The sequence below is a fragment of the Phodopus roborovskii genome, unplaced genomic scaffold, assembly GCF_943737965.1.
Source record: "Phodopus roborovskii unplaced genomic scaffold, PHOROB, whole genome shotgun sequence".
NCBI lineage: Eukaryota > Metazoa > Chordata > Mammalia > Rodentia > Cricetidae > Phodopus > Phodopus roborovskii.
This window is the reverse complement of record NW_026126567.1, coordinates 19,703,394-19,774,849: the sequence shown is the minus strand read 5'-3', so window position 1 is coordinate 19,774,849 and position 71,456 is coordinate 19,703,394. Positions and strand designations below refer to the sequence as shown.

The window sequence follows — 71,456 nt, the reverse complement described above, 5'->3', positions numbered from 1 at the left end:
GCGAGCGGGGGAGCGGAAAAAGGAAGGAGAGAGGGGGAGGCAGAGAGAGGGGGAAGGGACGGAAGGAGGGAATGGAGGGGAAGGGAAGAGAAGGGAAGGGAGGGACAAAGGTAGAAGGGGGGGCGGGGGGACGGTTATGAGGATCAACACGGCAGTTGTTGCATTGCTATAACCCCAGCGCTTAGGAAGGCTGAATGGGAGACCAAGACCAACCCAGTCTAAATCATGAACACAGAAACAACTGAAAGAAAGAAGCCCGAGACAACTCCACCATAACTGCCAATAGTTTCTGAGCCTCTGAGTTGTGCAAGGTGTTCGCTAAGGGCTTTACATGTAGTGCACATAAAGTATTTGACACCGAGTACGGCAACAGACAGGCCAATGTTACTATTTCTAGTATGTATCAGGACATGGTAAAGATGATTGCTGCAGTAATATTGCTTAAGAACATCTGTTCCAAGCCACGCACCCTCAGAGCTTCTCCTAAGACTTACTGAACATGCGCAACGGGGAGAGCACCATCAGCAGCAAACTGCTTTCCCACCCGGCTTCTCCACGGGTACCTCGTGTTGGTTAATCTCTGAATTACATAAAGAGCCCCTAATGTGCTTCTTGGTGGGAGGGAGGGGGTGGTGTTCTCCAGCTTGCTCTTAGTTTGCATAACATATTCTTCTCTGTCTGAGTTGAGAAAGAAGCCACGCGGCCTGGTGGCAGTGGCAGATGGGAGAAGAGGTGACTCAGCAGTGCTCTGCGTGACTCTGAGGAGCAGTGAGGACCCCATCCCACCCCACCTCTGGCCAGCCAGGCCTTGCGGGAGCCACCGGCAGGAGAGATGAGAATAGGTCCTCTCAAGCTGTGTGCTCTGAGTTAGCACGATAGAACTTTGCTTTGCTAAACCCCAACTTTGGGGCTCCGGGAGATAACTCAGTTGGTAAAGTTGTTGCCATACAAACATGAAGGGCTGAGTTCTATACCCATAACCGGAGGTGAAAAGATCCAGCGTGAGAAAGAGTGGTTAAGAGCATTTGCTGCTCTCCTAGACGGCTCCACAGATGGCCACAGTTCCAGATCTATGGAGATCCTATCCCTCTGGCTTCTCTAGAAACCTGCACTCACATACACACACTCATATACATAATTAAAAACAAATCTTTTTTAAAATCCAGGCATGGTGATCCATAACTATGATTCCAGTGTAAGGGAGTCCAAAACAGGCAGATCTCTGGGGTTAGATAGATCCGGAACCAGTTTACCTTAATGGGGAATTACGGCCCAGGAAGGAAACAAACAAATGAAAATAAACTCCAGCTTTGCTCTAAAATTTAAAACCACAGGGCTGGAGAGATGGCTCATTAACTGCTCCTTCAGAGGACCTGAGTTCAATTCCCAGCACCCACATGGTGGCTTACATCCATCCATAGTGGAATCTGATGCCTTCTTCTGCCATAAAGCCATACATGCTGATAGAGGACTCATATAAATAAACAAAAAGTCAAAGAACAGCTGTTTGTAGGGTTGGGGGTGGGTAGAGCTAAGTGGTAGCCTAGTAATTCACAGACCCTGGGTTCAATCCCCAGCACCATAAAATTCGATTCCTTCATTACATTAATTAGTGCAATACAAAAATGAACATATGTGTGTGTGTATACATGTATGTATGTATATGTACACTAGATATTGGCAGTTATATTCTCTGGTTCTATGATTGTTCTTTTACTCTGTTAATAGTGTTGTTGCTTCCTTGTGTTTGGTTTTTATTGAACTAAATGTCTTGTGCGTGCAAGGCAAGTGCTGGTACTGATGTAGACATGACAGGGTGTTTGAGATGAGGTCCTGTGCAGACTTGAACTTAGTAAGCAGCCAAGGATGACCTAGAACCTCTGATCCTCTTGACTTGCCTCCTGAGTCCTAAGGTTTCAAGTATGCACTACTGTGGATGGAGATTTCTGACCCACCTGGTTCTGCAGCCATTTAGCCCCAACTAAACACTCAGATGTTTATATTAATTGCAAACTGTTTGGCCAATGGCTCAGGCTTCTTATTGGCTAGCTCTCTCTTAATTATTAACCCATTTCTATTAAACTATGTATTTCCATGTGTCTTGTCTTACTTGGTAATCCCCTGGCATGCTATTTCTTCTGAAGCTACGTGGCATCTCCCTCTCAAGGCTTTTCTCTGCCCCTCTCCCCAGCATTCTCATCTGGTAGCCCTGCCTATACTTCCTGCTTGGCTACTGGCCAATCAGTGTTTTAGTCATCAACCAATAAGGGAACTATATATACAGAAGGACATCCCCCATCACACTCTCACGTCCAGCTTATGGATGTGCTGGGCACTGACCAAGGCTTGGTGGACGATAGGCAGACACCTTCCCAGCTGTGCTATATCCCCCCCCCAACTTCATTATTTTGCAGGCTTCTATCCAGCTTTTCCAACGTCATTTGTTCTCTTACCTTTTGAAAACCACACAGTATTCGAGAAGATTTATGTCTGGGCCTGCTATCCTATTCCATTGGTTTATGTGTCTATCTGTTTTGGCTGAAGTTGACCTAGAGTAAGTTTTCAAAATGGGAAATATATATTGGGCAGACCAGTCAATTCTAGCATTTGGGGGACTGAGGCAGGGGAATGGAGAGTTTGAGGCAAGGGGTGGACATATAGCTCAGTTGCTGAATATGCATGGTTTCAAAAAATAAAGTTTGAGGCCAGAATGGGCTGCAAAGCTCATGTGGCTTGAAAGAAAACGGTCCCCACAGGGAGTGGCAGTATTAGGAGGGGTGGCCTTGCTGGAGTAGGTGTGGTCTCATTGGAGGACGTGTGTCACTGTGGAGTTGGGCTTTGAGGTGTCATGTACACTCAAGCCATGGCCATTTTGACAGGTCACTTCCTGTTGCCTGCTGGTCAAGATGTAAGAACCCTCAGCTCCTTCTCCAGCACCGTTTCTGCCTGCACATGCCATGCTCTCTGCCATGACAATAATGGACTGAACCTCTGAACTATAAGTGAGTCACCCCAATTAGATGTTTTCTTCATAAGTGTTGCTGTGGTCAGGGCTGGAGAGATGGCTCACTGGGTAAGAAAGAGCACTGGCTGCTCCTCCAAGGGACCATGGTTCAATTCCCAGTACCCACACGGCAGCTCACAACTATCTATAACTCCAAGATCTGATGTCCTCACACAGACATACATGCTCTGATGCACATAAAAATAAAAAATAAGAAAAAGAGTTGCCCTGGTCATGGTGTCTCTTCACAGCAATAGAAACCCTAACTAAGACAAAAATAAAGCTTAAGCTCTCCAGTTTTGTTCTTAAGACAGGGATTCACATAGCTGGCCTTGAACTCTCTATGTAACTTGAGACTGGTCTTGGATTCCTGATGCTTCTGCCTCCACCTCCTGAATGCCAGGGATTATAGGCATCACCACATATCCAGCTTCTGTTTCTGTTCGTATTCAAGATTGCTTTGGCTAGTCTAGATCTCTTGAGATTTCATATGAATTTTAGTATGTTTCTGCAAAACACAACCACGGAGATTTTATCTGCTAGAGTTTGCTGGCTTTAGGGAGGTTGTAGTCAGAGGGAATGACGCCGGGCTCTAACCCTTAGTGCACAATAGCTTAGGGTAGCTGACATCCCTGGAGCTGAGCAAACAAAAAGATGTGAAAATGCTATGGTGCCCGTTATCATTTCTGCAGGAGACTGGGCCTTGGCGGGTGAGTCCAAACCATGGTGGGTGAGGGACAGACACCGTGCAGACAACGTATGTGGGAAGCTTTATCGGGGTAAGGGAAGAGAGTAGGGGAAGGCAAGGGAAAGAGGGGAGACAGAAAGAGAGAGACAGAGAAAGAAAAAAGGAGAGGAGAGGGCAAAGACCTGCCTGCCTCTTCAGAGGAACACTGGGAAAGAGAGAGTGGGTGGAGCTTGTCTCTTAAGAGACCTCCCCCCCCAACTTTGTAGAGAGCCAAGGGGTGATGTACTCTGCCAGGGCCCCAAGGGGGCGTGGCCAGGTTCGCCTGGGGGATCGAAGCCCCAAGGTAGTGCCTGTTAGGATTAAAGATACAGAGAACTGTGTTTTAAAGAAGATATTTAAAGACTGATGCGGAGGACGAGGATTAATAGTAACCAGGTGACCTGCCCTCTCTCACGTTATGATAAAGGGTGTGGGGGACCTTGATGGATTCCATGGCAGGAAAGGGTGGCTGAGGCAGGGGACAAACATGCCAGGCAGACAGAACTTAGTGAGAAGTTTTATTAGGGAATTGGGGGGTAGGGGGAGAAGAGAGGTAAAGAGACACAGAGACAGAGAGAAAACAGAAGAGGTTAACAGGAAAGGTCCTGTCTGCCCCAAGGGAACAGCAGGAAAGAGGGAAAGAGAGCATAAATGTTGTTGTTTGTTTGTTTTTATGGGGTCCTTTGCACCTGTGTGCACACTAGGCAGCCATGGAACCCTGGACTGACCAGGGCACTGCCTGAGTGAATTCTACCAGGTGACAGGGGCAGGCCAGCGTAATGCCTGAATCCTTACATCCTACATTCATGGGGATGACAGTGAATAGCAGATGATACAGGCGTGGACAGATTGCAGTGGGAAGCCGGGCAGGCCTGGCAGTTGACTTAATCTCCTGTTTATTTTCAGAGCCACGATGTGGCAATGGCATAAGGGAGCTGGGACAGGCCACCCCTGACTCCCACTTCCAAAGAACAGCAGAGGTGCCTAAAGCAATTAATTTGCCCAGGTTTCCTTCAAGGCAGCAGCAGAGGAAGCAGCCAGCTTTCAGTTAAGGCAAGGAGCAGGACAGGATGGGGGTGTGGAATGGTTTCCTTGCCATCAATTCCAGCAGGAGCAGTAGAAAGGCATGAGGAGAGACCAAACACTGAAGAGAAAGGAAGGTGGCTGAGTGGAGGCACCATTGCTTTAGTTTCTACAGGACGAGAATCGGGAAGTTGTTTGTGAAATCATGGCCCTCAAGGACCCACAGAGACCTGTGATGTCAAGTTGAGCATCAGGGAACAGACTTCCTAGGATCTGAGCATGAGGTTGGGCCTGAGCTAGGACGCCATGGCTGTAGGATTTCGACAGGATAGTAAAGCAACAGTAGAGTTCCAGATGCAGACACCAGCGTGGATAACCCACTGGCCTATGAGCAAACCAGACGGCCTCAAGCAAAATATTTGTGTTGGGATTTAGGAGGGTGGCTCCAGGGGTGGGGCTGGGGTCTGGAGAGCCTTCTGAACCAGCAGAGGGGCCAGGACATGATTTGGGGAAACCAGGGGCTTATTATGGTTTCTTACCAGCAGAGGACAGGTGAAAATAACACTTAAGGAAGATTATTGTGGGACACGCCCATGCAAAGGAAGGTTATTGTGGGACACGCCCATGCAGGGTGGCTTGGGTAGGGCAGGGAAAACTGGACTTTCTTCTGACTTTGTAGCTACCCAAACACGACCTGTTGGAGAGAAAAGATAATTTCAAGATAAGGTCACACCTTACTTCACATGTGAGAGATGGGAGAGAAAGGTTCGAAACAAGTCAGGCGTGGTGACCAAATGCCTTTAATCCCAGCACATGGGAGGCAGAGGGAGGTCAGTGTCTGAACTGAAAGCTAGCCTGGTCTGCATAGTGAGTTCCAAGCCAGCTAGAACTCCACAGTGAGATTCAGACTAGAAACAAAGTTTGAAATTAGCTGTTGTAGTTCACACTTGTGATCATGACATATGACACTCCAAGAGGTTGTTGGTGTTTTGAGACAGGGTTAGTCTTACTTACTATGTAGCCCAAGGCTGCATTCATTCCTCCTGGCCTCAACCTCCAAATGTTGAGCAGCTGGCAGGTCATCCAAGCTGTTGCCCTATCGAACCTGGCTCCCTGAAATCTGAGCACCCAGAGGACAGGACCACGCTGCCAGGAGGAGGCCCTACATAATGACAGCTCCCAGGAAGCAATATTAAATTTGCTTTCTGGCCGTGGTTCTTTAACCATTGAAACTGAGCTCATTATTTCACAGGGCTTATGCCAACCGTGTTTGGAGGCCACTGTTCAATGGTCTTGTGACCCTCCTACCAGTAACCTTCCTATCAGTGGGGCTACAGTGTCTAGGAAGCCAAGGTTACCCACAATACAGACCCTCCCGAGTTAAATCAACTCTGACTCTAAGTGGCTGCTGGCAGCTGGAAATTTGATCTAGGACCCAATTTCCTGTTAAGGCCCATTGTTTTTGTTTACAAAGAACAATGACCAGGCTCTTTTCTTTCTTCTTAGGCACTCTAGACTTTATACTGTTAGCATGTCCCTCGTTTTCTGTTCATTTACTTTCTTTGAATAGCAAACACTTAGTAATCAGGTACAAGAACACCCCACTGTTTTGTTTTGGGTGGGTTTTGTGTGTGTATAAACCAGATTGTCCTTAAACTCACAGAGATCACCTGTCTCTACTACTGCGTGCACCACCAGCTCCTGGCTGCCTCCCATTTTTTCTGTAGGAGTAAGTACACTTGCACATCTGGATTCTTAGATGGCTTCCTGGGATCAAAGTCATCAGGACTGTCCTACACATACCTTCACCTACTAAGCCATCTCATAAGCATCTTGTTTTGTCTTGTGAGATATGGTCCCATGCTGTAACCCTGGCAGACCTGGAATTCACTATGTAGCTCTAGCTGTCCTCAAATGCACAGCTTCTGCCTCAGTTCCCAAGTACTGGGAGTGTGGGAACTATGTGTTCACATACTGTTCAGTAAAGCCTCCCCTCCTGTAAATAAGTAGTGATTTCCCTAAAGATGAATCAATCAGTGATTAACAGCAACTGAATTTAATATGGATAAGCAAAGAAATACAAGGGTTTTGTTTCTTTGTGTGTGTGTGTGTGTGTGTGTGTGTGTTTGAGTTTGAGACAGGGTTTCTCTGTGTTTTGGCTGTCCTGGAACTCACTTTGTAAACCAGGCTGGCCTCGAACTCAGAGATCTGCCTGCCTTTACCTCCTGAGTGCTGGCATTAATGGCATGTGTCACCAATGCCCGGCCAGAAATACAAGTTCTTTATGTTTTAGTGTCTTAGTTAGGGTTCTCATTGCTATGAAGAGACACCACGACCACGGCAACTCTATAAAAAGGAAAACATTTAATTGGGATGGTTCCCTTAGTCTCAGAGGTTCAGTTATCATCGTGACCGGGGACCGGGAGCCGGGAGCATGGCAGCATGCAGGCACATGTGTGCTGGCTACATCTTGACCAGAAGGCAGCAGGAAGTCAAGTGATTGTCACACTGAGGAAAGCTTGAGCAAATGAGACCGCAAAGCCCACCCCCACAGTGACGCACTTCCTCCAACAAGGCCACGCCTCCTAATAGTGCTGCTCCCTTTGGTGCCATTTTCTTTCAAACCACCAGTTAGTATGAATTTAAAATACCGCTAAATTCTTTTTTGAAATATGAAATACATACATCACGATGAAGGAAAGGTAGTGTCCCAGGGGCTCCTGGTCCAACCTGTTTTCAATGCAAACATTCCCTCTTGGTACAGTTTAGTGGCAAGACAGCCTTCTGCTGCATGAGACATTCTATGTCATTGCTGGTAACTGTGTTAGCCAGTCATTAGATCCTGTGCACATGACTGTCTACTGAACAAGAAAATCAAATATGGGATGCACTGGAGGGAAGAAATTGAGGTGGTACAATCATATTCCATCATATACACACATTAAATTCTCAAGGAATAAAACAATTATGAAAAAGTGAAGTTCTTGCCCTAAACAAAATACCTTGTTCACAAAGGTCAGTACCAGTAACTGTTACAACATCAGAATGATATTCAAAGGCCCACGAAAGGCACAGACCCAGCCTGGCAGAAACTTGGAAGGCACTGAATTATCTGTCTGGCTGAGAGGGCTCACTGATCTCGCTCTGACTGTCACTGTCATTTCTCATTCACCTGCTAGAGCTTAACACAATCTGAAGAGTCAATATATCTGAAATGCTTGCTTTGAACTTGTCTTTGGGAGGGAAAAGTGATATGCTTGGTAGCTCAGGCCTGCCTAAAATTCACCATGTAGTCCAGGCTGGACCAACTCAAGATCCTCCATCCTCAGCCTCCCAAGTGCTGGGATCACAGGCTACATCAGACATTTTTCAGAACGTGGGCCCGATCCTTTCTGTTCACCCACATGGTCTCCAGCAGGCTGTACAGCCCTTCCATTTCTGTTTTCTCCCTGAGGTCTGCCTGTTCTCCCCCCCACCCTCACCCCCTCCCACCCGAGCGCTGGGATTAAAGGCATGGGCCACCGTGCCTAGCTTCAACCTCAGTCTTCCATTCCCTTTTCTCTGCTTCTTCACTTTCTTTTTGTTGTTGTTGTTATTTTATGGATATGGGTGACCTGAATGCATGCCTGTTCATTACGTATGTGCCTGGTGCCTGAGCATGCCAGAAGAGCATGTTGGATGCCCAGGAACTGGAGTTACAGTTGTGAGCCACCATGTGGTGCTGGGAACTGAAACTGGGTCTTCTGGAAGAAAAGCCAGTCTTCTCCAGCCCTGTTGAGTCAAAGTTTCATGTAGCCCAGGTTGGCCTCCAACTCAATCCTGATCTCTAATACCCACTCTCCATGTGCTGGAGTTACAGCTGTATGCCTCCATATCTACTTTCTACATTGCTGGAGATCAAACCCAGGGCCGCCTACATCCTAGGTAAACGTATTCTACCAACTGAGATAGACCTTCAGCCCCTCACAGTTTGGGGGGTATTGTTGTTGTTTATTTTGATTGTGTGAATATCTAGAGGACAACTGGGAGGGGGGAGCTGATTGTCCCTGACCATGCAGGTCCCTGAGACTGAACATAGGTTTGCAGCCTTGGTAGCAGGTACCTTTCCCAGCTCAGCTGTTTCAATGGCCTTGTAACCATTATTTACAGTCATTTAGGCATCAGAATTAGTTCACCTAAGTTAAGCTATTTATTAAAGAATATAGAGCAAACCACAATTCAGGGAGAGAAGTTGATTTCTGAGCTCCTGTTTTCTCAGCCCCCACCACCAATGTTAGGCTATCCACCAGGCAGCTGTTTTGAGATAAGAGAGCTACAAACCTATCTGACTATGTATTGTACTCCCCAACAAACAATATACTGCTATCAGACAATGCCTGGCAACAGAATGCAAATGAAATTAATTTTCCTAACTTCCAAAGAGCACAGGGAGACATAACATCAGACTTATGGGTCATGTAAATTGCATTTAATTTGTAAAACTGGATTATCGCTTTGGCTTCTGACGTAGACTTCTAAATCAGTCCTCTCAAATTAGCAGTGAGTAATCTGTTGTTTCTTGAAGTAACAAAAGACGTCAGAGTATTGCTTATGACTCTCTTATCACAGAAACCATCCAGGTCACTCCAGAAAGTTAGAGTGCTGACCTACATCCAGTGACACACACAGCCACTGAAATAAAACAGACATTTTTGATTTCCCACACTCGGAGTTGAAATCAGGCTCTGGTCTCCTTAGTTTGCCATGCATACTGTCTATGGTTAGATGTGGAGCTGGCTGATGGCTGGTGCTGGGATGCAGGGACTGGAATGCCGTGAGACCCTATCCATCTGGCCCTACATTTTGTACATAATAAAACCATTCATTATCCAAGGTGAAAAGCAACCCAAGTAAAGGAATTAAATTCATAAAATAAAGAGATACTGGTGGTGCACACCTTTAATCCTAGCACTTGGAAGGTAGAGGCAGGTGGATCTCTGTGAGTTTGAGGCCAGCCTGGTCTACAGAGCAAGTTCTAAGACATCCAGGGCCACACAGAGAAACCCTGTCTCAAAAACCAAAATAAAGGAAACTCTTTTTACATATTACTTTCAGAAGGAACAGTATATAACCTGAACTCTATCCCTGGCAAAGTAATTTTTAACAATATTTACTACATTTTTACTATAAATTACTATCAGTATTTGTGTGTGTGTGTACATGCATGTGTGTATACAATAGTGCATGAATGGAGATCAGAAGACAACTTGTGTGAGTCAGTTCTTTTACCAGTAACACATAAGCATGTGGGTGTATGCACATGTGCTCTCTCTCTCTCTCTCTCTCTCTCTCTCTCTCTCTCTCTCACACACACACACACACACACACACACACACACACACACACACAATCTCTATAGTCTCAGGTTGCCCACACTGGTTTTGATTTCATTGTGTAGCAGAGGATGACCTTGGACTCCTGATTCACCTGTCAGTATCTCCCAGTTACTGATTATACATGCAATATTATACCTGACTACCTGAGTTTCTGGGGGTTTTGTTTGTTTTTGTTTTTGTTTTTCAGCACGGAGTCTCCAACCTGGGGCTTGTACATGCTAAGCAACATTTTACCTCTGAGCTGCACACACTGCCCTCATGGTTGTTCAAAATATAAATATTTTACTCAAGATGTATACATTTTTGGTATCTATAGAATAGGGAATACTCTAGTAATTTCCTTTAGTAATAAAAATTTGCATTAACACCCTCCTCTTATCAACAGAGTCTTGCTATACATATAGTCTAGGCTGGTCTTAACTTCTGAGACTGTCCTGTTTCATGTTGTTATTGTGAGATATCACAGACTAGATAATTCATGATGAGAACTTTATTGACTCATTGTTCTGGAGGTTGGGGAGCCCAAGATGGAGGGGCTGGGATCTAATAACAGCACCTTGCTGTGAGATCTCCTAATAGATTGAAGAGGTCTGGAGAACGAGGAAGGGGATGAGAGGGGGATGAACTTGCTCCTTTAGAAGGGCCTCATTCCCTTCATAATGGCACTCACCCAGCTACTCTACCCTTAGGATATAATCACTTTCTAACACTGTTATATCAGAGCTTAAGCATTTAGACCACAGCTCTCATTAACTGATTTTTTTTCCCTCTCTCATTTACTGTTGGTCATATTTACTTATGTGACTACATGAGATTTCTATTAGAGGCCAATGATTTTAGGCTAACATATTACCTACTTTTGAGTGACTTACCATTATCTATAAATTCATTCAATCTTTTCTATGTATTGGCACAAAAGCAAGCAGGTTTGAATCAATGGGTCAGAATGATCTAAGTGTGAATGTAATTATGATTTTAACCTTGGGGCTTTCTATTTAATATTTTTCACTGGCACTACTTGTGGATTTCTGTATGAGTAACCTGACTTGGCAAAATAACTCAAACCCCAAACCTCAAACATAATTAAATATGCTGTTCTCATTAGCTATCAGTTAGTTGTCTACTATGCTGTCTACTCCAATGTAGTTTTCAGTGTTTCTATTGTGTTCATTAGAAGGTAACATTATTCTTTTGATTTGATTACACAAGTACTCATTACATAGCTACATAGTTTCAATTAATGTAGCCAAATCCTCCCTGGTATAAATGTTTGATTCAGCCCTAGTCCAGTACCCTACCACCAGGGGAAGTCAACATTCCTGACTTCAGCTGTTCATCACTTGAACTTCTGTAACCCTGCCCTCCTACTCCACTGAAACTGCAATAGAGTCTCCAGGTCAACACTCAGTCTTCTCCCTTCCCACCTCCATAGTACTTTCTAAAATGGGAATAACTCTCAAAATTGTCTTTCCCAATGCCTAGGTGATAAAAATCCAAACATTATGAGGTTGGAACTTATCAACATCACTCCATTTGTTAACACTAGAAGCCCTTTTTCATCCTGTTTCAGGGACATGGCAACTCATTCCATAGTGGGATGAACACTTTGCTCTTAAATGGCTTGACATTACATTATTCTAATTCTCTACTTCTTTGGCCAGTCTTCATGGGCTCTTCTGCCCACGTTCCTTCTCCCTAACATTCTCTATTATGCATATCTTCCATCTCCTATACACCGCAACATTTTAATTGTGTCTATAATATAAAGACCCCCAAACTCACATCCAAAAGGCTCTGCATCTTCCCATTTCCAGGGACTTCCTGAATTTGGGTTTCTTTCCTTTGTGGCAGGATCACCCATCATTCAGGCTGGACTAGAAATGGTCTTAAATTTTTGGCAATCTTTGTTTTTTACCCCCTTATCCCTCGTGTTAGGATTACAGGCATGTACCATCACATCTGTTTTGGATTTTCTTCTTGGGGGGGGTTATCACTGTTGTGACAGGCTCTTACTGTGTAGTCCTGGCTGGCCCAGAATTAGCCTCCTGCCTCTGCCACCCCAGTGCTGCGGTTAAAGGTATGTACCAACATGCTGAATTTCTTAGTAAGATTTTGCTTGTGTCTATCTATCTACCTCTTTGAACTCCACTGAGTGATTTTTTTTAAAAACATCTCTTTACCTAGATATGGTGGTATATTCCTGTAATCCCAGAAGTAGGGAAACAGAGGCAGGAGGACTGGGAGATTCCGGCCACAGAGTGACTCCACTCCACGAATCAAGTAAAAATAGTAGTGTATTACAGGGATCAGTCATGTGTATGATGAGACATTATGAACACAATATTCTATATTACGCCCCTATCTAAAATGCTTCTAAAGGCCAAGTTCTAATCCCTTCTTGATCTCACTTTAATAAAACTTTCCATTCTCCTCTCCAATCGTGCCTCTAAAGTGGGGCCAGAAAGGCCACTCAGTGTCCCAACCTACCCGTTTCTGTGCCTCTTTTCATCCTTCCCCTCTGCCGGAACACTGGCTCTCAGAATCCTGTTTCCCTGGAACATAAGCCCTAAGGATTCACTCGAAAAGGTTTCCTAGGGAACCCTCAGTTAGCTGCAGTTATGTCTTCCTTGTACTTAGTTCCTTGCAATACTTACCCTGTTATCTGCCAACAATTTGGTTGTTTTATACATGTTCCATTTCCCTCACTTTGTAAGAAAATATCAAATGGTGTGTTCAGGGGGAGGAAGCTCCTTGGGAAGTTAACAAAAGTGCAGGAGGTTGAGCATGGTGGCTCATAAGCTCAAATCCTAGCACTCTAGAGGTTGTCAGGGTTGACATGAACCCAAGGCCAGCATGGACTACATATTAACATCCTGTCTCAAAAAAGCAAAAGGGGAGGAGAAGAGGAAGGAAGGAGAAAAGAGAAAGCTAAGATATGTCTAGGGAAAAGCAAGCTCAGAAACTGAGCCCACAGCTCCCAACTTCACCTAATGCTCTCTACCTCTGAAACATTCTGGCTTTACCAGATCTGCAAGAGTGCTTTCTTCCTTTCCATTTTGATGATTTATTAAACACTGTGCTTCTTACAAGATAAATGAAATAAAAGAATTGGGACCGAGGGGGGGGCAGGGGTTCAGGGTCTGTCTTTAAAAGACCTAAACCTTGCAGGGGCATCAAAAACAGGGCCCAGGCCTGTGATCTAAGCCCTAGAGCTGAGGAAGGAGGCTGGTTAAATTGGAGATCAGCTTAAGCTCCATAGCACAATCCTGTCTACCCATCAGCTCCCATTCATTTGTGCTGAGTCTGGAGTTGCAAAGCTTTAGCAGGAGAGAACTGTGTGACAGCAAGTGCTAAAATGGCCTTTGTTTTGTTTTGCAATTTCAAAACAGGGTCTCACTATGTAGCCAGGGTGTCCAGGAACTTGCTTTGTAGATCATGCTGAACTTGAACTCAGAGATCCAACATTTTCTGCCTTCCAAATATAGGGATTCACAACACACAACTAGGAAATGCATTTATTTATTTATTTGCTTCCCACCCATGGGGACTGAATCCAGGACCTTGTACTTGCTAGGCAAGCGCTCTACCACTCATTGAGCTAAATCCCTAAACCCAGGAAATGGCTTTTAAACGTACGTGTGTGTGTGTGTGTGTGTGTGTGTGTGTGTGTGTGTTGAAAGCTACATAGGTCATCTTGATTTGGTAATAAAAGTTATTAAAGAATAGAAAAGCCAGGTATGGTGGTGCATACCTTTAGTCCCAACACTTGTTAGGCAGAGGCAACTCTGAAGTCAAGGCTAACCTGCTCTACAGAGCTAGCTCCAGGGCAGGCTCCAAAGCAATACAGAGAAAGCCTGTCTAGAAAAAAACCCAACCCCCCCAAAAAAAACAAAACAAAACAAAAAAAAAAAAAAAAAAAAAAAAACGGGGGGCGTTACTGTTAAAGAGATGTGCCTTAAAGTCGTGTAATATCTACAATGTCTTCAACACTGGCCTGGCTAATTTAATAGGGCTGGGTCTGAGTGCATCTGCCCTTTTTGAAAATGAAGACAAAGAAAAGCCATATTAAAAAAAAAAAAAATCCTACTGCATCATATTGCAATACGCGTTCTGGCGCGATCAAAACCTCTGGTAACCACACCGGACTGGTCCTTGCTGGCCACAGGGGAACCCGTTTCCATACAGGGGCTCCGCATCCCGCGGAGAGGCGGGAACTTCTCCCTCGGAATACAGTCCCCAGGCATAGTCCAACAGTCCTCACACAACCTAGCGAGGTGCACCGAGAAAGCCCAGTGACGGGGCTCACCGGCCTCCCCTGGAAGACAGGTGTCGCCCAGCCGCCGACCCAGGACGATCCGGAAGGCGGCGGTCTGCACGGATTAGGCGCGGGCTCACAAAGCCAAGCCGACCGCTCGCACCGCTAGCGTGCAGCGCAGGCGCCGCCAGGGCTCGGGTGGGGGTGGGGGCGAGCTCGGCGATCGGGCGGGCAAGCTCGCCCTCGGCCCCGCCCACGCGTGCGTCTCCCAGCCCTGCCGGGGAGCGGCGGGCCCGTGCGAGGGCGGGAAGCGACGGGGCCGGCGGGCACCTGCCGGGCCCCGCGGTCCCCGCCCTTTCGGCCCCGTAACTGCGCCAGGCTCTCTCTCTCTCTCCTTCCTCTTCCGCCCCTCCCACATTCCCCGGCGGCGGTCGGGCCCCACCCCTCTCGCGCGGCGGCCCGGCCGTCTGTGACGTGACAGGCCCCGCCCCCTAGCTATAAATACGGGCGTCGCCGGCGCCGCCTTCCCACACTCTCTGGCTGAACTCGCGGCCGCGGTGTTTCCGTTCCTCTCTCTGTCTCTGTCTCTCTCTGTCTCTCGCTCTCTCCGTGGTTGTCGCCTGCTCGGCTCTTCTCCCCCTTCTCGCTCTACTGCCCTGCGGGTGTGACGAGGCTGAGGCCCCCCTCTCCCCGCTCGGTTCGCGCCTTTTCCCCCTCTTCTCCCCCCCTCGCGCCGCCCCGTTTCTCCGGTCCGGCCGCCGCCGCCACTGCCGCTCAGCTGGTGTCGGTGCCGCGCGTTTCCCCCCACGTCGTCCCCGCAGCCTATGGCCCAGGCCGCCTTGGGTATTTCTGCTCAAGGTAACCACATCCCTCTTTAAAAATTCCGCCGAAAAAGAGAAGACGCTTTACCCGACTCTTTGGGCCGTTATCTCACGTGAGTACCGGACTGAGCCGGGCGGGGTGGGGGCGAGCGCGGGAGGGTCGGGCTGCCTCCGTCCCTCGCTCGGCTGGGCCACGCCGGCCGCCCTCGCTTGCCCGCCCGCAGTGCCCCGCAGCCGGCGGCCTCGAACATGGCGGCCGGCGGCGTGTGCGGCCGCGGCGGCGGCGGCGGCTGCTGCTCGCCGGCGGCCCCGGCGCAGGCCGGCACCTCGCGACCCTGGGCGGCCGGCGGCAGCCGCGGTCGGGCGAGGGGGGCGTGTGCGCGTGGGGACCGAGCTCCGGGGTAGGGAATGGTTGGGGGAGGCCGGCCGGCCAGGGTCCCCTTCCCGGCGGCGTGCGGCCCCCACCCCACTCCCGTGGTGCATTGCTGTTTCCGGGGAGGGGGGCTGAGCGGCAGCCCCGAGGGGCACAGGGGTCCCGCCGCCCTGCCCGCCTCCGGGTCTCCGTGCCCGCGGGGGGCCTTGATGCGGAGTGGCGACGGGTTGCGGCGGCCGGGGCGCCGGGTTATGAATGGAGCGGGGCGGGCCTCCAGCCGGCATCTGGTGACAGCTGGGAGGAGGCTAGATTCTTGCGGGCGGAGGTGGCTGGGGTTGGAGCGGGGGGGGGGGGGGTGCGGAGAGCGCGGTCCCCCTCTGGTGGAGGAAAGTTGACCTCACTCGGGGCCGGCGGCGGGGAAGCCCGGGTGTCAAGTAGCAAGCGGGTAGGCCTTTGGCCCCTTCTGGAAACCTCGGCACTGCTGCCCCGCCCCTGCGGCTCTCCTGATTGGGCCAAGTGGCTTTCATTTACCCCAGTCACCTCCCAAAGCCCGAAGATTAGTCACCATTGCTTGGTTTTCTGGTCCTCGCCGTGATCGCGGGGCAGAAAGAGGGCGAAGGGGAGGTTGATGCTGTTCCCCAGGACTGAGTGCGCTGCCATCAGTTGTTGGTAGCGAAAACGTGTTTTCTCCTGAACGCATGTTTCTGCCCAAGGAACAGCGACCGGGGACACCCGTTTACAGCCCCAGGGATTTGGAACAGATTGAACTCAGTGTTGTGGTGGATGTGTTAGGTTGTCTTGTGCTCTGTTGCGTTTTACTACGTTTAAGTGCCCAGTCTGGGTGAGAGCTGATTAACTTTGCCCGTTTTGAGTGCCCGGAGAAGGATTATGTGGACTGTGAACTAGCCTGTCAGAAATAGGTTTGACACAGAAGAACATGCTTGTACTGGTCATGGTCATGCCTGTAAGGTCTGAGGTGTTCGAACACATTAAGTAGGAAAGAATGTTCAAATAATATTGTAAATGATAAAGATAAATCAAGTAATTCATTTCTTTCCCAAGATCTTAATATGATTCTTAACAAAAGAAATCGGTGTCAAGTCCACCTTAGATCCCCAGCTAAGCATTGTGCTATTAGTCTTACCTTCTGGCCATTTTACTAATCTGTAATCTGTAGTACGAACATCAGAAATGTAATAGCTACAATTTTATTTCCATATACTAAATATAGCTCTATACTCTGATTTTTAAAAATTGGCATTAAAATTCCCATGTCCTGTTTAGTTTGATTAGTTTTTTGGTTTGTTCTTTGAGACAAGGCCTCACTTGTAGCTCAAACTGATCTGGGGTTGCTAATTTGCCTCCCACCTCAGCCTGGTGCTGGGATTACAGGTTTAAGACAGGTCTGGCTTCTGTGATGAGTTTTAACAAAAAAAATGACATGTAACAGCAAAGTTCTGTGTCCAAAGAGACGAGAAACATCTCTATAAATAAAAATGTAGAACATTGCTAACACCCTATAATGCTCCTGTCTGGTCTAAGAACTTAATGCACAATTGATGTGCATTCTTTTGTGTAAAAGGTTTTTACTTGCCAGACAGTGCTGGCACATACCTTTAATCCCAGCACTCAGTAGGCAGAGGCTGGTGGATCTCTGAGGCCCGCCAGGTATATAGAGCTAGTTCCAGGACAGGCTCCAAAACTAAACTTCTCACACTCAAAAGTCACCTCCCCAACCCCCCCAAAAAAGTTTAAAACTTATTGTACATTATAGATTGTTCTTGAATAATCATTGTGTGAATAAATGTCTAATTAAAAATAAAGCCCATTTTTGGAAAAGTTGTAAAGATAGCAGTAACTCTTTTTTGTTTGTTTGCTTGTGTTTTTCAAGACATGGTTTCTCTGTATTGCTTTGGAACCTGTCCTGGAACTAGTTCTGTAGACCATGCTGGGCTAGAACTCACAGTGATCCACCTGCATCTGCCTTCTGAGTGCTGGGATTAAAAGCGTGCACCACCAACGCCTGGCTTTAGCAGTAACATTTGTAAAGATGCCAAGAGAAAAATGATTAAGAACAAAGTGGGTTGAGCAGTGGTGGTACACACCTTTAATCCCAGCACAGAGGTAGGTGGATCTCTGAGTTTGAGGCCTGGTCTGTGGAGGGAGTTCCAGGACAGTCAGGGCTGTTTCACAGAGAAGCCCTGTCCAAAAAAACCAGACAAGGTAGAGCTGGATTTGTAGCTTAGTTGGTCAAGTGCTTGCCTAGAATTACAAGCCCTGGGTTGATTTTCCAGTTCCCAATAAACTAGGGGAGTAGGTGCACACCTGTGATTCTAGCATCCATTTGTAACCCCAGCATTTGGGAAAGGAGGAAGGAGGATGTCAGTGGTCTTTGCCCCACCACCACCAGGAAGAGTTTCAGGGCCAGGCTGAGAGGCTCTATGGCCTTTTAGCCCATTTCTACCTCCTAATTTACACAAATCATTATAAATGAAGAGTGTAAAGCCTTTTTGTCTTTTCAAAACAGTATATTTCTGTGTAGCCCAGGCTGTCCGAGAACTCAGAGTTAGGGTTAGGTGGAACTCAGACTGCCTTTCCCTTTTGAGTGCTGGGATTAAAGGCATGCACCACCGACTGTTGCCATAAGCATCAAAATAGCTGTGAATAAAATAGGAAAAATGAATAATGTCTCATTCAGGATAATTGTTCCATTCCTTGGGATAGTTAAGAATGACCTGATTTCAGCATGATTTAGTTCTCTTTGGATTGGGTATTTGAAGAATCAGAAAGTTTATAGATTAAAACCTGGGAGTTTAAGTTTATAGATTAAAACCTGGGAGTATAACTCATTGGTCAAGTGCCAGCATCCATGATGGCTCAGTACATTGTAACAAAAAAATTATAGGTCAGCATATTTGGAGTCTTTTGAGACAGCAGCTTTCAACTCCATATATAGGTGAAGCCAGCCCTCAGCTCCTGATCTCTCTTTCTCAAGGGCTGGAGATAACAGCTCTGGGCCCCTCATTTTAAGAGTGGGCAGTACATTTTGTTCAAAGTAGCCTAGATTCAGGTAAGATAGTCTTAGGAATTAATTCATGGAGTACTTCTGGGAACCTATAAACTCTAATATTTCTAATATTTCTGGCTCCTGGGATTCCTACTTCTTAGAAAATATAATCAGACTCTAATATTTTAAAGTAGTAACCATTGAAGCACAAATGAGTTTAGGTGGATATAGCACCTAAATCTAACTCCATCCAGTCAAACCATTATGGGGGGGGGGTGACCATTTATTTCTAAAGCCCATTTAGCAACTTTTCTTAGTATGCCAAGCTTCATATTTGCTTCTGGTGATAATAAAATAGATCTAAGTGGGCTGGATAGGAGTAAAACTTTACAGACTTGGCCGGCCTGGAGCTTTTCAAATTGCTTTTCATGTTGAGAACTACCTCATGTCTTCCAAGATGGTTCAGACTCTTGTTTTTGATAAAGGATGACTATGAACTCCTGGTTCCTTTGTCCCTACAGGTCCTGGGACCACAGGTGTACACCTTCTCATGCCCAGCTTAGATCATGGATCTTTATAGTGTTGTAGTAGGAATTTGTAGCAAAAGATAATTTGAACTTAACCAAAAAGGTATTTCAGATGCTTCCAAGACTATGCCAGAACAACATGCATTTAAAGTCACCTTATTTTGCTTACTTAAGGCAGAACCTTGCTATGTGACCTAGGCTGGCCTTGAACTAATCATCCTGAGTTTGGATATTGCAAATACACAGTCCCATGCACAACTGGGATGTTACTTGAATAGGACACTATTATAAAACTTAATTTAAATTAACCTGTTTGAAGCACAACCTAAAACACAACTTTCTGCTCTTTATTTCTTTAGGGCGAACTTTCTGACCGAGTATACAACTACCCAGAAGGCCTAGGAGAAGTGCTGTATAGAGAGCAGTTCGACTTCAACGCTGAGCCACCTTGGGAACCTAGCTGATGATAGGGGGGTTCCATCTCCTAACTTGTCCATGTAAGTACCTTCCCATCTAGGATCTTGTACAATTGGAGTACTGCTTCAGTAGTTCTCAGAATTGGGAATTATGTGTGCCTCTTCAGACCCTTAGAGACTTACTAAGTTAGAGATTAGTTACAGGTGTGACTGGTAAGGTTGCATGCAATGATAGGCTCTCATAAGTTATACTTGAATGAATGATGATACTACTATATTTATGTATTAAGAAATTATACTGGGGTCTGGAGTGGCTAAGAACACTTGCTGATGTTGTAGAGGACCCCAGTTTAGTTTTTGGTGTTCACAACTACCTGTAAATCCATCTTCGGAGGGTCTGCTATCCCATTTTGACCTGGCACCTGTGCACATGCTCATACACAGAGATACGTATATGCACATATAAATGCACATCCATGCATGCGTATGGGTTTTAATATAACATGGAAAGTGGATTTGACTTTAGGATAAATTTACCATATTTAGTCATTTACTCGGTAGGTATATTGTCTGAATCAGAAGAGTCAGAAGACTTAACTGAACCTAGGATTTCTTCCATGCTACACATTCCCCAGCATCAGAGACATTTTTAAAAAACACTCCCTTTTTTGTCTGTTCGTCCACCAGTCTGCCTGTCTGAGTGCGTGTGTGTACCAGAAAGGGTGTATGGGAAGTGAAGGATAGCTTTGTAGGACTTAGTGTTCTCCTTCTACCATGTGGGTTCCAAGGCTCAGATGCAGGTCCTCAGGCTGGGGGCGAGTGCTGTCACTTGGGAGTTATCTTGTCAGCCCTCTTGGTAAAGCTGTGTCTTAAAGCATGAGTGTGAAAACTATTTTAGTTCATGTTTTCCTGGTGATGATGATTCTGACACTCAAGGGTTTTGGTTTTGGTTGTTGGTTTTGGTTGTTGTTTTTAAGTTTGGTTTTTCATGAGATGGTTTTATCTACTAAGTTTGTAGAAACCAATGGGTTATGGGGCCTTTTCTGAAAGATGATACCTGAGACTCCCGCACGCCTCATTCCAAATAGCCAAAGATAGTTTTTGGCTACTTGATACTCTATGCATTATTATAAGATGTGAGCCACCGTACCAAATATAATTCCTTAGTAAGCTATAGTTTAAATTTGAGAGGTCTCTAACTATCATTGTCATTCTTTACTTATTTTTTTTAAAGACAGGTTCTCATACTGTGTAGCCCTGGCTAGCCTAGAACTCAGACATCCACTTGTGTCTGCTTCCTCAGTGCTATGATTGAGTGTATATGCCAACATGCCCAGCTGGTCCACACCTGTGATCCCAGTGCTGGGACAGTGGTGATAAGAATCCTGGGTCATATTGACCAGCAAGGCTAGCCTACTTGATAATCTCCTGGTTCAATGAGAGGTCCTATTTGAAAATATGGACAACCCCTAAGGGATTAACACTTGAAAGTTACTTCTGTGTACACATATGAACTGCACATACAAAATAATAGATACATTGAAGAAATTAAACATTCCCTCTCTAGATTTCATGTTATTGAGATTTGAGTTTTGAACCTAAATGGGTTTCAGAGGGGCAGTTTTCAAGCTACTTACTGCCCAGTTTATTACTCCTTGAAGTGTAGTCATACAGTATTCCTTTTAAAATAGAGAAGGATTTCAGGAAAACAGAGGTCAAAGCAGTGTTTCTTCATTTTGGTTATAAAATAGATTGTTGAGTGAAAATGGTTGTCCTAGAGCCAAGCAAAGTTCTAGAACACACCTACAGTCCGAGCATTGGGAGACAGGGAGAGGACCAGGAATTTGTGGCTTGTTGGGACTACATGCATAAATAATTTTAGACTCATTTGCCTCTACCTCCCAACTGCTAAGATTACAGGCCTGGGCCACCAAACCTTGCTTAGACTCTTTCTTTTGGTCCTAAGTAGGCACGTTAATTTCTCTTTGATTTTTGTATTCCTTGTTGGTATAGGTAATGATAGTTGTGAGAATTCAATAACCTGAATCACAATCTCCATTGTTTAACCAGGCAGTTCATTTGCCACTTAATAGCATATTTGCTACCAAATTATTTCAAAAATCACAGACTTAAGTTTTATTCATTTTAATCTGTTCTGGTTTTGATTTGATTTATCAAAATGTTCTCCCAAGTTGGCTTTTTTGAGACAGGTTTCTCTGTAACAACCCTGGCTATCCCAGAACTCACTTTGTAGACAGGCCAGGCTAGCCTGGAACTCAGAGGTTACCTCTGCCTCCTGAGTACTGGGATTAAAGGCACTTTTTGGCACCAGAAACTAGAGCAAAATTTTTGGAGGTTCAACTGGGACTTATACAATAGTAAATATGTCTTTTGAAGTGGATCTGGTTGACATTGTAATCATTAATAGATTGTAAATTGGGTTTTAAAGATTTCAATTTGATAAGTTGGAGTTCATTAAAAGATTGATTCATATTTTACATTTAGTGGTGGGAGTTGGGGGTGGTACACATGCCATTGCACATTTATGGGTCAGTGGACAACTGACCTCATTTTTCTTTCCACCATGTGAATCCCAGGTATTGGACTCATTCACTTTTCCAGGCTTGCATGGGAAGTACCTTTCCTAAGGAATCATTGCCAGCCTTTTAAGATTTTTAACAGATTTTTGAATAGGGTTGAGTAGAAATGAAGATGGTTCCTGAAAGAGATATACCAAGTATAGGTATGCACTTAACAGGAGAGTAGCTGTAAGATAGAAATGGTTAAAAAAAAAAAAAGGAAAAAGGAATGGATGAGATAGGGTTTCTGGGTCTCTTTGTAGTCCAGGAATTCACTCTGTAGCCTACTCTGTAGCTGGGATTAAAGGCATGCATAAACAATACCTGGCTCTGACTTAAAACTTTTTATTGTGTGCATGTAGTGTTAATGTTCTTGAATTCTAGTAGAAATACTATGATTACAGAGAGCTGACTCAATCTCTTGTAGACTGTTACATAATATCTAACATCTACTACATGGCTGCTCTGAAATTTGACAAGTTAATAAGTTCAGAGAAACATTGTTTCAAGGGTTTCACTAGAATAATATAATAGTACCTCTCAGAAATAGTGTCTTTATGTATGATAGTTTGTATCACAGGACACTGGGATCCTAAAATTAATATTCTGGGAGCAACATAACATTGGGAAACTATTGGGAGAACTTAAAACATTGACCTTCATGGAAATACCTCATAACATCATAAAATATGTGACTATATGAACATTATTTGAGCTGTGTTCAATACTCCGTTGTGCAGATATTATAGGCTCTAGGATTCAGCCTCAGGATGGGATTTCGTTTCACTCTGACCTTTTGTGTGTGTGTTGGGAGGGGGGTTATCAATGTGGTAGCCAAGACTTGCCTGAATTGACTTTAGACTCCTAACTAAGTATTGGAGTTACAGGCATGTTTCACTACACCTGGCTTCTGGAGAAGGTTTTGAATCAACCATTAAGTTCATTCCATTAAGTATCTGAAAACTAGGTATTCTCACACAATATTAGTCTCCCCTAGCCCACCCAAAAAAAAAAAAAAAAAAAAGTGGTTAAGATTGATTTTAGAACTTCAGATTCTGGCCTAAGTTGGAATTAGAGGCTTATACCCCATTACCTAACAGCTCCAATTTTAGAGGGGTTGAGTGGTTCTCAGATTTGCTGTAGAGGGTAGTTGGGGTAGAAGTGTATCTATCTGATACAGTGCAGATCCAGTTCATCTTAATAAAAACCAGAGTCATACTAGGGGTGAAGCTGAAAACTCAAGAGAAGTAAAACAGCCAGCCACTGAAGTAACCACCTCTATGAAATCCTCAAACTGAATGGGCAAGAGATCTGTCTCCACCCACCTTAGATTCCTGTCTCTACCTACGAGTGCTGGGATTAAAGGTGTGTGCCACCACTGCCTGGCCTTTATTGCTAATGAGTGGCTAGTTTTGTGCTCTGGTCTCCAGGCAAGCTTTCTTAGAGCACAAACAAAACATCACCACAGATCTTGTTTAGGTGGTTTTGGCTTAGGGTTTCCACCTGCTTACATATAACTGGAAATTAATCACTGATATAAAAAATGAGGCACTATGTTAGGAGTTTGAAAATGTAAACACTACGTAAATTTGGTTGGTTGATGTTTTAGGATGACCATTTTCAGTTAGCCTTATAGGAGTAATATTCCAGGATCATCCATGCCAGTGTAAGGCAATTTGCTAACATGCTAATTGAAGCAAGTTCCTTTGTTTCTTTTGTTTTTGAGACAGTTTCTCTATGTAATTCTGACTATCCTGGAACTTGCTATATAGACCAGACTGGCCCCAGACTCTTAAGATATCCACCTGCAAGGATGTGCCACCATATGCAGCCAGAAGCAGAATTTTAGCTATGCTTTTCTCTGATAATTTTACTTTATGGCGTCATATTTTTAATTTTCGGAACAGGAACAGAATGAGTTCTGTATTGCCTGCTGTCCTAGAACTGCTCCAAGATAATTACTATGAATGGAGTAGCATCACTTAAAATGGCTGTTAACGAACTGTGATTATCACTCAGACTCACTGTAGTGCATAAGACCTGTATAAGATGATCTGTCAGTATTTCACCAGGGTGTAGGTAGCACAATGCCTTTAATACCAGCACTCGGAAGGCAAAGACAGGTGGATTTCAGTGAGGCCAGGCTGGTCTACAAATCCAATTCTAAGACAGCTAGGGCTGTTACACAAAGAAACTGTCTCCAAAAACAAGACAAAAAATCAGTCAGTATTCTAACAGGAAAGAAAGCACTAATTGAACTCAGTGGTTTCAAAGATGGGAAAGGAACATGAAAGGGGAGGGTATTTGTGGGAGTGCCTGGAAGGTTGGATGAATATGATCAAGATAAATTGTTTCATGTATGAGACTCAGAAAATAAGTGAAACCTGATTTTGTTTTTTAAGCTATCAGGCATGATGGCACACACCTTTATCCCAGTACTAAGACAGGAGCAGGTGGCTTTCTAGAGGCCAACCTGGTATATATAACAAGATTTAGGCCAAACAGGGCTACCTAATGAGACCCCCATCTATTCTCTCTCTCTCTCTCTCTCACACACACACACACTCACACACCATACATACCAGCTGTTAACACAAGCCATAACAAATCACTGTTCTCCCCCACACTCAGATTTTTCTTTTAATTTACTTCTTGCTGAACAAGATGTAATGATTATTGCAAAGATCTTACTCAGCTTGTAAAGAATTATTTTAAAATGTATGGTTTTGGGCTGGTGCAGTGAATGGCTCTGTTAGCACGGTACTTGCCACTGAGAATGTAGCCTGATGGCCTGAGTTCAACCCCTGGAAGCCATGTAAGATGGAGGAAACAAGCTGACTCTGCAGAGTCATCCTCTGGCCTGTATGCCTGTCGGGCATATGCATACACGGTGATGAATAGAATTAAAATGTGTTTTCTTTTCCTTTTTTGCTTTTGAGACAGTCTCTATGTAGCCCTGACTATGTAGACAGGCCAGCCTCAAACTCCTTTTTGCCTCCAGTCCTGCCGCCATGTCAGGCTGTCCAAATTTTCTTAGCTCATAGTCTAAGCTCAACATAATTAACATGTTAAATTTGGTGTGGCCAAAAGTGTGTTTCTGTTTTCTGCAATGTTCAACATGAAAGCCATAATGGTCCTGAGATAGTCTTCTGAATGAACTGCTTTGTCTCCTGAAGAGGTCTGAGTTGGACTTATCCATTGTGTATATGTCAATACATAATGGGAAAACACTTTTGAACATTTTATCTAGTTTACCACTCAGGATAGTGTCACTTGTACCAGACTATAAGGTGTAATGTACATCTAAACAGCAGTTCTATATACATAAGTAAAACATGGCTGTAATATTTGAGGCTTGGGAGATGGCTCAGCAGGTTACAACATATATTGCTCTTGCAGAGAATTCGTTTTCAGTTTCCAGAAAGCACTCGTGACTGGTACCTCACAACCACCTGTAACTCCAGCTCCAGGACTCCCAGTGCCCTCTGGCTTTCCCAGATACCTATATTCATATGCATAGACAGTTATACATAGTTCAAAATAAGATCAAAAAGGGGACAAGGGCAACTGAAGGCAGTTGCTTTTGCAGGGCATCCGAATTTGATTTCCAGCAACCAGATGGGAATCTCCAGGTCCAGGGGATCCAGTGGCCTCTTTCCATAGGTATATGCTCATCTGTGCACAAATATGAAATAACTATGTAGACCAGGTTAGCCTTGAAGAGATCTGCCCTCCAGGCACTGAGATTTAGGTGTTTGCTACCAGTCCTGGCAAAATGTAAATCTTTTAACAAAGATTCTTTAGTGTTTACTGTGTAAAGTTAAGTTGATCTCATTTCCTTAATCTCTTCTTCCCTCATATCTCCTGCTCATTCTTGTTCTCTTTTAATAAATATGCTCTGTTTGTTTGTTTTTGTCTAGGCATAGTAAGTTTTTTTCATCCCAAGAAAAATGTTTTTTTATTATGACTATTAGCTTTCCAGTTACTGTGTGTTGAGGGCAACCCCTGTTCTGGATATCATGGGTACCCCATGCATGTTGTTTTTGGTCTATTAATCGCAAAATTACTGTGATCTTTTACCACCCATTGGAGCATCTCAACTACCTTCTTCAGTATGTAGTTTCTTCAATATGTAGCTTCCTGGTGCTTTTCTCCTGAAGGTTATTACAGTGCCAGTCATCCTTTAGAAGCCTCTTCTGGTGGTTTTTAGTGTGTTACTTACAAAGTTACCTTGTGTGGTAAGTAGCATTTTCTGTTGCAGGTGGAACGCAGAGAGGGGTTTAGACACCCTTTCTCCTTTGATGTTGAGTGCTGAGCCATCCAGTGCCTTCATTAAGTAAAGTAGAAATGCTTGTAGTTAGGCCTCTTTACAGTGACTGTAGTAGTATGCATTTGAAAATATACACTGTCATCTTTAGTGAGTAGTGGACCTGCAGCCCTTCCTGAGGCTGAGCTTCCTGGTTAGGTGTCTGTGTGAAACAATACTCTGAACCTTTCAGCTCTCCCTGTTCTACTTCCAGGGAGGTCTTCACTTCAGAAACCCAAGACTCACATTCATCCAGCCTGGTGTCAAGTGGGCTGTTGCTGCCAGAATTATCTTGTGATTATATGAAAGATGTATCAGTTTCTTCTGAAGTACAATCAACTGTGTAACAAGGCAAGTGCCCAGCTGCCACAAGCACTACTTTTGAAAGTGAACATGAGGACTCCAGAGAACAATGCATGGTTCTTCTGAGCCATTGTTTCTTTTGGCAGCTTCTTCATGGAAAATGTATTATCGAAACACCAACATACAGGTGTAAATAAGAATGTTACACAGTTATTTTTTTCTAGCCATGAGTCCAAAAGGAAAGTATTTGCAAAAGTAGTGTTGTGATTTCAGTGACACTAAACAAGCTGTCATTCAGTCATACATTAGTAAAGGCTTTTAGTTGCTAAAAGTAGCTTTCAACATGGTGGTGACTAGAGACTGTGTCTTGGTAGTTGTTATAGCATATGGGTTTCACTGTATTTACCCTCTGCCCACTTGATGTAACACTTAAAGTAGTCTTTCTGTCTGAGACAGCACACTCAGCAAGCCTGTGTGTATGGGAAACAGCTTCTTGGGGTGGAATAACTTGGACACCCTGACGTGTGGTGTGAACCGTTCCCATGTTCCATCACCACATGAACATTTATTTTCTTTGTTGTTGCTTTTGTTTTGTTTTTGAAACAGGAGTTCAGGCTGACCTTGAACTCATATCTGCTTGCCTCTGCCTCCCGATTGCTGGGGTTAAAGGTATTGCTCTATTGTATCTGGCTTTAACATTGTTAATACCTCTTAAAACAAAAAACTTTTTTTCTTTTTAAGCAAAAATTTTTGTCTTTTATGAGAATGGAGAGTGTAGTCTTTTTGCTAAAATGAAGAAAATTGTCTCAGAATCTGTGGTGGTTGAAAGAGGCAACTGACGTGTACAGGTTGTCCTTGGACCTCCATGTGTGCATATTGCATTCTCATAGGTAGACAAGTAAGCAGGTCTTCCTCAAAACTCAAAATTGAAAGCATTCCTGGAGTCTGTATACTGCTTCTTAGGGCTCCTTCAGTGAGATATGGTATAGTGAAGGTAGAAAAGACAAGAAAGCTCAGGGTTCCATGACTCTACTTAATCCCTTTTCATTGTTTAAAATACTGAGCTGTCAAGTGACTCTTTGAGACAGTACCTCATGCTGCCCAGGCTATCCTCCAACTTACTGTGTAGCCAGCAATTACCTTAAACACCCAATCCTGCCTCTCCTTAGTACTGGATTATGGGTGTGTGCTGACCTGTCCTGTCTATGCTGTGCCAGGGATTGAATCTGAGTCTCAGGCATGCTAGACAAACTCTGCCAACTGAGAAATATATATCCTAGTCCTGTACCTACCTCTCTCCCCCAGCCCAAGAATGGTTTGAGTTTGTTGACTCAGTTGGTCTCCTGAGGTATGTATGTGTGGTATATTTAGAGAATTGAGTTTTTCTGGACCTAGCCTGTAACTTTTAATGTAATTATAGGTGAGTAATCAGTGACTTACTTGTGGGATAAAGCTGCAGGCTCAGCCTCATAACAATCTTTTTAAGATTGGAGAGGATAGATTTGCTCCTTTTGTTAATTTTTTGTTGGGACTGGTTTCATGCCTGTTCTTGAGCTCATGTAACTGAGGAAGATATCTTAAGCTTCTGGTCCTACTGCCTTGACCCTACCAGTGCTCAGTTTGTAGGTACCTCAGCACACCCAGTTTGTGCTGTGCTGGGGAATCAAACCAAGGCCTGGTGCTTACTAGACTGAATATTTTATAAACTGAGCTACACCGCATGCTCCTGGAAGATGGACTTCGTAATTACACAAGGAGTTTGTTGTGTTACCATCTCTTAAGTGTAGGAACTTCCAATATGGCTAGGGATATGCATGACACTGCCAGAGTTTGATGCCAGACTGCAAAAAAAAAAAAAAAAAAATCAGAATTTTTATTTATTTATACATATACACAGGCTATTTTGGAGACAGGGTTTTTCTGTGTAGCCCTGGCTGTCCTAGTACTTGCTCCATAGACCAGGCTGGTCTTGAACCCAGAGATCTATTTCTGTTTTTTACTTTATTGAGACAGTCTCCCTGGGTAGATTAGGTTGCCCTTGAACACAAAGAATCAGGTTGCCTCTGCCTTCTTTGACCAAGCATGTGCATGTTTGGGAAAGACAATTAAATAAAGCTGGCTATTTGACAGTGTATACTTAATTGAAAATTCTTTACCCTTACTCTTTCTAATATTTACATTGGTGTTCTCTTTTTGATTGAGTAATTTTTATTATATTGTTCTTAGTGCCCGGTTGATTATATCCATAAAATTGATGTTCTAACTGGACTTAATATTAACTGTTTGAAAAATATCCATCCTTAGCCTAAAATGTCCAGTCTGAATGAACAGATTGATTCCAGTCCTAGTGTAACATCTGGCATCCTTTAGAGAATGTGTACGCTGTGATTTCTCTGCACTGTATGACATGCATCTTATGCAGAAGAGCTCTTGATAAAAATATCATCCTTGGTTTTTAGTCTCTATCATAGCAAGAGATTTATTTATTTATTGAGCTTGTCTTGGAAATGATTGTTAGCACCTTCCAAGTTTAAATTGAATGTTTGTCTTTTTATATAAAATTTCACAATAATACTACAGCTTATTGTTACTGTTTCAATTTATTTTGATAAGGTTAAAAAGCTGAGGAGCCACTGAATGGATTGTGTTCAGGATAACCGGCTGTCACCCAAGGTGGGGACCAGCAAAAAGGAGCCAATACCCAAGAAAGGCTGTCTGTGTCTGTGTTGTGTGAAGGACTAAATCAGATTCCAAATGGTTTTATTACACAAGGCACACAAGACATGATGCTTTTAGATTTGTAACACAGGACAAAGGATATTCTATCCATGCATGGACACCCTCACTTTAAGCATCATTCATATCCACAGGGACTTCAAACTCAAGAGCCTCTGTTGATCTGTCACAGCTAGACCAGTCTCTTAGGAATTGTAGAGGTTATGTAAGTCTCTCTATAGCTGAATTCTTCATGTTCTTGATGCTAAATTGCAGGTAGGCAGATTTCTTAAATACTCTTGGCTAGTTTATTATAATTAGTGATCCCTTGGACAGTGGTCTTCATGCCACTTCCACATTGAATTCTTACGTGGATGTGGTTTTCAGTGCCAGCAGGGAACAGGGTATCCCTTACATCAACAAAGGGGAGTGGCAATTCTGATAACAGGACTGAAGATTCCTTCTCCTCTGTGGAAAGGGCCTGTGTGTGGGTACATCTATAGAAGATAGGCAGGGGGAAAGCAGGAGCGCAGGAGCAGTGGGAAACAAGGCAGTTTCGGGGGAGGCAGCCAGTCTGTGTCCATTATTAGTGTACTGTGTTGATGCTGTCATTTCCTCAAGTAAGAATGAAATTCAGCAATGAAGTTCCAGCTCTCGTGTCAGGATATACAGCCCCAAAGAATGGTTATATTGAGCCTGGGGAGAAACAGTGAAGGTTTATTTGTATGATTGAGTCAGAAGGGGATTTATCCTGAAAACCCTTTTCATAATTGGGACCAGCCTAGACATTATAATATAGCAAAGTTCATATACAGTACCTGTTATTACTTTTGTTTTATGAAAATAAAAGGCAGCATCTTGCTGTGTTTTCTCTTCCTAGCCTAAAGCCTACTGTGTACTCCTACCTGGCCTCAGACTAGCAGGAATGCTCCTGCCTCGGTTCCTAAGAGCTGAGGTTATAGGTGTAACCACCATGAAGCGCAGTTCAGCTATAAGAGCATTTGAGTGTGCATGTGCACGGGTTGTGTGTATTTTGTTGTTTAGGCAGGGGTCTCCTAGGCTGGCTTCACTCCTTATGTGTGTGGTTGAGGAAGAACTTGAACTTAATCCTGCTGCTGGGACTTGTTACGACTACCGTTATAGTTAACAGCTACTGCTTGAGACGTTATTAAATGACATCACTCAAAACCAGGGATTTTATTAAATGACATCACTCAAAACCAGGGATTTGGTTCCTGTTCGAATAATTTCACCAAGTCACAACCTTCAAAGTGATCTATTTTGCTATAAGAGTACCAGTTTAACATGAAGTTACACCTTACATATCTGTAGAGTGTCCCTCACCTGTAACTGTTCTTTTTCTTTTTACCTACCATGTGTGTCTGTGTGTGTGTGTGTGTGCATACATACATGAGTTTGTGCAAGTTTGTGTGAAACAGTCTAGGCTAGCCTAAAACTCAACAGTCTTGTTTTGGTGGTTTTTTTTTTTTTTTTTTTTAATCTACATTTATTTATGTGGTAACATGATAAATAGGCATTTAAGTAGCCAAGACTACCCTTGAACTCTTGATCCCTCCTATCTTCACCTCACAAGTTACTGGAATTAACTGTGGCTGTGTAGATCAAAATGTCACCACTGTGTACCTGTCTTATACTCAGTCATTGCCTATTTTATCTCTTTAAGATACTCTCTTACTAAACAGCTCACCCATAACTAGATTAATTTCCTCCCCCTCCCCGATTTCGGATTGCTTACCTCTACTGTCATATCTGACATTTCATCGTGAGTGCTGGGGATATGAGTTCAGGTCCTAATGCTTGCACAGTAGGCACATTACTAAGCCATCTCTCCAACTTCATTTAATATAATTTTAAAGTAGTACTAAAAGTCCAGTATTCCTCGTAAAATTGAACAATAATTTAGTGACTCACCCACAACATCATGTTCTAATTATTGAAATAATGCAGACTTGGATCTTTCTATTTTAACAGTTTGTTGCATATTCTAAGGACCCAGACATAGGCTTGGTGGCCCGTCTCTTGTTTTTCCTGGTTTATGACTTTCGGCTTTGTGGAATACGGCTGAGATGAAAGGATTTATTGACGATGCGAACTACTCCGTTGGCCTGTTGGATGAAGGAACAAACCTTGGAAATGTTATTGATAACTATGTTTATGAACATACCCTGGTAAGTGTGTAATCATATTTCCAACTTGGTTCTTAGACATTGATCTAATAAAATGACTTAGTCCATTTAACTTTTGCATCTTTATTTTCATACCTTCTTGCCTATGTATGTCGGTAGGATTTGATCACTCATCTATCTACTATCCCAGGAACCTTCCACAGAACCCTATTTATTAATACTTCGTCATCTGTTTTCATTTTGTCTTGTGTTTTTTCCATTTACTTATGTGTATAGTATGGTAAAGCTTTTGTTTTCTTTGTGTAAGATTTCTTGTGTTCTCCAAGTATGTTGAATAGTTCTAAAGTTACTCTAGTTTTCAGTGAAAGTACCAGGTGATAGTGGTGCACACCTGTAATCCCAACACTGGGCAGGCAGAGGCAGGTGGATCTCTGAGTTTAATGCCAGCCTAGTCTACAGAGCGAGTTCTAGGACACTCAGGGCTATAAGCACAAAGAAACCCTATTTCTCTACTTTGTCATCGGGGTGTTTGATTATGTGAGGAAGTCCTAAAAACAGAAGCTATTGACAGCATACTGTTCAAAGGCTCCTGATCAAATCTCAGGCCAGGCAGAAACACACTTCATTCATTCGTTCTATTCGACATCTTTCCCATGTATCTTTTCCAGTGGCTTTTAACCTTTTCTATTATCATTAATAGACAGGAAGAAATGCTTTTTTCGTGGGTGATCTTGGGAAGATCGTGAAGAAACACAGTCAGTGGCAGAGCGTGGTGGCTCAGATAAAGCCATTTTACACGGTGAAGTGCAACTCCACTCCAGCCGTACTCGAAATCTTGGCAGCTCTCGGAACTGGGTTTGCTTGTTCCAGCAAAGTAAGTATTTGTCCACTAATAGGGACATTTTAAAATTATTAACTCCTAGCTACACTCACCAGCAGAACAAATACAAGAAGTTTGATGTTTGGATTTTTAAATAACTATTTAAATGTTGTACAGTGTCTTAATTAGGGTTTCTATTGCTGTGAAGAGACAACATGACCATGGCAGCTCTTATAAAGGAAAACATTTAATTGAAGTGGCAGCTTACAGTTGAGAGGCTTAGTCCATGGCAGGACATGGTAGCATGGAGGTAGATGTGGTGCTGGCTACATCTTGGTCAGAAGGCAACAGAAAGTAGACGCTCTCACTGGGTGTGGCTTGAGCAGCATATATTGATACCTCAAAGCCCTCCACATTGGCACACCTCCTATTAATGCCACTCCTTTTGGGGGCTATTTTCTTTAAAACCACATGGACATTAGATGATTAAGTTTTCAGGTGTATTGATGAAAGGGGTGTTATACTATGATGAGCTTTGGAGAAACTTTCCCTTATTAATCAAAAAAATTTTAAGGGATTTATTTGGGGGGCTGGAGAGATGGCTCAGTGATTAAGAACACTGCCTGCTCTTCCAAAGGGCCTAAGTTCAATTCCTAGCAACCACACAGTGGCTCACACTCATCTGTAATGAGATCTGAGTACCCTCTTCTGGCCTGCAGGCATACATGCAGGCAGAACATTGTATACATAATAAATATTTAGGAAAGAGAGAGATTTGAACTTTATGTAATATTTTTATCTAAATGTATATATGTGTCACATTCCTTGCCTGGTACCCACAGAGGCCAGAAGGTGTTACATTCCCGTAGAAATAGAACTATGGAAGGCAGTAAGCTTCCATGTAAATAGTGAATGTTAGTAATCAAACTTAGGTTTTTCTGCAAGAGTAGCAGTATCCTTTATAGCTGGCTATGGTGTTTGATTCTTTTACCCAGCATTTTTTGAGATAGATGTATTTTCAAGGCTAGTCTTAGCAGCATAGTGTGTTTAAGCCAACCTGGGGTGTATGAAACCCTGTCTCAAAACAAAATTTCTTCCTTGTTAGGCTGTCTTTCTTTTTTTACTTTTCTTTTGAAACAAGATCTGTAGTTCATCTTTCTTAAAAGTCCCTATGCAGCTGAAGATGGTTTCTGCTCCTATTGCTTCCACCTTCCAGGTGCTAGGGACAGGTATGGGCACCATACCCTATTTATATGGTTCTGTGGGTCAGACCCAAGGCTTCCACCATGCTCATTAAGCAGACCCTCTGTAAGGACTGAGCTACACCCAGTCGTGTTCTAAGGTAGCTCTAACTACAGTTATATAGTTCTCGTTGTTCACATTGCTCTTGTTACAGGTTATTGTGGGGCTGGAGGTGACAGCTAATGCATGCTGCTTTTCCAGAGAAACCTGGGTTTGATTCCCAACACCCACAACTACCTCATCCAGGGGATCAGTGCATTTGGTTTCTGTGGACACTTCACTCCACCTCAAGTGCCTGCACACACACTTGTTTTTTAAATCTGATTGTATTTATGTGTGGGAGCTTGCAAGTCCCATGGTGCGGGACACTAACTAGGAGACAGGTCCTTTTGTTGTACCATGTGGGTTTAGAGGATTGAAATTGGGCAATCAGACTTGGTGACATGTACCCTGGTATGCTGAGCTATCAGAGGGTAGGATAGCATTAACTAAAATGAATTCTGTGACATTATATTGGTTTAGCCAAAAGATAACTAATACATGGAACTATCTAGAAGTTATGTGGTCCTGGCTAAAGGCCTCAGCATTGATAAAGGATAAGTTACTAAAAGTAATTAAATTTATTGTATTAAATCTTTTACAGAATGAGATGGCTCTAGTGCAGGAACTGGGTGTGTCTCCAGAAAACATCATTTACACAAGTCCTTGTAAACAAGTGTCTCAGATAAAGTATGCAGCAAAAGTTGGAATAAATATCATGACATGTGACAATGAAATTGAATTAAAGAAAATTGCAAGGAATCATCCAAATGCCAAGTAAGTATATACCTAAATACTTGAAAATATCATTGCTAATTAGTATTAAGAATTTGATTCCTGGAGAAGGGGGAGTATTCATGGCAGAGCCAGTGGTATGTATTGTAATTTATCCTTGCTTAGGATTTATGAAAAATGCTAACAGCATTTTATTTTCTGCCCACTTTTGATCCTCTATGGAACTGAGATACAGTGAAGCATCCTAGGATGCTTATTAGCTCATGGAAGAAAATTTGGTGAAATTAAGTCTATAGCTATCTTTATATTTTGTCTACTCAATGGTTCTCAACCTATGGGTTGTGACCCTTTCAGGGAACGCCAAACTTTCACAGGGGTCCCCTAAGACTATCGAAGATACAGATATTTGCACTATGATTCACAATAGTAGTAAAGCTACAGTTATGAAGAAGCAATGATATTAATTTTATAGTTAGGGTTGCTACAACATGAACTAACTGTATTTAAAGGGTTTCAGCATTAGGAAAGTTAAAAAACCACTAATCTAACTTGGTGGCTTTAGTGGTATTTGGTCATTTATTACCTTGAAAACCTTTGGATAAAGGCCTTTGGGGGAAAAGTATAGAGAAGCACTTGTTTTTCTGAAAAAGATATGCCCTGTGATCTGTAGGAGGCAAGCCTTGGCTTAATGTGCATCATTTGAGAGTTAATTCTAATTGCAAGGAAAAAAATTTGCTTTTATCAATTGACTCTTGCTTTCTGATCAGGAATCATTCATTAAAACTCCTTTGGAAGAGTCTTACAAACAGCATTTATGCATTTGTAGCTTTTTAGCAGCAGATCAGTCTAAATCACCTTACCTTATTTGTCAGAAATCACTAGATATGAGTCAGATAGTGTTGAGATATGTATACAGTGACTAAAACGGCCTAGTGTTTTCATTACAAACCTAGGATCTGAGAGATTTGCTGAGGATTAGCTAGCTAGAAAAATCTGGGAACTTTAATAATTTAAAAAAAAAAAAAAACTTTTTTTTTTTTTTTTTACTGAAAGACATTGATGGCATTGCTATTCAATTTAGTCTTTTTGGTGAATTCTTAGACTGATTGACTTCATTTGGAAGTAATGTCATCTTTCATTACAGAGTCAACTGACAATCTTGCTGCAACAACAGAGTTTTAACTTGCTGCATTTTCCAAAATCCCATCCGTGCAAGCGTCATGCTTTAGGCCCTAATTGCTAGTTTTTTCTCTATACAGGATTGTTTTTCGTTAGGTTCACTTGATTCATCCATCGATGGATTTGGGAGCACTGGCAACATAATCAACACACTTGCTACAACCTTCAGGCTTCACATGTGCTGATGATGATGTAAACCAACTCTGCCCCAATCATCTTCCCCTTCTCTTAGGGTCTTACTACATATTGCAACAGAGGATAATATTGGAGGTGAAGATGGTAACATGAAGTTTGGCACTACACTGAAGAACTGTAGGCATCTTTTGGAATGTGCCAAGGAACTTGATGTCCAAATAATTGGGGTTAAGTGAGTATTTATTTATTTATTTTTTAGCACAAAAAAGAATAAACGTATCTTTTTTAGACAGGGTCTTTATATGTAGTCTTGGTGCTAGCTATACAGCTGTGTAGACTGGGCTCTTCTCTGATCTGCCTGCCTCTATCCCCAAATGCCTAGGATTAAAGGCATGCCCCGCCCACCTAAACGTGTCTTTTCTATGCTGCTAGTAAGGTTACATTTCCTTCTTCCTGTTGAAGTGACAAGCTAGCACAATGTATGTACCACCAGCTAAATCACCTTTTAACTTGAATGGGAGTAGTTTGTTCCCAATTCTAATGCTTGCTAAAATGGAATTCAGCCTATGAGGTGTAGGTTTCTAATGATTTTTTTCCTCTCAATCCCTCATTGGCATCTCAGTCAGGTTTGAAGTCAGGTACTTGGTGCCCACAATTCAGCACTCAAGGATTAGAGTAGTGAGTTTAGGGCCAGCTCTGTAGGTACAAGAGACTTTTTTCTCTAAAATCCAAAAGCGGGAAAAGTGGGCTTCATCCTTCATTTTTTCATATGAAGAAACTAACACTCACATGGGTAGTTTGTTTTGTCTCACTGTCTAGCCCATCTGGTCAAGAACTCTAGTAGTCAGTATTTAGTAAAGGAGTTTGTAATGCCATCTGATTTATGGTGTTTGTTACTTTCCTTATACAGAGAGCAAATCATGGTTTAGATCCATGAATGCTCGACTGATAACTTAGGCTTGTTGCTAACTAGCTAATACATCTTAAATTAACCCATATTTCTTAATCTACACGCTACCATGTGGAGGTTCCTTTTTTCAGTATGGCATGTTCATCTTGCTTCTCTGCCCTTCATCCCAGTATTTTCTCAGTCTGGTTGTTCCAACCTCTTCCTATCTAGCTATTGGCTAGTAATGAGAGCAACACATCTTTACAATATACAAAAGGATTATTCCACAGCAAAGAATGATTGTTCTGTGTTAGCCTTCTGTTGCTATGATAAATACTTGGGGAGAAAAGGGGCTTATTTGCCTTAGGCCCATCAGGGAAAGTCACGGTTGGAACTTTTTTGGTTTTTTTCAGGACAGGGTTTCTCTGTGGCTTTTTAAGCTGTCCAGGAACAGCTTCAATCCACCTGCCTCTGCCTCCTGAGTGCTGGAATTAAAGTTGTATGCCACCAATGCCCAGCTTCACAGTAGGAACTTAAGGCAGGACCTGAAGCTGAGACCATGGATCAATACCTCCTGGCTCACTCTACTTGGCCTGCCCAGCCTGCCTTCTTACACTATCCACATAAGTGGCAAAATTCATAGTGGGCTTAGACTGTGCCCCATAGAAAATGCATAGATACCAGTGTGATGCATCACACTTGAGGTCCCCTCTCCTAGGCAATGCTATTTGTGTCAATTTAAAACAAAAACAGAACTAGCACAGTCACTGATGCCTGACTTGTTAAAATACACTTTTGCTTATAGACTTTTGGTGTTGTCATAACATTGCATCATAACATTGGATAATTCTACTCTGTATCATATAGTTGGTAAAGTTATAAAAATGCACTCAATAGTGTTATCATACTGAGTGATAGTTGAAAGGAGTTACAGAAAATGCTTCAAAGCCTCACTGCTTTATTTCTTTCAGATTTCACATTTCAAGCGCTTGCAAAGAATACCAAGTGTATGTACATGCTCTGTCTGATGCCCGGTGTGTGTTTGACATGGCTGTAAGTTCTTCTTATTGTTTTCTTACTTTAAACCAGGGTATTATTTCAGAGTAATTTTTAATAGTATGAACTAGTTACTGTTTAAAATTAATGCAGCGCACAGTTTTTAGACTTAAGATTTTATGTATTTTGCTTGTATTTATGTATTCATGTATGTATGTATGTTCACCATATATATGCCTGGTGCCCACAGAGGTCAAAATGGGGTGTTAGAGCCCCTACAACTAGCATTAAGGATGCTCTAAGCTGGGTTGGGTTTTGGTTTTCCAGATAAAGTTTCTCTGTGTAGCCCTAGTTATCCTCTGTAGACCAGGCTGGCCTCTGACTAGAAATATTGAAGAGGGTTGTACACAATAATACATTATGTTGCTTAAGTAAAAATGTAATGACTGCCTGAGAGGAGAGCACAGGCAAGGATGGGGAGATCGATGCACGTCTCACCTGTCCTGTTAGTGAGAACCAAAGAAGCCCAGTGTGATGGCAGACCCCTGCTAGTACTCAGGAGACTGAGGCAAGAGGACCAGTTTAGTGCTGTCCACTAAACGATAAAATTAAAACAGAAGTAATATTTACCTAACTAGGAAGAAAGGGTTTTTGTTTGTTTGTTTATGTTATTTATTTATTTGTATACATTACAATTTGGAAATACATGGTTTTGTCATCTCTAGGGAGAATTTGGCTTTACAATGAACATGTTAGACATCGGTGGAGGCTTCACAGGAACTGAAATTCAGTTGGAAGAGGTAAACTTTTTCAGGGGTTGGCTAAATTGGGATAATCTGCTTTTTGGCTACATAATTGGTAGTACATAGACCAGAATTTTTTTGGGGGGGGCGTTGAGACAGGGTTTCTCTTTGGAGGCTGTCCTGGAGATCCGTCTGCCTGTGCCTCCCAGGTGCTGGGATCAAAGGTGTGAACCACCACCACCCAGCTAGACCAGAATTTTTATGATAGCATAAAGTCTATTGCAATACCTGTTTTACTTATAATTTCTAAGAAAACAAAGAAGAAATTAGACCCACTTTAAAGTTTGAAATTCTATGAACCCTTTCAAATCACAAAGTAGTCACTTGTTTATTTATTGATGTGCTAAGCATCAGATTCAATCTCACACAAGCTAGCAAGTGTCTCACCACTGAGCTACATCTATAGCCCACAAAAAGTACTCTTTGAGTTGTGTTAAAAAAAAAAAAAAAACCCAAATCTTTATTGTATAGAAATACATATTTTAAAAAAAAACAAAGATGCGGTTCTCTCATTTCCCCATCTTCCTCCTCCTCTTCAACACCTCTGATATAAAGGACATTATTACACCTTAGTAGAACTTCACCCAGATGTCCAGACAATGCACCGTCTATGTATTCTTCTGTATTTGCAAGCTGCATGTTCATGTAGCCATCTACAGAGATCAGGTAGCCCTTATATTCCATTCCCCACTTGAGTTTCACCATCACTGGCTTGAGGAAAGGCTTGGGATTGAGGGGTGAATTCATCGCTAACACCCGCGAGCGCTGTGCCCCACTAGCCGCCGACCTCGCTGCTGCGAGCCCCTCGTGACCGGAGCAGCCGCCGCCGAGCCAAACCGCTCACTGCTCCGAGAAATGGCCGCCAAAAAGGCTTGAGTTCTGTTTTATGTATTAGATGTCACATAAACTCCCATCTTTGTGGGATAGCAAGATGCATATCACTCCTGCCTTCATTGTGCAGTGTTTAGAAACTGAATTGAAAATTTACTCTTCTACCAGCAATCACATTTTTTAAAATCAATGCTATTGTGATTAATACAAAAAAAAAAAAAGTTGATTGTGTAAAACCTTGCCTAGGGAAGATAACCTTCTGAGTAACTAGGCTCATTGTTGTGTATGTAATTGGAATTGCTTAGTTTTCTTAAGTAAGTAACTTAGTTAATAACTAGTCAACCTAGACTTCTGTGATGTCCAGTATTGAAACTTAAATTGTAATTTAAATCCCATAGGTTAATCATGTTATCAGTCCTCTGCTGGATGTTTACTTCCCTGAAGGATCTGGCATTCAGATAATTTCAGAACCTGGAAGCTACTATGTGTCTTCTGCGTTTACACTTGCAGTTAATATTATTGCTAAAAAAGTTGTTGAAAATGATAAACTTTCCTCTGCAGGTAAGTTACAAAGTTTGTATCCCATGTTTTAGATAAACTCCATGTGAATCTTATCCTGTAAGGCAGTGGCTTCCATTACATGTCTCTTGTCTCAGATAGGAAAAGCTGTCTTAAGCTTTGCTACAGGGCCAAAGTGTTCTTTAAATTCAGCTTTAAGTCAAACCAACAGCATTGTCCTGTGTCATTGTAGAAATATAATCTTTAGTCCATAGAAAAAATGACTTCTCAGCTACTATTCTTCACTGTTTTCCCTTTTTTTTCTTTGTTAGATTTAGTCCAGGGCTGTATTACATGTAATTTTTTTTCTCCCTCTTATTTCTTTTTAAGTTTTACTCATTTTTATTTTATGTGCACTGGTGTTTCTCCTGGAACTGAATTTATAGACAGTTGTGAGCTGCCTTGTGGGTGCTGGGAATTGAACCCAAGTCCTCTTAGCCTGAGCCTTCTTTCTAGACCCTCTCCTTTGTATTTCTTTACTGGTATTTTTGAAGGTTATTTTGTTTGATGTTTTGATGCTTTGCCTTGGTGGGATTCCTTCCAGAGTTTTGGAATAGTCTTCTGTGTATCACATTAGGAAGTAGTACATGATAGTGATCTGTTCTCACATTGGTGTTATGTTTGGTGGGTACTTGACTTATTTTAGTGAGATTTTTGTTAGTTTGTTAAGATTTTTGCTCGCATGTATATGTTTAGTTTGTGTGTGTGTTTGCTATAAAGTGAGTATAGGTGCCTAAAAGGCTAGAGGTGTGGGATCCCCTGGACTGGAATAATAGCCAGTTGTGAGCTGCTTTTCAAGGATCATAGGAATTGAACTTCAGGTCCTCTGGAAGACCAAGCAGCATATGTTCTCAGCTGCTGAGGTATCTCCAGCCTCTGGGTTTTGCTTTTATTTTGAAGCACAGGTTGGCTTGGAAGTATTCTCCTGTGTGAGATGCTGGGGTTGCTGGCATGGACCACAACAATTGGCCTTGGTACAGTTTATGTTCTGGTACACTAGATGTTCTGGGCCTATTGTCCTTCCCAGTTTTATTTTTGTGGAAGGTAGGACATCCCCCAAAGAGGGGATGTTGATTCTTTGCAGAGTAGAATCGCTGTGCATTGAGTAAGGTGTGCTTCTGTTGTTTTAAGTTAATCTTCCTTTTTACTGTTGTATTTCAGTAGGAAAAAATGGGAGTGATGAGCCAGCCTTCGTGTATTACATGAATGATGGTGTTTACGGTTCTTTTGCAAGTAAACTTTCTGAGGACTTGAATACCATCCCAGAGGTTCACAAGGCAAGTTTGTTTTTTTCCAAAATGTCTTTGGCAGTGCAAAAAAAAATAACAAAGACAGGCGTGCTAAGGTGGCTTAGTGGGTGAAGGTACTAACAGCCCTGGGGCCCATGTGGCAAGAGGAGAACTGACCCATCCGTGCAGGTTGTCCTCTGACCTCCAGTCATGCACTCCTGAGTGCACATAAAGACACCATACACAAGAAATTGTAAATTTTTTTTTTTTTTTTTAAGTTTTTTAATGCAATGCATTGGTTCTGCTTAGAGTCCACTTGTATGTCCTGGATTCGGTTGCCAGGAATCCCGCCTCCCTAAACCTTGGCTATTATATGTTTTGGGGTATTTTCCTAGGGTTCATGTTCTGGTCTCTTGAGTTTATTTCTTTGCTGTGGAGTTCACAATAACAATTGACACTGAACCCTTACCCTCCATCTCCCATAGATGTGTGAGATCTAAGAGTTAGTTGATAGATGAATTTTCTTGGTCCACAGAAATACAAGGAAGATGAGCCTCTGTTTACAAGCAGCCTTTGGGGTCCATCCTGTGATGAGCTTGATCAGATTGTAGAGAGCTGTCTTCTTCCTGAGCTGGATGTGGGAGACTGGCTGATCTTTGATAACATGGGAGCAGATTCCTTCCGCGAACCATCTGCTTTCAATGATTTTCAGAGGCCTGCTGTTTATTACATGATGTCATTCAGTGATTGGTAAGGTGATTTCATTTTATTCAATAGCAGATAGGATATTGGAAGTAACATTTAGATTTGCTAATGTATATAACTCAAAAGAACATTTTCGGTAACCAAAACAAGGCATAAAAATGTCACATCGGTGTGACAAAAGTGACAATTTGCTTTTTCTTGTTTTTGTTTTGTTTGAGACAGGATCTCTTAACACATCCTGGCTGTCCTCGAACTCACAGAGATCTGCCTGCCTCTGCCTCCCCAGTGCTGGGAGGCCATTTCTAACATGGGTTTCAAAGATTAACTTACTATCAGGCTTACATGGCAGGCATACATAATCTTTGAGGAGGGGCAGGAAGATGAGTTGTAACCTGTTTTCATTGTGTTGTGTGGTAATACTTAAATTCCAATTCCTGTGTATTTTTTGTTAAACACAGGTATGAGATGCAAGATGCTGGAATCACTTCAGATGCGATGATGAGAACCTTCTTCTTTGCCCCCTCTTGCATTCAGCTGAGCCAAGAAGACAGCTTTCCTACTGAAGCTTAAGCAGGCATTAACGCTTCTTTAGATCTGAAGTCGCAGGTTAAGCTTGTCTGGTCTACATTCCAGTGTGGGGAAAAAAATTCAATCAACCTTTATTCTGTTAATTGGAAACAAATTCATGGTAATAGCTATTTGGGACCAGACATAATCAGCCTTCATCTATAATTCATTGGGGGTAATGGGGGATTTAGATAATGTATTCAGATTTAAACTTACCAGTTTGACCCATCCCTTAAACGTTTAAAATAAAATATGCAACAAAATGGATGACTTAGTGGAGATGGAAGCCCATTAATTGGGTTCCCCATCACATCGTTTACATAAAGTACACAGTTTTTATAATAAGGATTCCTGTTAAAAAGTCATGTAAAGTTGATGTCTTTCACCCAGATATATCACATGTGAGTGGAAGACCAGTGTGACTTCATTAGATACGTTTAGTGTATTTAGAGTGTGTAAATTTGTGCTTTGAACTGTAGTTTAATAAATGTAAAATTGCATCATAGTATTTGTTGTATTTGACCTAATGTAACCCTTGTATGATTGCAATAAAACTTTGTGTAGATTTTACTGTTTTTCAGGCTAAAACTTTGGGAAAGGGGCTAGCTAGCAAAGGTAGTTTTGAAGTAGTTGTGTGTATAGTCTGTTTTGAGGGTTAGCTTTCTTTGTAGCCCATTTCAGTTTGGTTTGGCTCAATACACTTTTAGTTATTTAATTAGTAATTTAAGTAAAAGTGTTGGGTTAGTCATTGTGAAGTTGAGATTTATTATGGAGCTGACGTGCAGTAAGCATGATGTTTAACAGTTTTAACACCAGAAATGTTGACCCTGCATAACTCGATTGTAATAATGATAGGTGTTTCTGTGTAGATAGGATACGTAGAGTACTTTAAGAAATCCTGGAGTCACAAATCTTTCAGGCAGATAGAGAAGATTTTATTAAACACTGACAACTTGGTGGGGAGGGGATGAGGCTGCAGAACAACCCTGCAGAACCCTAACCTTACAGAAGGGCTATGTCTATTTCCAGGCTCCCAATGCCCTTAGCATAGACAGTTAAATGCGAGGGCTTTGGGACGGTGAAGCACACTTCCTTCTTCAGTTTCTCAGTTGTAATGGTATCAAATTGGAGGGGTTTTTGTTGTTGTTGTTGTTGTTATTGTTATTGGTTTGAACCTAGTCCTTTTTAGTTTCTTGTTACTTCTTCCCATTTGTTCAGCCTTGTAATTCTTTTCGTACTAAAGCTTGTTTGGTGGGGAGGGAATTAGCATCACTAACCTGAGGCTTTGGCCAGGAATTTGCTTTGTTCGCTGCTAGTGTGTTAGTCCTAGGTCTCAGAATCATAGTAGTAATGAGACAACTTACAGGGGTCACTTCTTCTCACTCTTACGTTCACAAGTGGAATTTCTGTCTCCAAGAGGAAATGTGACTTCACTTTGGTGCCAATGGACAGAAAATTCTACCTGTGCTACATAGGAGTAGTTTGGGATGCACTTAAATAGCTGGTTTTTCTACCTTGGTTCCAAGGTGAAAGAAATTGATCATGAATCTCTTAATTTCAATCTCAACCAGTAGGTGCTTAATACTTTGATTTGACTATTGCCCATTTGAATGTCATGGGTTCTATTAATTACAAAAAGAACCAAGAACCCCGGTCCAATTGTCATCTAGTTGCCCTGGACTTTTTTCCAAGGTGTGATAAGGGGTTTTACTCAAAATTCCAAGCTACTATGTAACTTTGAACTAACATGGAGGAATTGTTCCTTACCTCCTTATTATTATGCATTGTTGTGGTCCAGAAATGCCAAAACTTTATTTAAAAGGATGGTACAACTTGAGTCCTTGGCTTGACTGTACAGGCTTGAGCTTTGTGGCATATCAATTTTGCCATCTGCATAGGAGAGCGGTTGTATGTAAAACAACAGCCCAAAGTTGCAAATCTCACATGTGAATGATAGGTTAACTTAAAGAGTGTCTGTATTGTATTTGAAGACTGTTTGCCATAAATCTAAAGTTAAACCTATGTATTTCAATTTGGAATGCTTAAGAATGATTAATGTAAAATCTTTTTTTATATGATTGTAATTTCAGTTCAAAATTTAATTGAAAATATAAAACCCAAATGATTTCTATATATAGTAAATTGAACTGTAAAGGTAACTTGTGTGTGATTCTGAATACACAGATAAAATGTTTTTATTCCTCATGCTTTACTTTGATGGCTTCTATCATGAAATAGACGTGAAATGAATTAATTTTGTGTATATTGCCCGCATTCTTTCAGAATCTATTAAAAGTAAAGTGATCAGGGAATTACCTAGCACAACAAAGGTTTTGATAAGTGGATACTCATGGAACCACCTTCTTTAACTTGGGTGAAGTTCAAATTTATATTTAAAAAAACATAATTTACTCAACTGTCTTGGCCTGTTAAAATGAAAATCAGCATTTCAGTTGCTTGTTACTGGGTAACCTGGTAGGAAGTCCATTCTTGGTATTTCCCTGGGAAGGATGCATTGGGTTTAAACAGCATTGTTTAGGTGATAGAGTAGTTTATAGGCTGGTCTTTAAAAGGTAAACCGCCTTCATCCTGCCTGCTTCCAACCTTCCTTCTGGCACTTGTTACTCTAGCAGAGGCCAGACACCTAACCTTTCTATACCAATAATAGTACTATGCATAAGACTAATGGGGTCTAATGGTTGCTAAGGTGCCAAGTCACTGGGGATTGCGTTGTCTAGCAAATGGTTGCAAATGACAGAAGTCATCATATACTCTTCTCTTTTGCCTTGGTCTACTGTACCTTGCTGCCTTGTGTTTAAATTAGGTGAACTAACATTATTGCAAAGATACAGTCATTTAGCCATGAATTGTCTGACAGCCAGTTAGACATATACTGCATGAGTTTATACAATACATATAGCTCTCATGGTGAGGATGAGAGCCTGTCCAGGAATTAAAAGCTGTGGGTTAGATTTGGGGTTTTTGTTGTTTGACATTGTAGTCAACCTGACCTAAAAACCATTATGTAAGCATAAGGGTAACTTCAGACTTAGCCTCCTGAGTGATGGGATGACAGAGAAGGGTGTACTGCTGTGTGGGGGAGGAAGTGACAGGCACGACACCACATTTGCTAGAGGCTAACGCAATGGTTTTGTTTTTCTGTATTTTGGTTTGTTTTAAAAGTCTAAGCTAAATAGCTTTAAGTGTGATTGTTATTCCTCTAATTGAAGAAATTACTACAAAAAAAAAAAAAAAAAAAAACAGGCTAGAAGTCATCCTGCCTGTGGTATAACCAAACCGCCGTTCCCAAGAAGACAATGCCTATGTGTGTTGTGGTCGATGAAATATGAAGTTCCCTAGCCACAAAGACAACAATAGATGCATGCCACTGATGTCTCTTTAGGGGCAGGATGTTTAAGCCAAGGGGTGCTATCAATTCCCAGTTTCTGAAATATTTTCTCAGCTCTGAATGTCAAGCCTTTTTAAGCTTTAAAAACAACAAACACATGCGCACATACCCCTGGTCTCAGTAAATTGGTTGTCCAGGCTAATCTTGAATTCCTGGCTCAGGCCTGGAAGCAGTTATTTATAAAAATGTCAAGTAATTGGTACCTTTCCTGTTTGTAGGTATTGTAGATACAAAAATATTGTAACCCTTGTATCTTAGTGTGTTTTAAAGAACCAAAAAGGCATGAGTATAATTTGTCACCTGAGAAGAAAAAAATCTGCCCTGGCAAAATTAATCAGTGAACAATGTGTCATTATTGGGAAGTCTGCTGACTGTCAGCCCTCCGTATATCTCCTGCCTGAAGGATAATGGACCATCTGGCAGCATTCTTGAAGCCCAGCAGGCTAAGAGGGTTGGTTGGGCTTGAACAAGGCTTGCCACTGTCAGTAGAGCAGATCCCACCCCACAGACTGGCAGGCAGGCTTGCTGGATGGCAGAGCAGTGCCAGCTGTGCAGTGTGTGCCTGCCTTTGCTTCAATTGCTGCAGTTTAAAATGTCTTATGATGTGTGTCTGTACACATGCATGGACTGCCTGAGGAGGTCAGGACATCCCCTTCTCAAGGTATGCATGCGCTCTGTCAGCGTCTGGCCCACACAGGCACAAGCACACGATTGTAAGTATAGAAATAGTAGCCGCTTCCCATAGAGAGAGGGTTACATTAGTGCTGCGTGATGGATGGTGAGTTAACCAGCTGGAAGGACGGATGGGGCTCATAACACTGAGTTGAAGCAGCTAACACACCGACAGGAAGATGCTTTGAACTCAGCATCATGTAAGGGTGGAACTAGGTAAGGGCACACATAAGCAGTCTCTGCTACATGGTGACACTCAGCAAAAACAGGGATTCAAGTAGTAAAGTACTTAGTAACAGGGCGAAGCTTAAATGACAAACAGAATAAAGCTGCACAGTGGCAGCGCAAGCAAGCCTTAATTCCAGCACTTGGAGGAGGGAGACAGGTGGATCTCTGAGTGTAAGGCCATTGGGGCTACCTAGAGAAACCCTGTCTCCATCCCCACCCTCAAAAAAGTTACATGCAAAAACAAGTGTTGAGTCATTTCTAAGGCCCTGCTAAATGGGTGAGTGTAAAGGCTGCCCTTTCAACACAGCAGATGCTCCCACTAGATGGCGCTCCCAGACCATGTTTGGTACAGTGCCTGGGCTGTGCCACAATAGTTCTAAAGTTCTCCATCATAGTGAAATATCACAGTGCCTCTGCCTCCATGTGCTAGGATCACAGGCGTGCACCACCACTGCTTGGCCATCTCCCATCCTTTGTATGGCTCCATGTGAAGTGTCAGAAAGCCAGGAGGAGGACATTTGTAGTCTTCCCTATCCCCAAATGCACACCCCAAACATCAAGCAAAAGTTTCTAACCAAAAGTACTTCTGGGAATTGAGATCTGAACTGAACCACAGAAGAAAATTGGGAAGGTGTCCTAGGTCTGAAACAATATAAGCAAGCCCTAGAAGGGTGTGACTGAATATTGGATTGCAGTTCTGGCTTTTTTAGATCAGCAACCATCTTCAGATCCTGTGGGCATACAAAGCCAATTTGGAATCCAGGACCCCAATTTATAATAAGCTGGGGGGTTGCAAAGCAAGGGAGACAGTTTGTGTCTGTGGGGGCCAGCCCTTTGACAGGCAAGTTAATGGTTTGCAGGAGACCCGGTCCTCCAGAGCAGCTTTCTCTAATCTAAATGCACTGCCTGTCTGTCCTTTCAAAATGCCTTGCTCTTCACCAAGGTGAGACTGCATGCTTCCAGGGTGCCTTGCTCTTCGGTAGTCCACATTGCCTTCTGAAGCCAGCTTTCCTATACTTCACTCCTTAGGGCAGTCTGCCACTGTTTTAACACAGGACTCAAGCTAGGCACTTGGGAAGTAGAGGCAAGCAGATCTCGAGATTTGAGGTCAGCCTGGTCTAACAAAGAGTTCCAAGACAGCCAGGGCTACACAGAAACCTTGTCTCAAAAAAAAAAAAAAAAAAAAAAAAAAAGACGGAGGAGGAGGAGCACGCTACATGTTGCCCAGGCTGGCCTTGAACTCTTGGGCTTGCGCCATCCTGCCTACCTTGGCTTATTGCATAACTGGACCTACAGGCATAAATAAATACACTCTTCTTGTCCCTCCTTCCCATTCCCAGATTTGCCCTGCCCACTGCCTTGGAATTGTCCTGGTATTTTTCCCTGCTTAGTCTCTGATAAAATTTTTCTAATCGACCATATTTTTAGGTTCTGGAGGACAGAGGCTGCTGCTTTTTGATATACCAGGGGTTACGCTGGGCCAAGTACTCTACCAATGAACCACATTCCCCCAAGCCACCAAGAGGCTAAGTGAGGAGGTACTGCCTTCTCTATCCTCTGCTGGTTCAGGGCCAGCCTAGGCAGTGGGAGACCATCAAGAGAAATGTTTTAAGTGTTACTAAAGGTATGCTCCATGGAAAAACACTCAACTAGTGTATGCAAGGCCCTGTGCTCAACCTCCAATGCCCCATGAGTCATGTGGCACGATGCACTCTTGGAACCCTGAGAGGTGGTGGCAGAAGGATTAGAAGTTCAAGGGCATCCTTTGCAACACAGTTAAGGGCAACCTTGGCTATGTGATACTGTCTTTGAAATGCATTGGGCCGGTTGGCTTGGTTAGGAGCTTTTTCTAGGGAATTGGCAACTGCACTGAGAGATGTGAATGAATAACCTGAGCTGACTAAGTGGCAGGGTGGAGGGAGAACTCGCGGAAAGAGTACTTGCTGTATGTGCTAAAGGCCTAGGACAGGAATTCAAGAGCCCTAGAGAGTCAACACCATGGTGTGTAGAGACCATAAGCATCATGCAAGCCGTTGTCTTAGATAACTATTCTGTTGCTGGGACAAAACACCATGACCAGAGCTTTTATGTTTTGTTTGTTTTTGTTTTTCGAGACAGGGTTTCTCTGTGGCTTTGGTGGTTGTCCTGGAACTAGCTTTTGTAGACCAAGCTGGTCTTGAACTCAGAGATCCGCCTGCCTCTGCCTCCTGAGTGCTGCTGGGACTAAAGGCGTGTGTCACCACCACCCGGCTGACCAGGGCAATTTATAAAAGCATTTAATTTGGAACTCACCATTCCAGAGAGCTAGTCCATTTTCATCACGGCTGGGGACATGACAGCAGACAGGCACGGCACTAAAGCAGGAGCTGAGAGCTCACACCTTGATCCACAAGCACAAGGCGGAAAGAGAAAGCTCAAAGCCCACCCCCAGTGACACACTTCCTCCAGCAAGGACACACCTGAACCTCCCCAAACAACACCGCCAACCGAGAACCAAGCATTCACTTACAGGAGCCCAAGGAGGCCTTCTCAAACCACCACAGTCTTCATCAGCATCCGGTTTTAAGAGAGAAGGGGGCTGCATTGTTTTGATAGCTGGGTGTGTGTGAGAGAGAGACAACCACATGTTTAACAGGTATTTGTCAGCTACATTGTAGACGATAGTTCTGATGAGACTGCACTGCAGTAGAGCTGGCGTTGGCCTCCCATGCTTTATGTGAGAAATTGCAGCCTTTTAGCCACTGAAGTGTCATGTATGGGCAGTCATGCTTTCTAGAGAAATCACCACCACATGGCTTTTGACCTCTTGAAATCAGAGCAGCTATGCTTGTCTCACAAGGCCAGGCACGTAAGCTTTCTCTCGTGAAAACAGACACGAATGGGGGCTCCGGAAGGGGCATATGTGGACTTGCTCTGTAGGAAGTTCATGAAGCCCTAAGAGAATGTTGCCCTTGGCTTTGCTGTGTCAAGGACCGATGCCTCAGCCCCACAGGAGTGGTAAAGCCTTCTTCCCCAGGTGAGGCTCAGGATGGCAAAGTCTTCCTCTGGTCCAAGTGCAAATGTTGACAGTGTAGAAGGTAGCCATTATAGCTCCCCCCTCCCACCCCACCTCCGCCCTGTTTACAGACTGAAGAACTGCCCCCACAGGGATTCCCCCCCTGAGATTAGCTAAACCTGCCTCCTTGTGTATCTGTATAAAAGACTTCCATGCTACTGCATATAATAAACACGCTGAGTGTCGTGGCTTGAATAGGAATGGCCCCCATTGTGTCATGTGTTTGAATGTTTTGCTCATAGTTAATGACACTATTAGGAGGTGTGGCCTTGGTGGAGAAAGTGTGGCCTCATTTGGTGGAGGATTTTGAGGACTCATGCCCAAACTACACCCTGTTGCCTGTGGATCAAGATCTCCAGCGCCATGTCCCACCATGATGATAATGAACTAAACACTGAAACTATAAGCCAGCCTCCATGAAATGTTTTCCTTTATGTCCTTTACTGCTGCTCTTCCCAGCAGTAGAAACCATAACTGAAGACACTGAGCTTCCAGGGTCCTGTGTCCTCTCTGTGGTGATATCTTGCCTATGCAAATAAAGCTTGTCTGAAGATCAGAGGATGGAGCATGCCATCATCGAACCATAGAGGTTAGAAGGTCTGTACAGACAGGAAGTGAGATGGCTGGGCAGAGACAGGAAGTGGGAGAGCTGGGTGGAGGAACTTCTCTCTTTCCTGCTGGGAAGCTAATAAGGTAAAAGAGTGGCTTTGGCTTGTTCCTTTTCTCTGATCTTAGCATTTCTCTCTATATCTGACTCCGGGTTTTTATTATTTAGACCAATTAGAACTCCATTTACACCTCTCCATCAGAGAACCCAGTCTACCAATCCCAGCTCGGCTGTGTGTCCATGTGTTTGTTTTTTCTTCATTCCCTCCTTACCCTTAGAGTTCTGGGACCCAAGCCACACCTCCCTGCTCAAGAATATAATGGCAGCTAGCAGTGGCTGGCTTAGAAAGAGGTGCTATTTGTAACTTGCCCATCTCCAGTAACCACTCACCTGAGCGCCTGTGTAACCCCAAGTGAACTCCCTGGGTCCCCAAGGTAGACTTAGAGGGGATTTGATCTGTTGTTAGGGCTGTACCTGGGGTGAATAGACACTGTTGATGTGTCCCTAAGAAAATTCATGCAACAGCTGGTACCCAAACAAGGACATAATGGAGCCAAAAATGCTGTGGGGAGCCAGCCATAAAACATGCAGCTCAAGCAGTCATCTGAGGATGCTGTTGTCCAATGGGCGGGGTCCGGGGTGACCACCATCTTCTCTGTGACACAGAGGTCTCCATGATAAGTGGGGGTCTGCCACATGAACACAGTGTGCCCCCAAATGGCTAATACACTGGAGAACATACTGTAGTATCTGTAAGTTGTATGTATGGGAGCAGATTATAAGCAGGTGTGGTTGTGGGAGATAAGATATGTTGTTTCCCTGAATGAACTCACCTATGTAAGGAACACAAGAAAAGCCATGGTGACCCTGTCCTCTCCCTTCTGCACTGGCAGGAAAAGCAGAGCAAAAGGAGGATGAGATGGAGGTGTCTTGCTGTGTGGGGAGGGTGGTTCTTCTCTTCTTCTTCTTCTTCTTCTTCTTCTTCTTCTTCTTTCTTCTTCTTCTTCTTGTGTCTTGCTGGGTGGGGAGGGTTCTTCTCTTCTTCTCTTCTTCTTTTCTTCCTTCTTCTTTTCTTCTCTTCTTCTTCTTCTCTTTCTTCTTCTTTCTTCTTCTTCTTTTCTTTTTAATAGCGGAGTGCAAATACAAATTAGAACTGTGCTAAGTGGTCCTTCCTGCTATCCAAAACCTTGGGACCCACAGAAGGAACTGGGCAGGGAGGAGAAGGGAGCATGGAAGAAGGGATAACACCCAGGTCAGCCTTTCATAGAGAGGAAAGGAAATGTGACTCAGTGTGCAGACAGGGCTAGACTGGCAGGCCACGTACTCTCTAAAATGCTTGATTTGACCCAGCAGGAGAGAGACAAAAAATGAGCCTCTCACAGCCTGGCTTGTAAGGCTGTAGGATAGATGGGTGGACGGGACGGACCTGAGAAACTAAAAATCTAAGGCTGTGTAAGCTGAGGCAGTCTGAGGAGAAAATGGAGGTTTGAATGAGAAATGTCCCTCTCTTCCCCCCAAGGCTGAGGCATTTGAACAGGCAGCTGTTTGGGGAGGTTCAGGGGGCGGGGCTTGGAGGGTCCACAGTTTCACACTACTTCCTGTTCGCTCTTTGCGCTTGCCTTGAAGACGTGAAGCTTCCTGCTCCAGGCACCATGTTCGCCTCTGGAACCGGACGCCCAGAAACGCCGTCCTTCTTGCAGTTGCCTTGGTCATAGTGTTTTATCACAGCAGTAGAAAGTAACGAATACACAAGCCATTACAGACACCCCCATTATCGGGGACTGAAGTCCCCATCCATGTCAGGGACTGGAGACATGTCAGGATCAGTGCCACCAAGTCTGATGACCTGCGTGCTACACCCAGGACTTACCTGGTGGAAGGAGAGAGGCAAGATGTCCTCTGATCGCCACAGGAATGCTGAAGCATGCAGTTGTACAAATCCACGCCCCCCCACACACACTTTCTTAAAGGAAGGACTGGCTTTCCTGAAGACACTGGGCCATGATATTCAGTGCTCAGTCACTGAGCCTGATAGCACTGCTTTCCCAAAAGAGCTAAAGAACTGGCAGGATGATGAGGGGGCTCAGCAGCTAACGGTGCTGAGCATCCATCATAACCTGAATTTGTGCCGCTTGACTTACATAGTGAAAGGCGGAACCAACTCCAGTATAATCATCCTCTGACCTCCACACATGCAATGTGCTGTGTGCCCCCCCAAACACACACACAGTGCTGTGTGTGCCCATACACACACACACACAGTGCCATGTGTGCCTATATGCACACACATGCATAAAGAAACCAATGCCATTTTAATTCATTTGATCCTTGGGGACTGGTATCGAGCCATTAGTGGCTTTGCTGAGTTCCAAGGTGGGCCATGATCTTTGCAAGGCAGAAAAGGCTCGGGCAGGTTTGAATGGGGGACTGACATGCAAACGGGGTTTATACAGAGCTAATGTAATGGAGAAAGAAAAGGCAGACACGGGAGCCTGCCTGGGTCGCTCAAAAGCAAATGGAGTGTGGAGTCACAATGCCTAAAGAAAAATGTTGACAGAAAGCCAGGCCTGGCACTCGTGAGTGAGCTTCTTCTTGGCCACCTGAGCAAACATTTAATTGGGTTATAAATGATAAAACGGTGCACGTGAGGAAGAATAAAGCTCTGTGTGTGCTGTGTTGAGGGAAGGTGACTCTCCTGCAAGAGAACACGCTGGGGTAGAGTTGACCCAGCCCCGCAACCCCAGCCCCGCACTGCACCGTTAGCAGCCAGTGTGGCTGGCAGGAGAGGCTGCCGCTGGCTGCACTGTCCCACCCCAAGTCTGTCAGATCTTGGGAGCCTGGATCGTGGCCTCACTCCTGCATTGCTCTGGGCTTGGCAAGATGTCTAGAGCCAGCTTCCTGTCCCCAGCTCCTCAGAGGTTGAGAGATAAGTGGCAGGATGTGAAAGTGGCGTGGCTGATGGGCTAACTGTGCCCCGTGGGGTTGAATAATGCGTTCTGCCCACACTGCTGGACCCACTATTACTCTCTTTGAAAGATTTACCTCTAATTGTGTGGGTGTATGTGTATTGTCTGTGCATGGGTTTGTGCAGGTGGCACCCTGTGAGGGTCAGAAGAGCACTGTGGATCCTCTAGAGCTGGAATTCCAGGTGGTTGTGGACCATCTGACCACTGCTGGGAACTGAGCTGGGTTCCTCTGCTGGAGCAATGTGTGCTCTTAACCACTGAGCCAGCGTTACCCTTCTGAGGAGACGAGTGGCACAAGTGATTGAAATGACACACTCTTTTTGTGTCCCCCTCCCCTGCTCTCCGCATCCTATCTCAATAGCTGCTGAATCCCAAAACCAGTAACACTTGCTTGGAATAACAGAGGTAGGCAGGTTTTCAGGCAGCCTGCCTTATAAGAAGGTCTCGGTCCAGACGCCATGACACGATGTCTGAGCGTGTTACAGATCTAGGAAAGCACCCGAAGGTGTGCAAGGCACCTGAAGGAGTAAGGTGGGAAGTGGGAGTCACTTGCTGGTCAGACACAGCTCCTGGAGGTTTTAAGGGTGGGAAATGTATGGGGACAGAGAAAAAAACAAAACCTATATCTAATAATGTAAGGTGTTTCAATGCAGAGGGAGGGCACCCCGAACAAATGGAGGGGGTGGGGACACACAGAAGCCATAAGGCTAAGAAATGACAATCCCAGTGCAGGGGATGGGTAAATTGTTGGCCTGGTAAGCCCCCGAGGCTCCCAAACAATACCGGATATTGTTGCTTTTGCTGGTCCCACACTAGAACTAGATGGTAAACCAATTACTGAAGACATTGCATGTTTTGGTTGCAGACTTGAAGAGATCAAGCTGGGACTGAGCTGGAAGTTCCTGCCCCCAAGCTAGCAGTCAGTTCAGGGAAAGTCTCAAAATACTGCTGCTCTCCCTCAAGAGCCCCAGGTAGGGTCTCCAGGGGCAAGGTTAGTTCTAGAAGTGGATCCAAGATGAAGGGAAAACCACTCCATGTTGGTCTAGTGGCTTGAAGGAGATAGGCTGGGAATGGAAGACCACATTCCCAAAGTCTAACCAAACCCTGCCCTTCAGAAACATCTAACCAGCAGGCAACACTAGAACACAAAGAGATAAGCTGAACAGACTTGCTCACTGCATCAGCCTTTCTATGGGTTCCAGGGTTAGGACATCCACCCCACCGACCTTCAGCTTCAGGCAGCAAAACACTGGAAAACAAAAATAATTTTTCTCAGTTGTGAGAGCCCATTTCCCCCCCAACAGACATGCAGCTGGTAACAGCACCTTCTTGTTCTACTCAGTGTGAACTGTCATACATTCTGGGAGTGTTTGATTACAGGGTGTTGTCATCCATGCCCCTTTAGGGAATGGGTCATCTGATGGTCACTGTGAACATTCCTCCATCCTAAATCCATCTGGCCTCCAAATTCTAGTTAACCTGACTAGTGGAACATTTGACTGTCCCTCTGTAGGGACTCATAGCCAGGGACCAGGGAACCACGTAGGAAATGTTAGTGTGGTAAAGATGGTGGTCCTAGCCCATTTCTACAGAAACAATGTTTTGTTTTTTAAGCATCCACATCATCAAAATAAAGTCTCTGCATTCTTTCTAAAGAAATCATCTAGGGGTGTGCGGTGGCAAACTAATCATAGCCCTCAGACTCAGAAGCAGAAGAATCCTGATTTCAAGGCCCGCCAGGACTACATAACAAAACCCCATATAAAAACAAGAGCGTACATCCAAATTTGCTTATTTTTCTAGTAAAAAGCCATTATTCTTTATTCGCATTTCAAAACGCCCTGCAACGCACAGGGCTCATTATTCGGTTCGGTTGTCTTTTTCCTTTTTTCCTAGGAGGATGGCAATATTAAATAAGGAGCCCCTAAGCCTCTCCGCTTAGGCTCCGAGGTCCCGCCAACAGAGGGCGCTGCGCCCGCGGGCTCCGGGAGGGGCCGGGCGCTCATTTCTCCCCAGCAACAGGGGCCCGCGCGGCTCTCGGGGGCGCGGCCTGGAGGCTTCCCCGGCCCCGCCCCTCCCCGCCCGCCCCCCCTGGGAGAGCCAAACCGGGGCGTTGCCTGCCTCGCGGGGACCTCTCCCTTACCGACCTGGGCGCGGCAGGGCTGGGACCACTCCCCTGCCCGCCCCCGGCGCAGCCTTCCCACGGGCTGGCGGGGCCGCAGCTGGCTCCCACTTTGGAGCCGGATGGGGCGACGTGACCGCGGAGACTCGGGCGCGCCAGCGACCGGCGGGAGTGGCTGGGGGAGGCTGGGTTTTGGGGCACCTGGGGCAGTTCGCGTTCCCCGGGGAGGGGAAAGGGAAACGGGCGCCCCAGCTTTCGGCCGTGTGTGTGTGTGTGTCTGTGTCTCTGTGCCTGCCTGTGTCTCCCCGCGTGCGTGCACCAAGCCCGTTCCTACGGTTCCTCTTCCCGCTTGGCCTGGCCAAAGATGGGTACCAGACCATCGATCCCGCCCGCTTTCGCCGGATGAGTAAGAAATCTTGCATTTGGAGTAAAGTGAATTCTTGCCTTGGAATAGACTTCGTGCATTCCAGTAGGGTCACAAGTTAGTGACTGGAGAGGCTCACTCCCTCCTCAATTTCCTAATCTACAGAATGAGAACCTGGAGCACCTCTTCTGAGCTTCCACCCTGACCTGCAAATCCGAACACCGAGCCGCTGGTGCTTCGTGGAAAGGGTCAAGGAGGCAATCCCAGTGACAAAATCACCAGAGTGTGTCTGCCTGCCACCAGTTCCCAAGGAAGTCAGCCCCGGGCTGATTGGGCACCCGTACCAGAAGCCACTTCAGCGTTCCCCCAAGGACCTTGACACTGTTTGCCCTCTACCCTCCCTACCTCTACCCCCACCCTCAGGAAACACTGCTATGGGTTAGAGGATTTTCAAACATGCTTTCTTGGGTTTAACACCCAATCCCCTAGGATTAGAGACCTGTAGTCACAGGCATACACAGCAAAACAGAAAGTCTCAAGACCTTACAGCCAAAGGTCACAGAGAAGTTGTCCAGTTTCTTTTTTAATGCTGGCCTTTAAGATTCCAGTCCCAGTAAAGCCTGGAAACTATACTGCTTGGCAGTGGCCAGATCTGGGGCTCGTGAGGAATCCCCTCCTTTTGTAGACCCCCCGTGAGTCCTTTCAATGTTTTTATGTATCAAGGAATTATTCCTACAGTGCATCTCAGGCTACGGGACACATCACTACTTTGAGAGAACTCTGGTCATCCACTCGGTAACTGGTGTCTCCCTTGCTGCAGCCTAACTACAAGGCCTTAGATGTGGTTTTCAGGGTCTTTCTTAAACTCCGTGGATCAGTGAAGGGGTGCCCAGATTGGGAGTGTCTGTAAATTTTCAAAGTTACAAGTAAACCAGGATCAAGGGGAAATTACCCCTGTGCACGCTGAACACCACTGGGGAGAATTTACCTCAGGGTTCCCAGTTCTCAGCCAAAGCCCCGCGAGTCCTTAACTACACCTTCGATGCCCCACCAAGTTTGCTTGGGAGTGCTGTGACATGGCTGCCAATGCCTTGGGGTTATCCCCCTAAGGAAGTTCACGGTAGTTATCACCAGCTGGAAAGGTCATCCGGTTCTTGCCCAGCTTCCTGTTAGAACCTTTGACCTCAGCTGTCTGGTGGTTGCCTGGGAAGACAGAGCTGCTCCAAGGCAGCTGCTCCTATTGGCCTGCCAGCACCCTTACCCGCCTATCAGAGACGAGGACTCTGTTCTGAGTGTGGGGCCCCTCCAGATATCTGTGATGGTGACAGCCTCAGTCTGGTTCTGTGAAACCACATTTCCAGGAGGGGGACTCCCATAATCACCTTTCATTGTTTTCCAAAGCACCTCTAGGCAGTTCCACAGTGCAGTTCTCACAGAGGCGAGGAGTGTTGGTGTAGGCCAGTACAGTGACCAAGGGACAGAATAAGAAAAGAATTTATTTGAAATCTGGACTAAAAAGGTTCTGCACTTGGCACCAAATCATAAAAAGCCATCCAAGGCTGAGACTCCTTCTGCGGCTGTGACTGAGCGGGACTGTGGGACTCTTGGAAGAAGCCCCCTGTGTCTGGGGATGGGTATGACTACGTGCTGGGAGCAGTGGGCACAAGAGTCTCCTCCAGGTCCCAGTGGGCCACAGTGCCTGCTTCTAAGTGCCACATCCGCGCTGCTGCGTTGGAAAAACTAATGCTCTGGGTTTTCCCAAGCAAGTGAGACCCATTGCTGTTTATAGAGCTTAACCCGACAGTTTCCGGGGCTTCTAGAATTTCCCTCAAGGTGTTTAGAATGCCCTTCCCCATCTGTCCAAACCATTCCTATCAATGTCCCCACCCTAAAGCCAGGCCACTCGGGCTTCTGCAACTGTTTTCCACACCCACCCTACCACTTCCCATGACTGCCTCGGGTCCATGTTACACTGTAACTGCACGCCTGTGAGGTCTTATCAGATCTTGCAGTATTGTCCTACCTGGGGTGGAAAGCTTTGCTCACAGGGGCCTCATTTATCTTTAACATTAGAGAATTTGTCCCTGTTTAGGACAGGGTGGACACCACACAGAAAACCCCTCCAGATCCACACCCCTTTCTGAGAATTCTCTGACCCCTGGCTGCATTTCCTGAGTGCCACGGGGCCTTGCGGTCAGCCTTCAGTGACAGGAAAGATCTGGAGCCAGGCTTTGAGCCAGCCAAGTGGCGTCCACAGCCGCAGTGTAGTTCCCTAGAGGGCTAGGGTAAGAAGTAAGGCCAGGAAGGAAAGAATCCAGTCCCTGGTACTGATGCATGCTCAACTCTTCCCAGACAGACCTTGGGGGTGGGGTGGGGAGCGGGAGAGCAAACTCCAGTGACCTCGGGTAACACCCCAGCCTCTGTGGACGCCTAGGAACAGTCCCTGCGACTCCAGGGAGGGAACTAGCATGCCCGGCTGCAGATTGTTCCCCCGCCCCCGCCCGGGGCGCAGGAAACCCGGGAGGATGGGCCGGGGTGGGGGATGGTCCAGCTCGTGGTCGCTTGCAAGCGGTCGCGCTGCAGGTGGCTCTAAAGGCTGCCAGCCATGAGGCTTCCCGCTGAGGTGTCCGCCTGCGCCCCAGCCTTCTCCTCTTGGGGGGTTTTCCGCTCGGGGCGCCCCAAAACCACCCAGACCGAGCACAGCTTTCTGATGAGTCAGCAGCAGCCGGGAGCCTCGGGCCGCCGCGGGCATCTGATCGGTGACACACCGTGAGTCACGGTCGCCCGGGCAGCCGCAGCCGACCAGCTTCGCAGCTGCAGCGCCGCCCCACGGCGCCCACCGGGCTGCTCGCCCGCACCCGCACCGCTCGCCCGCACCCGCCGAGCCTCTCCTTCGCCTCCCCGCCGCGGCCGGGCTCCAGGCTGACATCAGACGCTGGCCTCCAGGCCACCCTCTGAGTCAACAGTTTCCGAAGCGCCGCCTGCTGCCAGGGGCGGGAGAAAGCGCAGCCTCCCTCCCGGGGAGGCGCGGCCCGCAGCCCTGGGGCTGCGGTGCAGGGCGGAGGTGGGTGGGGACGAGCGGGGGCCTTTACCAGAAGTCACGAGGGCGAGGGAGAAGGGAGGGCCATCGCCAGCCTGCGGGGTAGCTGGGCGCCCTGGAAGCCCGCCGCCCCCCAGCCACGTGCTGCAGCCCGCGCTGGGTGGCAAGGCTGGACCCGCCCCGAGGGCGGGAGGAGAGGAAAGGCGAGGTCCTTGCTGGGAAAGGCCCCAGGCCAAGTTTCTAGAAGCAGGAAATGCACCTCCCTAGAGACCTCAGCTTTTGGGTACCAACCAGGGGCCAGACGTTTGTGGCTAAGACCAGACCTACAGCCCTTTGATAGGGGCAGCGTTGATTTTAAGCCCTGCTGCTGGGGTCTGGCCTTGCTTGGCTGGGATCAGACCGGATGGACTCAGACTTCACCTTACTCTCTCCGTCAGCCCCGGGGTGGGGAAATGAAGAGGCACCCTACCCTCGCTCAGCTACAGATGTGTATTCAGAGATAAGAGTGATCAGAACCCTAGGACATGGCTGGCAGGTGGCTTCCTACGAAACTGGGCGGTAATGGTATGAAGAAAGGCACTTCAAAAAATAAGAATTTTGAGAATATGTAAATGTGTCACATATCCCTGGAAGACATAATTCTTCACCCTGAAGCAGGGTTCCAGAAGCTAGGGGGTGTGGCTTGGTCCAGTTCTTAGGTGTGTGTTGGAGATGGGGTAGAGGATTGAATTTCTTATCAAGCTTCATATATTGTAGGATAATCTGCCCTTCCTCTGTGTCACAAGGCCAGGCATCTGGGTGCTTGGAACTGCATTGGAGTCTGCCCAGTAACCAATCCGAGAGGCAGCTCTGTTTCCCAGAGGCCCAAGGAGAGCAAAGCCCGAATTCTGGGGACTGAAGATGTTAATGGTAGAATACTTCCCTAGCAGGTTTCGTGAGGCTACATCTGCCTTTGTTCCTCCAGCCACAAATGCAACAGTTCAAAACAACAACAAAAAACGACATAAGAAACATCTACCATCAGTGAACTTCGTGGCTTCTGGAAACTTCTTTAATTCTGAGAGTTTTCCCATACCAGGTCAAACAGGAAGGCAGGCTGCAGGACAGGGAAAAAATGTCTACAGGTGTTTGATTTTCTCCTTCCCACTCAGGCACCTCTTTGACCCGTTCATGACCCCAGGATGAGTAAGACTGTGGGCCTCCAGCTGGAGTTCATCCTGGGCCCCTTTCCTGGATTTGACTTGCTGCTCTTCCCAGAGCCACCACTTAGCAAATGATGCCAGTCGGGTTGGGAGGTGTCTGTGTCTCGAAGGCGGGAGCAGAACAATGGCTGGATCTGTCCTGTCAGCATCTGACAGGGAGCTTCTTGCCCTGTGTGACCCTCATATAGACTCAGGCAAAAGGGAGTGCCCCTTCTGCATTTGGGGAGCTGTTTCCAAGGGTGGATGGCTCATTTCTGCCAATCCACTCCAGCTGGAAATAGCATTGAAGCTGGCTTCTGGGAAGCCCTGCTCTCTCTCTCTCTCTCTCTCTCTCTCTCTCTCTCTCTCTCTCTCTCTCAGAGTTAAGAATGGCAGCTCTTGGGAAACCAAGGGGTCTAATTTGCTGACCTGGGACAAGATGCAGAACCCGGTGACATCAAAGAAAGATATAACATAGTAGGCTGAGGGCAGGGTCAGGAGGGACTGCAGCTGTTGCTTCCACCACAGACTCCACAGCTTGTAGCCTCCGTATTATCCATGCTAGAATCCAAGCTCTCTGGAAAAGGGTTTCTCCCACTTCTGTCTTGGGCCCAGCCAGGGGACATCTGGCTGCTCTGTGTAGAACTGTTTGCTCCTCTGAGTTTTAAAGGCTCTGGCACCTCTACAGTGACTTCTGATATGCCCAGCTTGCCCTGCTTGTTTAGTATTCCCTTCTACTCAGAAGCCCTAAGAAACAAGAGCTAAATCTGTGCAATTTACTCCTGCTGGTCCTCCTGGAGGAAGTGAGTTAGCTGTCAGCTCTGCTTGCCTCTTGCCTCCACTTCTGGCCTTGGAAGCATCCTTTGTGTCTGACAGGACTTCCTGTTTGCTGTAACTGCTTACAAGGCATACAAGGCAGCCTTATCTTGGCTTCTTCTTTTCTTTTCTTTCTTTCTTTTTTTTTTTTCCCGAGACAGAGTTTCTCTGTATTGTTTTGGAGTCTGTCCTGGAACTCTCTGTAGACCAGACTGGCCTCGAACTCACAGAGATTTGCCTGCCTCTCTGCGTCTGCCTCCTGAGTTTATCTTGGCATCTAACACCCCCAACTCTTCCTTGTCTGATCACACAGCCCAGCATTCTCCACTTCTTGACTAGCCCCAACAGCCAATCAGATTGAAGCTACTCTGCACCTTCTTGCCATGGTTGGATCCAGGGCAGCTGGTACTTACCTGCACTTCAGTAAAACTAGGACAGCTGTTCAGGAGCAGATGTGAACCTCACTCATCTGAGTACCTCACCAGCCTTGATAAAGGTCAGACAGGCATAAATCTACATCTAGAAAATCGAGACCAGGGCTGCTTCCCATCACAGGACTTTCCCTGAAGATCTTTAATTGTAAGATTCCTGGGGCTGGACAGTGGTGGCACATGCCTTTAACCCCAGTACTTGGGAGTTCCAGGCCAGCCTGGTGTACAGAGTGAGTTCTTTGAGACAGCCAGGGCTACACAGAAAGACCTTGCCACAAAAGGGGGTGAGCACGGGGGTGGGGGTGGGGAGCAAAGATTGTAAAGGACATTGAAACAACACAGATGAATTCAGGGGGAGAGGTGAGTAGAGCAAGGTGCAGGGGGAGGGATGTTGAACTTGAACATCTTTGCAAACCTCCAGGCCTGCAGCATCCTGGAACCACTCCAGTCCTCATTGTGCAGGGGTTTCTAGAGTGGCTTCATTAGCCTGGTCTGCTCCATTATTGTCTGAAGTTCCAGCTATGACTGAAATTCCCAGCTTCTAACCATGACCTGACCCTCTGCAGACAAGGACTATCTAGGAGACTGTAAGAACCCTCTTAGAACAAAAGACATTTGTAGATCCCAGAAAATTCCTAAGTGCCAAGAAAGGAAAAATGGTCACCCTTGCTATTCAATAAATGCTGAAATTTCAGAGCTCCGTGCTGGGGGGGGAGAGAGAGACCAAATATGTATTTTTTTTAAAAAAAAAAAATACAGGCGTTTTGCTGGCATGTCTCACCACTGCATGCCTGGTGCCAGCAGAGGCCAGAAGAAGTTATTAGATCCCCTGGGACAGGAGTTACAAATGGCTATTAAATGTCATTGTGGGTGATGGGAATCAAATTCTGGGTCCTCTGGAAGAACAGCCAATACTCTTAGCCTCTGAGCTATTTCCAGCCCCTAAATATGTATTCTCTCAGGCTACCTTGTAAGAGCTCTAGTGAGAACCAGAAAAGGTCAGTCATACCAAGTGGACAACTTAGTTAAGAATTGCTTAAAAGCGTCCCATGAGGCCAGGGTTATAGCTCACTTGGTAAAATGTTTGCTTACACACACAAGTCTCTAGGTTTGATCCCAGTACCACATAAACCAGGCCTGGAAGGATATATGTGCCTATCAGCACTTGGGAGGTGGAAGAGGAAGTAGTTGAACATTTTTCTCCCATCAGCCAGTTCCCAAATAACCTCTCAGATGTTTAATATTACTTATAAATACCCAGCCAATGGCTCAGGCTTGTTACTAGCTAACTCTTACACTTAAATTAACCCATATTTCTTATCTATGCTTCACAACATGGCTCATGGTTTGTTACCTCATTTTCTATAAGTCCTGCTTCCTCAGTGGTTGGCTGGTGTCTCACACACTCTATCTGCCCTTCCTCATCCCAGCATCCTCAGTTTAATTGTCCTACCTAACTTTATCCTGCTTTGCTATAGGCCAATCAGCTTCATTATTAACCAATGGGAGTAATACATATTCACAGGGTACAGAAGGATTATTCCACAGCAGAGGCAGTGCAGCTTTTCAAGATCATCCTCAGTGTCTTTATTCATTGCTTTTCTTATTGCTATTTAAAAAATATCCTGACAAACTGGTGGTGGTGCATGCCTTTGATCCTGGCACTCAGGAGGCAGAAACAAGTAGATTTCTTTGAGTTCCAGGCCAGCATGTTCTACAAAGTGAGTTCCAGGACAGCCAAGGCTATGCAGAGAAACCCTGTCTTGAAAAAAAAACAAAACAAAAAACAGAAAAACAAATGCCCGACCAAAAAAAAAAAAAAAAAAAAAAAAAAAAAATGTAAGGGAGAAAAGGCTTCTTTTGGCTTGCAGTTCTAGGATGCAGTCTGTAATGGTGGGGAAGATATGAAGCAGCTGGTTATATTGTATCCATGAGCCAGAAGCAGCTGGTTACATTGTTTCCATGTTTTCTGCCGAGCACTTGATTACATTTTATCCATGGTCCACTGGAAGCTAGTTACTTTGTATCCATGGTCCACCCTCTGCATCTGGTTACATTGTATCATTGTATCACAGTCCCCAGTGGTACTTTGGTTACATTGTATCCAAAGTCAAGAATCTGCTGGTCACATTGTATCCAGTCTGGAATCAGATCATTTGGTTGTCTGTCTTGGTATTCAATTCAACACTAAATCTAGGGAATGGTACCATCCCCTTTTAGGATGGATCTTTCTACCCCATCTGGTTCATTTTTAAATTTAAATTTGGTGTTCTGGGGATCAAACTCAGAGTACCACGAATGCCAGTAAAGGCATGTGAGGGAGGAATGCCTTCGGGTCTAAGTTTGTTCATCACGGAGAAGGCTGACCAGATGGAGCTAACTTTGTGAAGCCATCTTTAGGAGACCATCATTTTAGGAAAAATGAAGCATTTAAAAAATGACACAGCCTGCATCCTACTCAATGGTCCTAGCCAAAAACTAACTCAGAGACTAGACTCATCAGACTAACACCTGATGACAAAGGTGACTGTGGCCCTGACAGACACAAGGTATACAAGAGCCACTAAAAGAAGGCTTTGATGTATGAGGGACTATAATAGCCTAATATTCTATTATGTCTAATGCAAAAAAAAAAGTACTGAGTTTATGGATTTGTGTGTCTTTTTGTCCTGTGAGATATAGCTACATGTAATGAATAGTGGGACCTAGAGCCTAGGGACATTCCTATTGCTCCAGGGACAGACCTGACTGTCTGGGAATGAAGGAAAGACAGATACACAGACAGAAAGCTGGGATTGGTAGTCTGGTCTCAACGTGTTTACTATATATAGTTGAACTGGGAGTTAGTTATTGTATACAGCTGGACAAGAAGGTGGAGTTGTTGCATATAGATAAACAAGGAGGATTTGTGGTACACAGCTGGCTCAAGGAGGCAGGGCTGACTACTCTTGGTAGAAGTCTCTGTAAGAGATCAGTCTTCAGGCCAAATATGGGGATGTGGCATGGTGGCTGTTTTCTGTGCACACTGTCCCTTTCTTTTTAGTGGGGAGTTGCAGGGGGATAGGGTTTCTCTGTATTGCTTTGGAGCTTGTCCTGGAACTCTGTAGACCAAATTGGCCTTGAACTCACAGAGATTTGCCTGCCTCGGCTTCCTGAGTGCTGGGATTAAAGGCATGTGCCACCAACTCCCAGTTCCTGTGCATATTGTCAACACTTGGACTTTGCCATCCTTCTGAACTGGAGGCTGTGGGTCCCTGACATGGCTGTGCTATGTGAACAACACATTCACTCAGGGCTTCCTCTGCTGCCTACAAAAGTGAAACCCTTTATGAGGCTTTAAAAGGGTTGTGGGCAGACTGTGGCAAACACATAGGTATTCATACCACTCTGTGCTGACCATGGGCAAGCAGCAAATGGGACAGAAAGTTGGTGATATGTCTACTAGGAGCCTCTAAATCACCCTCTCCCTTTCAGTGCTAGGGAAGTGAACCTAGCACCTCGCACATACCAGGCAAGTATTTTACCTCTGAGTTATGTCCCTTGCCCACATTCAATGGATCCAATTATCTCCATCTGAATGAGGCAAAAAAAAAAAAAAAGTAAGAAAAAAAGAAATGTTGATAACGATGACTGAGGATATGCTCCAATGGTAAGGTGCTTGCCTAGCATGCCCAATGCCCTGAGTTCATTTTTTTTTTTTCCTCTGACAAAAAAAAGTTAACTTTACAAAATAAATTGATAAAACAGGGTGGGCATGATGGCATGTGACCTGTAATTCCAGGCCTTGTGAGGCAGAAGCAGAAGAATCAGGAGTTTAGTGTCCTCCTCAGTGGGCTCAAGGGTAGCCTGAGCTACTTGAAACTGTGGAAGAGAATGAACAGACAGGGCTAGAACTGTACCTCAGTTGGTAGAATGCTTGCCTAATGTGTACAAGGCATCCTCAACACTGTATAAACCAGGCATGACCTTGGGAGGGAAAGGCAGGACTGTCAGGAACTTCAGGGCATTTTCCAGAAAGTTCTAGGCTTACCTTGGGCCACTTGGGATCATGTCTCAAAAAACAAAACAAAAACCAACTAACAAAGAGTTGATAAAGTGTTATGCACAAAGATTTTTTTTTTTTTTTTTTTTTTTTTTGAGAAAGGGTTTCTCTGTGGTTTTGGAGGCTGTTCTGGAACTAGCTCTTGTAGACCAAGCTGGCCTTGATCTCACAGAGATCCACCTGCCTCTGCCTCCTGAGTACTGGGATTAAAGGTATGCACCACCACTAACTGGCCTACAAAGATGTTTTATCTTGTTATTGTTCAATTATTGAGAATAGCTTTGATGTCCAATTAGGGGAGAATTATAAAAGTAAGGTGTATCCATTTAATGGACACATTGTGCAGATCCTCAGAGAGACTAGTTTTTTTTTTTTAAAAAAATGCAAGAGACATTGATATCAAATTATCTATTTAGTGTGTTGTCAACTTTATTAAAAAATATGAAAGGAAGAAACAGCATAAAGTTACCAACCATCTCTCCTTCCCTCGGTGAAGGGTCACAAGTGTTTTATTATGGCACCTTCTAAGCTTGCTACATTAATTATAATGAAGGTAGGAGAAATTAGTGCTATTTTTAAAATAGAAATATAAATAATTTCTTAGAGCGTACATTCCGGGAAAGCTCCAGCTGGGAGGAGGAAACCAACTGTGGTTTGTTCAGCTGATTCCTGTTTTAGCTGTCGTTTGGATCCACGTGGAACAGTGTGCTCACTTGTTCAGAATTACCCATGATGCTTCTTAAAAATGCATACCACAGAGTGCCCCAGATTGGTTAAATCAGAATCTCTACCTTAGGCTCAGGAGTTTACAGCTATCCACCATCCCTCAATTGTTTATTCATTTATTTTGAGACAAGCTCGGACAAAGTCTAAAATTCCTGATCCTCTGACTGTCACCAACCAAGTGCTGGGATTACAGGCCTGTGCCATCACTCTAGGCACTGGTGTTAGCATTTTAACAGGTTTTATACATTTGAATTGGAGTTCCCACCTCCCCACACCACTGACAATATGTGTGATGGTGCATACCTGTAATCTTAGAGCTTGGGAGGTGGGGTGGGAGGATCATGGAAAGTTCATGGCCACTTAATGAGCCTAGCCTAATTAGTGAAGTTGAGGTCAGGCCACTCAGCATGAACTACATACATAGTAAGACTTTGTCTCCAAAATTTAAAAAAAGGAGGGGTGGGCAGAGAGACGAAGGCTCCCTGGATTACAGGGCTTGCTTTTCAATTACAAGGGACAGATCTTGTACCCCAGAACCCATGTGAAAAGCAGGGTGTCAGTCAGGCAATGGTGGCGCATGCCTTTAATCCTTGCACTCGGGTTACAGAGTCAGGCAGATCTCTGAGTGTGAAGCCAGCACGACCTACGGAGTGAGCTCAGGGCTACACAGAAGGACTCTTTCTCCGTTGGTTGCTTGCACCACTAACCCCAGCTTTTTGAGAGAGGTAGAGAGAGGAGGTGAGGGCTGCTGGCTTCCAGTGTCACTGCAGTGAGAGACCCTTCAGGGGAAAGTGATAGACCAGGACACCTGGCATCTTTTCTCTGGCCTCTGTGTGCATGCAAAGGTGCATGTGCCCACACAAAGAATAGTGAGATTAATAAGAAGACACCTGCCAAAAAGAGAAAGAAAAGTGACTGCAGCCCCCTTGTGAAAGCCTGTGGACAATACACTCACCGGCTGTGTCCTCCCCTTGCCCATTGTTTATGCACTCTAGTTCTTTCCAAATGCTGCAGTGAGGATCCTGTGTCTCATTCCCTTTGCCCAACCTCCTTCCTCCACATTGGGTATCAAACCAGGCCCTTGCACACGGTAGCTGGGCACTCTACCACTGAGCTCCTTTCTACTTCATCCTTGAATTCTTCCAATATCCAGCACTGTGCTTTGAAGAGAGAAAGCAAATAGTCAGAGAAGTTACTCTTATAAAGTTAGTTCTCGGTGAGGTCTATAGAAAGGTGAGCAATCTGTACACAGGTAGTGAACAGTTACAGATGCCATCACTGCCTTCTTTAGATGGGGTCATGCTACATATTCCTGCTCAGCTTGGTACTCACTAGTTAGCTCAGGCTGGCCTCAAACTCATGGCAATTTTCTTGCCACAGCCTCTGAACACTAAGATTATAGGAATGTACATGCCAGGCTTTAACATTATTAAAATTTCTTTACTATTATTATTATTATTCATGTATGTATGTGTGACTGCTGAAGTTTCTTTCTTTCTTTCTTTTTTTTTTGAGGGGGGATATGATTCATGACAGGGTTTCTCTGTGTAGCCCTGGCTGTCCTAGAACTCTGCAGAACAGGTCTGCCTCTGCCTCCCAAGTGCTGGGATTAAAGGCATGTGCTACCACCACCCTTCTGGAGTTGTTTCTTTCCTTCTACCTTTATGTGGTTTCAGGAAGGGAACTCAGGTCCCAGGCTTGTGTGGCAAGTACCTTTACCTGATGCTGACCCATCTCCCCAGTATCTGGCTTCCCTCTCTCTCTCTCTCTCTCTCTCTCTCTCTCTCTCTAAATGAGAACTTGCTATATTGCCTAAGTTGCTCTCAAATTTGTGATCCCCCTTTCTCAGCCATCCAAATGCTTAGATTAAGCTATGACCTGATTGTTTTTAGTCAACCTTGAGGTTTTCTTTACTGAGTGGCCTAGGAAATGGTATCCAGACATAGAAGTCTTCACTTTCAGCTGCATCCTGGCTTAGGAAAGGGATGGCCTAGAAGGACCTTCCAGCTCTGAGAAGCTGTGACTTGTCAAGAGCCAGAGCAGTTGTAACAAGCTCTTAGATGTCCAAACAGCACACAATCAGCTGTCTCCTAAGTTGGTGAAATTCAACACCACAGAGGGCATTGGTTCAAGGTATTAGCCCACACTAGTTTCTGCTTCCAGAGTTGCTCATAGCATCTTAGGAGAAAAGCTGAGCCATCCTGGGAATGGCTATATTTGAGGGCACATGGAGCAATGGAGGTGGGGGGGAGGGGGGTATGTTTGAAAAAAAAAAAGAAAAGCCCAGGAACTATGTGAAGCTCTGCTTGGACCTTCCTGGAAGAAAGGGTCACATTCCATTACTGGGCCTTGAGGAAGTGACCTTTCCTCCCTTTCTGTCCTTGACGGCATGGATGCTAGCCTGTGGTGGGGCCTAGTGCTGGGTGCATGTGGGTGACAACTGCTGTTTGTGCTTGCTTGGTCATGGTCCAGCGCTGGCAGCGGTGGGATCTGGTGGGGAGAATGCCTCTGCATCAGCAGCAGGCAGCCTCAGGTATCCAGCAGGGAGAGGCAGGCTCCAAGTAGCAGAGTACAGAGAGGTCAGACAAGTCCATCTTTTCCATGAGTTGGGGGCTGGTCAGGGGGCCGAGGAAGAAGCCAAGGGGTTAGAGGGGTTAGCACTCATCCAGAAGGAAAATTCGGTAAAGGAAGGTCTGCATCCTTTACACAACGTGTAATTAACTCTCAGCAGATGCTGTGGATTCATAATAGGAACCGAGAGCGGGGGAGGAAGACTGACAAGCGTGAGATTCTTGTGGGCTTTTTAATTTAATTTTTAAAAGAAACAAGAACAGTTGCAATTATAATTGTGGACCTTTGGTGATGGTGTCTCCCAGCAACAAGCCAGATCGCGCTGTATCCCACCCTCTTCCCAGGCAGAATGAACCAGAAGGTGATGCTTGCCACAGGGCAGCTCCATTCCAGCCTTGACCTGGCCTATCCGTGTCCTCTTCCCTGCTCCATGCCTGTGGAGAGGCAGGCTCCAAGTAGCAGAGTACAGGGAGGTCAGACAAATCCATCTTTTCCATGAGTTGGGGGCCGGCCAGGGGGCCGAGGAAGAAGCCAAGGGGTTAGAGGGGTTAGCACTCATCCAGAAGGAAAATTCGGTAAAGGAAGGTCTGCATCCTTTACACAACGTGTAATTAACTCTCAGCCTGTGACTGTCCCCTGAGCCCTGTTCTCTTTATGACAGCAGTCATTGGAGTCATCTCAGCCTCCAGCCTGGGGCTCTCCAGGTCATGCATGGTTCTAGGACCTAGGCCTCCTCCTGAGTTCCTGCCCTCAGTAGGGTGGTTGTACCCTGGGAGGAAGGGAGTTGCAAAAAGGACAGGGAAGGCGGGGAGCCCCAGGGTGTGGTGGCTGGAGGTAGGCAATGCCTGGACACCTGCCAGAATAAACAGGCCACCCCTCTCCCAGGCACAAAGGGCTCTCTGTGAGGACACTCCCAGACTCATATGGAATCCTGGAGGTTCATATTTCTTAACATGAAAGATGCCCATTCTCAGCCAGGCCTGGGTGTGGCCTGTGGTTTGAATCCTGGTAGGCGGGGCTTGTGGACTCCCAGTGGCCCATCTGGATGGTGTCTTTCCTTGCTAAAAGCTGGTCTTCACAGGAAAATAGGGAGAGGCTTGCAAACAGCTTCTCTTGCAGGATATGGCTAGTTCTGCTTGCCTCTGGACAGGACCTTCTACTGTCTACTCCCTGCCCCCCACATCTCCCCAGTGTGTGTGTGTGTGTGTGTCTGTCTGTCTGTCTTTTGCTCTCATATGTATGCATGTGCATGCTAAGAGTCTACATGAGAGAAAATCTCTAGTCAAACTGGTCACAGAGAAATTAAACCAGGACTGTAAGTAGCCTGTAAATGTGCTGTAAGAACCTATGTTCACGGGATGTATCCCTCAGCCATGCCTAAGCTTCCTCTGGGTACCCATGGGGATGGACTGTCCTGGAGGTTGCTCAACCCTCTGTGGTCCTTGTGGCCTTTTTGTTTTCAGGTCAAAGACTTGGAACAAGATATCTCAGGTCTCTTCAGTTCTCAGCCAGGCATCAAAGCCATACGAATGGACAGCGAACCACCAGAGCCTGTTTCCACACAGCTCCGATGCCTTGCTTCATTGTTTCTGACCCTGCAACATGTACCTTGGGAGTGGCTGGTGTAGTTCCTTCCCGGACAGCAAAGGAGGCAGGATTTTTGACCCTGTGACCTCTATCAGTTCTGAACATTTGACTGTCTGAACTACAAAGGAGACATTTAGTTATTGAACAAATTATTATTATTATTACTATTATTATTATTTTATAGGTGTATGGGTTTTTGCCTGCATGCATGTCTACACTGTGTGTGTGTGCCTGGTGCCTGCAGACACCAGAAGAGGGCATCAGATCCACAGGCACTAGAGTTACAGACAGTTGTGAACTGCCATGTGGATGCAAGGAATTGAATCCGAGGCCTCTGGAAGAGCAGCCAGTGCTTTTAACTTCTGAGCCCAGCTGTTCCTCCAGCCCCAGCACAGACTTTTCTTAGGCACCAGCTATGGGTCAGTAGGTGAAACCTTTAGTAGCCAACTCTCTGCCCCTTACATTAGGAAATATTCAATTCCTGCCCTGTACTGGCTTGCTACAGTGGCCCTCACAGGTCCTCAGTCTGGGTGGCCTACAGAAAAGAAACCCTGCTGCACAGTTCTGTGGGCAGTTGTTTGCAGGGTCATTTGCTCCTGTGGCCGGTGTGGGAGGATCGATCTGTTCAATGCCTATCTAGGACCTCCTGGTCCCTCAGGGTATGGTGTTCCTTGGCTTGTGGAAGCATCACCCAGACTCCCTGCTCCATCTTCATTCACATGACATCTTCCTGCATGTGTGTTTGACTCTGCCTGAATTTGTTGTTGCTGATGTTGGGTTTTTTTTTTTGTTTGTTTGTTTGTTTTTGGTTGTTGTTTTGTTTGAGACAGGTTTCTCTGTGCAGCCCTGAAAGACCTGGAACTCACTCTGTAGCCCAGGCTAGCCTCAAACTCAGAGTTCCACCTACCTCTGCCTCCCGAGTGCTGGGATTAAAGGCCTGTGCCACCACCAGCAGCCAGCTGGATTTTTTCTTTTCCACAAGACACAGTCATTGCATCAAAGCACATGTTAGTGACCTCATCCTAACCTGCTCATTAACCGGGACCATTTCCCTGAAATGGTACTTTCTGAGGTGCTGAGAGCTAGGATTCCAGCTTGCCATTTTAGGGGTGAGTATAGCATCTTCTCTGGAGAAGTGTATGATGGTGCAGAAGAGTGTCGGGGGCGGGGCTTCAGGTTTTGCTTCTGACAAGGTCTTCTGTGAACTTCTTGGATTGGTGAAACCCGGTCACGTGTCCACTCCTCACTGCCTAGCTAGGAATTTAGTCTCTTACCTGGGGCGGAGCGAGGGAGGTAACGTGGGTTTTCCCCAGTGCAGGAAGAACATTCCAAT

At 44.9% G+C, this 71,456-nt stretch overlaps 1 protein-coding gene across 3 annotated transcripts; it reads left to right on the top strand.

The window, feature by feature from the left end:
• Positions 1–14,967: 14,967 nt before the first annotated feature.
• Positions 14,968–44,511, top strand: Azin1 (antizyme inhibitor 1). Of its 3 annotated transcripts, none has more exons than XM_051202628.1 (12): positions 14,968–15,318; positions 19,472–19,609; positions 31,424–31,620; positions 32,279–32,452; positions 34,284–34,456; positions 35,826–35,960; positions 37,589–37,670; positions 38,339–38,413; positions 39,646–39,808; positions 40,970–41,082; positions 41,570–41,784; positions 42,198–44,511. In XM_051202628.1, the coding sequence occupies exons 3-12, from the start codon at positions 31,519–31,521 to the stop codon at positions 42,307–42,309; spliced, it is 1,344 nt and encodes a 447-aa protein (XP_051058585.1). In that variant the 5' UTR covers positions 14,968–15,318; positions 19,472–19,609; positions 31,424–31,518; the 3' UTR covers positions 42,310–44,511. The 3 variants fall into 3 exon arrangements, with proteins under 3 accessions (XP_051058585.1, XP_051058582.1, XP_051058583.1); XM_051202625.1 differs by having other exon boundaries at positions 40,967–41,082; XM_051202626.1 differs by lacking the exons at positions 14,968–15,318; positions 19,472–19,609 and adding an exon at positions 29,371–29,389 and having other exon boundaries at positions 40,967–41,082.
• The last annotated feature ends 26,945 nt before the right edge of the window (positions 44,512–71,456 follow it).

What these genes read in the sequence shown, in the direction of transcription:
- Azin1 (XM_051202625.1), top strand. Translation starts at nt 31,519, where the DNA reads ATGAAAGGATTTATTGACGATGCGAACTACTCCGTTGGCCTGTTGGAT. An exon ending in GTCCAAATAATTGGGGTTAA is followed by an intron (nt 35,961 to 37,588) that starts GTGAGTATTTAT and finishes TATTTCTTTCAG; the next exon opens with ATTTCACATTTCAAGCGCTT. An exon ending in GGTGTGTGTTTGACATGGCT is followed by an intron (nt 37,671 to 38,338) that starts GTAAGTTCTTCT and finishes TGTCATCTCTAG; the next exon opens with GGAGAATTTGGCTTTACAAT.